Raw genomic sequence first — 72,089 nt, 5'->3', positions numbered from 1 at the left:
ATACTTCATGAAAATTTTAAACTTTTTTGAAGCCGAAATCTTTTCATGAAAATGTTCACCTTTTTTGAAGCTGAAATACTTCATGAAAATGGTCGACTTTTTTAAAGCCGAAATCCTGACGTGAAAATTTTCAACTTTTTTGAATCTGAAATACTTCATGAAAATTTTCAACTTTTTTGAAGCCGAAATGTTTTCATGAAAATGTTCAACTTTTTTGAATCTGAAATACTTCATGAAAATGGTCGACTTTTTTAAAACCGAAATCCTGTCGTGAAAATTTTCAACTTTTTTGAATCTGAAATACTTCATGAAAATTTTCAACTTTTTTGAAGCCGAAATCTTTTCATGAAAATGTTCAACTTTTTTGAAGCTGAAATACTTCATGAAAATGTTCAACTTTTTTGAAGCTGAAATATTTCATGAAAATTTTCACCTTTTTTGAATCCGAAATACTTCATGAAAATTTTGAACTTTTTTGGAGCCCAAATACTTCATGAAAATTTTCAACTTTTTTGAAGCCGAAATCTTTTCATGAAAATGTTCAACTTTTTTGAAGCTGAAATACTTCATGAAAATGGTCGATTTTTTTAAAGCCGAAATATTTCATGAAAATTTTCACCTTTTTTGAATCCGAAATACTTCATGAAAATTTTCAACTTTTTTGAAGCCGAAATACTTCATGAAAATTTTCAACTTTTTTGAAGCCCAAATATTTCATGAAAATTTTCACCTTTTTTGAAGCCGAATTTCTTCATGAAAATTTTCAACTTTTTTCTAGCCGAAATACTTCATGAAAATTTTCAACTTTTTTGAAGCCGAAATCTTTTCACGAAAATGTTCAACTTTTTTGAACCTGAAATACTTCATGAAAATGGTCGACTTTTTTGGAACTGAAATCTTTTCCTGAAAATTTTCAACTTTTTTGAATCTGAAATACTTCATGAAAATTTTCAACTTTTTTAAAGCCGAAATCCTGTCGTGAAAATTTTCAACTTTTTTGAAGCCGAAATACTTCATGAAAATTTTCACCTTTTTTGAAGCCGAATTTCTTCATGAAAATTTTCAACTTTTTTCTAGCCGAAATACTTCATGAAAATTTTCAACTTTTTTGAAGCCGAAATCTTTTCACGAAAATGTTCAACTGTTTTGAAGCTTAAATTCTTTCATGAAAATTTTCGACTTTTTTGAAGCCGAAATACTTCATGAAAATTTTCAACTTTTTTGAAGCCGAAATACTGTCATGAAAATGTTCAACTTTTTTGAAGCTGAAATACTTCATGAAAATGGTCGACTTTTTTAAAGCCGAAATATTTCATGAAAATTTTCACCTTTTTTGAATCCGAAATACTTCATGAAAATTTTCAACTTTTTTGAAGCCCAAATACTTCATGAAAATTTTCAACTTTTTTGAAGCCCAAATATTTCATGAAAATTTTCACCTTTTTTGAAGCCGAATTTCTTCATTAAAATTTTCGACTTTTTTGAAGCCGAAATACTTCATGAAAATTTTCAACTTTTTTGAAGCCGAAATCTTTTCATGAAAATGTTCAACTTTTTTGAAGCTGAAATACTTCATGAAAATGGTCGACTTTTTTGAAGCCGAAATACTGTCATGAAAATGTTCAACTTTTTTGAAGCCGAAATACTGTCATGAAAATTTTCAACTTTTTTGAATCTGAAATACTTCATGAAAATGGTCGACTTTTTTGGAACTGAAATCTTTTCCTGAAAATGTTCAACTTTTTTGAATCTGAAATACGTCATGAAAATTTTCAACTTTTTTAAAGCCGAAATCCTGTCGTGAAAATTTTCAACTTTTTTGAAGCCGAAATACTTCATGAAAATTTTCAACTTTTCTGAAGCCGAAATACTGTCATGAAAATGTTCAACTTTTTTGAAGCCGAAATACTGTCATGAAAATTTTCAACTTTTTTGAATCTGAAATACTTCATGAAAATTTTCACCTTTTTTGAAGCCGAATTTCTTCATGAAAATTTTCAACTTTTTTCTAGCCGAAATACTTCATGAAAATTTTCAACTTTTTTGAAGCCGAAATCTTTTCACGAAAATGTTCAACTGTTTTGAAGCTGAAATTCTTTCATGAAAATTTTAAACTTTTTTGAAGCCGAAATACTTCATGAAAATTTTAAACTTTTTTGAAGCCGAAATCTTTTCATGAAAATGTTCACCTTTTTTGAAGCTGAAATACTTCATGAAAATGGTCGACTTTTTTAAAGCCGAAATCCTGACGTGAAAATTTTCAACTTTTTTGAAGCCGAAATACTTCATGAAAATTTTCAACTTTTTTGAAGCCGAAATACTGTCATGAAAATGTTCAACTTTTTTGAAGCCGAAATACTGTCATGAAAATTTTCAACTTTTTTGAATCTGAAATACTTCATGAAAATTTTCAACTTTTTTGAAGCCGAAATCTTTTCATGAAAATTTTCAACTTTTTTGAATCCGAAATACTTCATGAAAATTTTCAACTTTTTTGAAGCCGAAATGTTTTCATGAAAATGTTCAACTTTTTTGAATCTGAAATACTTCATGAAAATGGTTGACTTTTTTAAAACCGAAATCCTGTCGTGAAAATTTTCACCTTTTTTGAAGCCCAAATACTTCATGAAAATTTTCAACTTTTTTGAAGCCGAAATCTTTTCATGAAAATGTTCAACTTTTTTGAAGCTGAAATACTTCATGAAAATGGTCGACTTTTTTAAAGCCGAAATATTTCATGAAAATTTTCAACTTTTTTGAAGCCCAAATATTTCATGAAAATTTTCACCTTTTTTGAAGCCGAATTTCTTCATGAAAATTTTCAACTTTTTTCTAGCCGAAATACTTCATGAAAATTTTCAACTTTTTTGAAGCCGAAATCTTTTCACGAAAATGTTCAACTGTTTTGAAGCTGAAATTCTTTCATGAAAATTTTAAACTTTTTTGAAGCCGAAATACTTCATGAAAATTTTAAACTTTTTTGAAGCCGAAATCTTTTCATGAAAATGTTCACCTTTTTTGAAGCTGAAATACTTCATGAAAATGGTCGACTTTTTTAAAGCCGAAATCCTGACGTGAAAATTTTCAACTTTTTTGAAGCCGAAATACTTCATGAAAATTTTCAACTTTTTTGAAGCCGAAATACTGTCATGAAAATGTTCAACTTTTTTGAAGCCGAAATACTGTCATGAAAATTTTCAACTTTTTTGAATCTGAAATACTTCATGAAAATTTTCAACTTTTTTGAAGCCGAAATCTTTTCATGAAAATTTTCAACTTTTTTGAATCCGAAATACTTCATGAAAATTTTCAACTTTTTTGAAGCCGAAATGTTTTCATGAAAATGTTCAACTTTTTTGAATCTGAAATACTTCATGAAAATGGTTGACTTTTTTAAAACCGAAATCCTGTCGTGAAAATTTTCACCTTTTTTGAAGCCCAAATACTTCATGAAAATTTTCAACTTTTTTGAAGCCGAAATCTTTTCATGAAAATGTTCAACTTTTTTGAAGCTGAAATACTTCATGAAAATGGTCGACTTTTTTAAAGCCGAAATATTTCATGAAAATTTTCAACTTTTTTGAAGCCCAAATATTTCATGAAAATTTTCACCTTTTTTGAAGCCGAATTTCTTCATGAAAATTTTCAACTTTTTTCTAGCCGAAATACTTCATGAAAATTTTCAACTTTTTTGAAGCCGAAATCTTTTCACGAAAATGTTCAACTGTTTTGAAGCTGAAATTCTTTCATGAAAATTTTTGACTTTTTTGAAGCCGAAATACTTCATGAAAATTTTCAACTTTTTTGAAGCCGAAATCTTTTCATGAAAATGTTCAACTTTTTTGAAGCTGAAATACTTCATGAAAATGGTCGACTTTTTTAAAGCCGAAATCCTGTCGTGAAAATTTTCAACTTTTTTGAATCTGAAATACTTCATGAAAATTTTCAACTTTTTTAAAGCCGAAATCCTGTCGTGAAAATTTTCAACTTTTTTGAAGCCGAAATACTTCATGAAAATTTTCAACTTTTTTGAAGCCGAAATACTGTCATGAAAATGTTCAACTTTTTTTGAAGCCGAAATACTGTCATGAAAATTTTCAACTTTTTTGAATCTGAAATACTTCATGAAAATGGTCGACTTTTTTGGAACTGAAATCTTTTCCTGAAAATGTTCAACTTTTTTGAATCTGAAATACGTCATGAAAATTTTCAACTTTTTTAAAGCCGAAATCCTGTTGTGAAAATTTTCAACTTTTTTGAAGCCGAAATACTTCATGAAAATTTTCAACTTTTTTGAAGCCGAAATACTGTCATGAAAATTTTCAACTTTTTTGAAGCCGAAATACTGTCATGAAAATTTTCAACTTTTTTGAATCTGAAATACTTCATGAAAATTTTCAACTGTTTTGAAGCCGAAATGTTTTCATGAAAATGTTCAACTTTTTTGAATCTGAAATACTTCATGAAAATGGTCGACTTTTTTAAAACCGAAATCCTGTCGTGAAAATTTTCAACTTTTTTAATCCGAAATACTTCATGAAAATGTTCAACTTTTTTGAAGCCGAAATCTTTTCATGAAAATGTTCAACTTTTTTGAAGCTGAAATACTTCATGAAAATGTTCAACTTTTTTGAAGCTGAAATATTTCATGAAAATTTTCACCTTTTTTGAATCCGAAATACTTCATGAAAATTTTGAACTTTTTTGAAGCCGAAATCCTGTCGTGAAAATTTTCAACTTTTTTGAATCTGAAATACTTCATGAAAATTTTCAACTTTTTTAAAGCCGAAATCCTGTCGTGAAAATTTTCAACTTTTTTGAAGCCGAAATACTTCATGAAAATTTTCAACTTTTTTGAAGCCGAAATACTGTCATGAAAATGTTCAACTTTTTTTGAAGCCGAAATACTGTCATGAAAATTTTCAACTTTTTTGAATCTGAAATACTTCATGAAAATGGTCGACTTTTTTGGAACTGAAATCTTTTCCTGAAAATGTTCAACTTTTTTGAATCTGAAATACGTCATGAAAATTTTCAACTTTTTTAAAGCCGAAATCCTGTTGTGAAAATTTTCAACTTTTTTGAAGCCGAAATACTTCATGAAAATTTTCAACTTTTTTGAAGCCGAAATACTGTCATGAAAATTTTCAACTTTTTTGAAGCCGAAATACTGTCATGAAAATTTTCAACTTTTTTGAATCTGAAATACTTCATGAAAATTTTCAACTGTTTTGAAGCCGAAATGTTTTCATGAAAATGTTCAACTTTTTTGAATCTGAAATACTTCATGAAAATGGTCGACTTTTTTAAAACCGAAATCCTGTCGTGAAAATTTTCAACTTTTTTAATCCGAAATACTTCATGAAAATGTTCAACTTTTTTGAAGCCGAAATCTTTTCATGAAAATGTTCAACTTTTTTGAAGCTGAAATACTTCATGAAAATGTTCAACTTTTTTGAAGCTGAAATATTTCATGAAAATTTTCACCTTTTTTGAATCCGAAATACTTCATGAAAATTTTGAACTTCTTTGAAGCCCAAATACTTCATGAAAATTTTCAACTTTTTTGAAACCGAAATCTTTTCATGAAAATGTTCAACTTTTTTGAAGCTGAAATACTTCATGAAAATGGTCGACTTTATTAAAGCCGAAATATTTCATGAAAATTTTCACCTTTTTTGAATCTGAAATACTTCATGAAAATTTTCAACTTTTTTGAAACACAAATACTTCATGAAAATTTTCAACTTTTTTGAAGCCCAAATATTTCATGAAAATTTTCAACTTTTTTGAAGCCGAATTTCTTCATGAAAATTTTCAACTTTTTTCTAGCCGAAATACTTCATGAAAATTTTCAACTTTTTTGAAGCCGAAATCTTTTCACGAAAATGTTCAACTGTTTTGAAGCTGAAACTCTTTCATGAAAATTTTCGACTTTTTTGAAGCCGAAATCTTTTCATGAAAATGTTCAACTTTTTTGAACCTGAAATACTTCATGAAAATGGTCGACTTTTTTGGAACTGAAATCTTTTCCTGAAAATTTTCAACTTTTTTGAATCTGAAATACTTCATGAAAATTTTCAACTGTTTTGAAGCCGAAATGTTTTCATGAAAATGTTCAACTTTTTTGAATCTGAAATACTTCATGAAAATGGTCGACTTTTTTAAAACCGAAATCCTGTCGTGAAAATTTTCAACTTTTTTAATCCGAAATACTTCATGAAAATGTTCAACTTTTTTGAAGCCGAAATCTTTTCATGAAAATGTTCAACTTTTTTGAAGCTGAAATACTTCATGAAAATGTTCAACTTTTTTGAATCCGAAATACTTCATGAAAATTTTGAACTTTTTTGAAGCCCAAATACTTCATGAAAATTTTCAACTTTTTTGAAACCGAAATCTTTTCATGAAAATGTTAAACTTTTTTGAAGCTGAAATACTTCATGAAAATGGTCGACTTTATTAAAGCCGAAATATTTCATGAAAATTTTCAACTTTTTTGAATCTGAAATACTTCATGAAAATTTTCAACTTTTTTGAAACACAAATACTTCATGAAAATTTTCAACTTTTTTGAAGCCCAAATATTTCATGAAAATTTTCAACTTTTTTGAAGCCGAATTTCTTCATGAAAATTTTCAACTTTTTTCTAGCCGAAATACTTCATGAAAATTTTCAACTTTTTTGAAGCCGAAATCTTTTCACGAAAATGTTCAACTGTTTTGAAGCTGAAACTCTTTCATGAAAATTTTCGACTTTTTTGAAGCCGAAATCTTTTCATGAAAATGTTCAACTTTTTTGAACCTGAAATACTTCATGAAAATGGTCGACTTTTTTGGAACTGAAATCTTTTCCTGAAAATTTTCAACTTTTTTGAATCTGAAATACTTCATGAAAATTTTCAACTTTTTTAAAGCCGAAATCCTGTCGTGAAAATTTTCAACTTTTTTGAAGCTGAAATATTTCATGAAAATTTTCACCTTTTTTGAAGCCGAAATACTTCATGAAAATTTTGAACTTTTTTGAAGCCGAAATCTTTTCATGAAAATGTTCAACTTTTTTGAATCCGAAATACTTCATGAAAATTTTCAACTTTTTTGAAGCCGAAATCTTTTCATGAAAATTTTCAACTTTTTTGAATCTGAAATACTTCATGAAAATTTTCAACTTTTTTAAAGCCGAAATCCTGTCGTGAAAATTTTCAACTTTTTTGAAGCCGAAATACTTCATGAAAATTTTCAACTTTTTTGAAGCCGAAATACTGTCATGAAAATGTTCAACTTTTTTTGAAGCCGAAATACTGTCATGAAAATTTTCAACTTTTTTGAAGCCGAAATACTGTCATGAAAATTTTCAACTTTTTTGAATCTGAAATACTTCATGAAAATTTTCAACTGTTTTGAAGCCGAAATGTTTTCATGAAAATGTTCAACTTTTTTGAATCTGAAATACTTCATGAAAATGGTCGACTTTTTTAAAACCGAAATCTTTTCATGAAAATGTTCAACTTTTTTGAAGCTGAAATACTTCATGAAAATGGTCGACTTTATTAAAGCCGAAATATTTCATGAAAATTTTCACCTTTTTTGAATCTGAAATACTTCATGAAAATTTTCAACTTTTTTGAAACACAAATACTTCATGAAAATTTTCAACTTTTTTGAAGCCCAAATATTTCATGAAAATTTTCAACTTTTTTGAAGCCGAATTTCTTCATGAAAATTTTCAACTTTTTTCTAGCCGAAACCTGAAATACTTCATGAAAATGGTCGACTTTTTTGGAACTGAAATCTTTTCCTGAAAATTTTCAACTTTTTTGAATCTGAAATACTTCATGAAAATTTTCAACTTTTTTAAAGCCGAAATCCTGTCGTGAAAATTTTCAACTTTTTTGAAGCTGAAATATTTCATGAAAATTTTCACCTTTTTTGAAGCCGAAATACTTCATGAAAATTTTGAACTTTTTTGAAGCCGAAATCTTTTCATGAAAATGTTAAACTTTTTTGAAGCTGAAATACTTCATGAAAATGGTCGACTTTTTTAAAGCCGAAATATTTCATGAAAATTTTCACCTTTTTTGAATCCGAAATACTTCATGAAAATTTTCAACTTTTTTGAAGCCCAAATACTTCATGAAAATTTTCAACTTTTTTGAAGCCCAAATATTTCATGAAAATTTTCACCTTTTTGTGAAGCCGAATTTCTTCATGAAAATTTTCAACTTTTTTCTAGCCGAAATACTTCATGAAAATTTTCAACTTTTTTGAAGCCGAAATCTTTTCACGAAAATGTTCAACTGTTTTGAAGCTGAAATTCTTTCATGAAAATTTTCGACTTTTTTGAAGCCGAAATCTTTTCATGAAAATGTTCAACTTTTTTGAACCTGAAATACTTCATGAAAATGGTCGACTTTTTTGGAACTGAAATCTTTTCCTGAAAATTTTCAACTTTTTTGAATCTGAAATACTTCATGAAAATTTTCAACTTTTTTAAAGCCGAAATCCTGTCGTGAAAATTTTCAACTTTTTTGAAGCTGAAATATTTCATGAAAATTTTCACCTTTTTTGAAGCCGAAATACTTCATGAAAATTTTGAACTTTTTTGAAGCCGAAATCTTTTCATGAAAATGTTCAACTTTTTTGAAGCTGAAATACTTCATGAAAATGGTCGACTTTTTTAAAGCCGAAATATTTCATGAAAATTTTCACCTTTTTTGAATCCGAAATACTTCATGAAAATTTTCAACTTTTTTGAAGCCCAAATACTTCATGAAAATTTTCAACTTTTTTGAAGCCCAAATATTTCATGAAAATTTTCACCTTTTTGTGAAGCCGAATTTCTTCATGAAAATTTTCAACTTTTTTCTAGCCGAAATACTTCATGAAAATTTTCAACTTTTTTGAAGCCGAAATCTTTTCACGAAAATGTTCAACTGTTTTGAAGCTGAAATTCTTTCATGAAAATTTTCGACTTTTTTGAAGCCGAAATCTTTTCATGAAAATGTTCAACTTTTTTGAACCTGAAATACTTCATGAAAATGGTCGACTTTTTTGGAACTGAAATCTTTTCCTGAAAATTTTCAACTTTTTTGAATCTGAAATACTTCATGAAAATTTTCAACTTTTTTAAAGCCGAAATCCTGTCGTGAAAATTTTCAACTTTTTTGAAGCTGAAATATTTCATGAAAATTTTCACCTTTTTTGAAGCCGAAATACTTCATGAAAATTTTGAACTTTTTTGAAGCCGAAATCTTTTCATGAAAATGTTCAACTTTTTTGAAGCTGAAATACTTCATGAAAATGGTCGACTTTTTTAAAGCCGAAATATTTCATGAAAATTTTCACCTTTTTTGAATCCGAAATACTTCATGAAAATTTTCAACTTTTTTGAAGCCCAAATACTTCATGAAAATTTTCAACTTTTTTGAAGCCCAAATATTTCATGAAAATTTTCACCTTTTTGTGAAGCCGAATTTCTTCATGAAAATTTTCAACTTTTTTCTAGCCGAAATACTTCATGAAAATTTTCAACTTTTTTGAAGCCGAAATCTTTTCACGAAAATGTTCAACTGTTTTGAAGCTGAAATTCTTTCATGAAAATTTTCGACTTTTTTGAAGCCGAAATCTTTTCATGAAAATGTTCAACTTTTTTGAACCTGAAATACTTCATGAAAATGGTCGACTTTTTTGGAACTGAAATCTTTTCCTGAAAATTTTCAACTTTTTTGAATCTGAAATACTTCATGAAAATTTTCAACTTTTTTAAAGCCGAAATCCTGTCGAGAAAAATTTCAACTTTTTTGAAGCTGAAATATTTCATGAAAATTTTCACCTTTTTTGAAGCCGAAATACTTCATGAAAATTTTGAACTTTTTTGAAGCCCAAATACTTCATGAAAATTTTCAACTTTTTTGAAGCCGAAATCTTTTCATGAAAATGTTCAACTTTTTTGAAGCCCAAATACTTCATGAAAATGGTCGACTTTTTTAAAGCCGAAATATTTCATGAAAATTTTCAACTTTTTTGAAGCCGAAATCTTTTCATGAAAATGTTCAACTTTTTTGAAGCCGAAATACTTCATGAAAATGGTCGACTTTTTTGGAACTGAAATCTTTTCCTGAAAATTTTCAACTTTTTTGAATCTGAAATACTTCATGAAAATTTTCAACTTTTTTAAAGCCGAAATCCTGTCGTGAAAATTTTCAACTTTTTTGAAGCTGAAATATTTCATGAAAATTTTCACCTTTTTTGAAGCCGAAATACTTCATGAAAATTTTGAACTTTTTTGAAGCCCAAATACTTCATGAAAATTTTCACCTTTTTTGAAGCCGAATTTCTTCATGAAAATTTTCAACTTTTTTCTAGCCGAAATACTTCATGAAAATTTTCAACTTTTTTGAAGCCGAAATCTTTTCACGAAAATGTTCAACTGTTTTGAAGCTGAAATTCTTTCATGAAAATTTTCGACTTTTTTGAAGCCGAAATACTTCATGAAAATTTTCAACTTTTTTGAAGCCGAAATCTTTTCATGAAAATGTTCAACTTTTTTGAAGCTGAAATACTTCATGAAAATGGTCGACTTTTTTAAAGCCGAAATCCTGTCGTGAAAATTTTCAACTTTTTTGAATCTGAAATACTTCATGAAAATTTTCAACTTTTTTAAAGCCGAAATCCTGTCGTGAAAATTTTCAACTTTTTTGAAGCCGAAATACTTCATGAAAATGGTCGACTTTTTTGGAACTGAAATCTTTTCCTGAAAATGTTCAACTTTTTTGAATCTGAAATACGTCATGAAAATTTTCAACTTTTTTAAAGTCGAAATCCTGTCGTGAAAATTTTCAACTTTTTTGAAACCGAAATACTTCATGAAAATTTTCAACTTTTTTGAAGCCGAAATACTGTCATGAAAATTTTCAACTTTTTTGAAGCCGAAATACTGTCATGAAAATTTTCAACTTTTTTGAATCTGAAATACTTCATGAAAATGGTCGACTTTTTTAAAGCCGAAATATTTCATGAAAATTTTCACCTTTTTTGAATCCGAAATACTTCATGAAAATTTTCAACTTTTTTGAAGCCCAAATACTTCATGAAAATTTTCAACTTTTTTGAAGCCCAAATATTTCATGAAAATTTTCACCTTTTTTGAAGCCGAATTTCTTCATGAAAATTTTCAACTTTTTTCTAGCCGAAATACTTCATGAAAATTTTCAACTTTTTTGAAGCCGAAATCTTTTCACGAAAATGTTCAACTTTTTTGAACCTGAAATACTTCATGAAAATGGTCGACTTTTTTGGAACTGAAATCTTTTCCTGAAAATTTTCAACTTTTTTGAATCTGAAATACTTCATGAAAATTTTCAACTTTTTTAAAGCCGAAATCCTGTCGTGAAAATTTTCAACTTTTTTGAAGCTGAAATATTTCATGAAAATTTTCACCTTTTTTGAAGCCGAAATACTTCATGAAAATTTTCAACTTTTTTGAAGCCGAAATCCTTTCATGAAAATGTTCAACTTTTTTGAAGCTGAAATACTTCATGAAAATGGTCGACTTTTTTAAAGCCGAAATATTTCATGAAAATTTTCACCTTTTTTGAATCCGAAATACTTCATGAAAATTTTCAACTTTTTTGAAGCCCAAATATTTCATGAAAATTTTCACCTTTTTGTGAAGCCGAATTTCTTCATGAAAATTTTCAACTTTTTTCTAGCCGAAATACTTCATGAAAATTTTCAACTTTTTTGAAGCCGAAATCTTTTCACGAAAATGTTCAACTGTTTTGAAGCTGAAATTCTTTCATGAAAATTTTCGACTTTTTTGAAGCCGAAATCTTTTCATGAAAATGTTCAACTTTTTTGAACCTGAAATACTTCATGAAAATGGTCGACTTTTTTGGAACTGAAATCTTTTCCTGAAAATTTTCAACTTTTTTGAATCTGAAATACTTCATGAAAATTTTCAACTTTTTTAAAGCCGAAATCCTGTCGAGAAAAATTTCAACTTTTTTGAAGCTGAAATATTTCATGAAAATTTTCACCTTTTTTGAAGCCGAAATACTTCATGAAAATTTTGAACTTTTTTGAAGCCCAAATACTTCATGAAAATTTTCAACTTTTTTGAAGCCGAAATCTTTTCATGAAAATGTTCAACTTTTTTGAAGCCCAAATACTTCATGAAAATGGTCGACTTTTTTAAAGCCGAAATATTTCATGAAAATTTTCAACTTTTTTGAAGCCGAAATCTTTTCATGAAAATGTTCAACTTTTTTGAAGCCGAAATACTTCATGAAAATGGTCGACTTTTTTGGAACTGAAATCTTTTCCTGAAAATTTTCAACTTTTTTGAATCTGAAATACTTCATGAAAATTTTCAACTTTTTTAAAGCCGAAATCCTGTCGTGAAAATTTTCAACTTTTTTGAAGCTGAAATATTTCATGAAAATTTTCACCTTTTTTGAAGCCGAAATACTTCATGAAAATTTTGAACTTTTTTGAAGCCCAAATACTTCATGAAAATTTTCACCTTTTTTGAAGCCGAATTTCTTCATGAAAATTTTCAACTTTTTTGAAGCCGAAATCTTTTCACGAAAATGTTCAACTGTTTTGAAGCTGAAATTCTTTCATGAAAATTTTCGACTTTTTTGAAGCCGAAATACTTCATGAAAATTTTCAACTTTTTTGAAGCCGAAATCTTTTCATGAAAATGTTCAACTTTTTTGAAGCTGAAATACTTCATGAAAATGGTCGACTTTTTTAAAGCCGAAATCCTGTCGTGAAAATTTTCAACTTTTTTGAATCTGAAATACTTCATGAAAATTTTCAACTTTTTTAAAGCCGAAATCCTGTCGTGAAAATTTTCAACTTTTTTGAAGCCGAAATACTTCATGAAAATGGTCGACTTTTTTGGAACTGAAATCTTTTCCTGAAAATGTTCAACTTTTTTGAATCTGAAATACGTCATGAAAATTTTCAACTTTTTTAAAGCCGAAATCCTGTCGTGAAAATTTTCAACTTTTTTGAAGCCGAAATACTTCATGAAAATTTTCAACTTTTTTGAAGCCGAAATACTGTCATGAAAATTTTCAACTTTTTTGAAGCCGAAATACTGTCATGAAAATTTTCAACTTTTTTGAATCTGAAATACTTCATGAAAATGGTCGACTTTTTTAAAGCCGAAATATTTCATGAAAATTTTCACCTTTTTTGAATCCGAAATACTTCATGAAAATTTTCAACTTTTTTGAAGCCCAAATACTTCATGAAAATTTTCAACTTTTTTGAAGCCCAAATATTTCATGAAAATTTTCACCTTTTTTGAAGCCGAATTTCTTCATGAAAATTTTCAACTTTTTTCTAGCCGAAATACTTCATGAAAATTTTCAACTTTTTTGAAGCCGAAATCTTTTCACGAAAATGTTCAACTGTTTTGAAGCTGAAATTCTTTCATGAAAATTTTCGACTTTTTTGAAGCCGAAATCTTTTCATGAAAATGTTCAACTTTTTTGAACCTGAAATACTTCATGAAAATGGTCGACTTTTTTGGAACTGAAATCTTTTCCTGAAAATTTTCAACTTTTTTGAATCTGAAATACTTCATGAAAATTTTCAACTTTTTTAAAGCCGAAATCCTGTCGTGAAAATTTTCAACTTTTTTGAAGCTGAAATATTTCATGAAAATTTTCACCTTTTTTGAAGCCGAAATACTTCATGAAAATTTTGAACTTTTTTGAAGCCCAAATACTTCATGAAAATTTTCAACTTTTTTGAAGCCGAAATCTTTTCATGAAAATGTTCAACTTTTTTGAAGCTGAAATACTTCATGAAAATGGTCGACTTTTTTAAAGCCGAAATATTTCATGAAAATTTTCACCTTTTTTGAATCCGAAATACTTCATGAAAATTTTCAACTTTTTTGAAGCCCAAATACTTCATGAAAATTTTCAACTTTTTTGAAGCCCAAATATTTCATGAAAATTTTCACCTTTTTTGAAGCCGAATTTCTTCATGAAAATTTTCAACTTTTTTCTAGCCGAAATACTTCATGAAAATTTTCAACTTTTTTGAAGCCGAAATCTTTTCACGAAAATGTTCAACTGTTTTGAAGCTGAAATTCTTTCATGAAAATTTTCGACTTTTTTGAAGCCGAAATACTTCATGAAAATTTTCAACTTTTTTGAAGCCGAAATCTTTTCATGAAAATGTTCAACTTTTTTGAAGCTGAAATACTTCATGAAAATGGTCGACTTTTTTAAAGCCGAAATCCTGTCGTGAAAATTTTCAACTTTTTTGAATCTGAAATACTTCATGAAAATTTTCAACTTTTTTAAAGCCGAAATCCTGTCGTGAAAATTTTCAACTTTTTTGAAGCCGAAATACTTCATGAAAATGGTCGACTTTTTTGGAACTGAAATCTTTTCCTGAAAATGTTCAACTTTTTTGAATCTGAAATACGTCATGAAAATTTTCAACTTTTTTAAAGCCGAAATCCTGTCGTGAAAATTTTCAACTTTTTTGAAGACGAAATACTTCATGAAAATTTTCAACTTTTTTGAAGCCGAAATACTGTCATGAAAATTTTCAACTTTTTTGAAGCCGAAATACTGTCATGAAAATTTTCAACTTTTTTGAATCTGAAATACTTCATGAAAATGGTCGACTTTTTTAAAGCCGAAATATTTCATGAAAATTTTCACCTTTTTTGAATCCGAAATACTTCATGAAAATTTTCAACTTTTTTGAAGCCCAAATACTTCATGAAAATTTTCAACTTTTTTGAAGCCCAAATATTTCATGAAAATTTTCACCTTTTTTGAAGCCGAATTTCTTCATGAAAATTTTCAACTTTTTTCTAGCCGAAATACTTCATGAAAATTTTCAACTTTTTTGAAGCCGAAATCTTTTCACGAAAATGTTCAACTGTTTTGAAGCTGAAATTCTTTCATGAAAATTTTCGACTTTTTTGAAGCCGAAATCTTTTCATGAAAATGTTCAACTTTTTTGAACCTGAAATACTTCATGAAAATGGTCGACTTTTTTGGAACTGAAATCTTTTCCTGAAAATTTTCAACTTTTTTGAATCTGAAATACTTCATGAAAATTTTCAACTTTTTTGAAGCCCAAATACTTCATGAAAATTTTCAACTTTTTTGAAGCCCAAATATTTCATGAAAATTTTCACCTTTTTTGAAGCCGAATTTCTTCATGAAAATTTTCAACTTTTTTCTAGCCGAAATACTTCATGAAAATTTTCAACTTTTTTGAAGCCGAAATCTTTTCACGAAAATGTTCAACTGTTTTGAAGCTGAAATTCTTTCATGAAAATTTTCAACTTTTTTCTAGCCGAAATACTTCATGAAAATTTTCAACTTTTTTGAAGCCGAAATCTTTTCACGAAAATGTTCAACTGTTTTGAAGCTGAAATTCTTTCATGAAAATTTTCGACTTTTTTGAAGCCGAAATACTTCATGAAAATTTTCAACTTTTTTGAAGCCGAAATCTTTTCATGAAAATGTTCAACTTTTTTGAAGCTGAAATACTTCATGAAAATGGTCGACTTTTTTAAAGCCGAAATCCTGTCGTGAAAATTTTCAACTTTTTTGAATCTGAAATACTTCATGAAAATTTTCAACTTTTTTAAAGCCGAAATCCTGTCGTGAAAATTTTCAACTTTTTTGAAGCCGAAATACTTCATGAAAATGGTCGACTTTTTTGGAACTGAAATCTTTTCCTGAAAATGTTCAACTTTTTTGAATCTGAAATACGTCATGAAAATTTTCAACTTTTTTAAAGCCGAAATCCTGTCGTGAAAATTTTCAACTTTTTTGAAGCCGAAATACTTCATGAAAATTTTCAACTTTTTTGAAGCCGAAATACTGTCATGAAAATTTTCAACTTTTTTGAAGCCGAAATACTGTCATGAAAATTTTCAACTTTTTTGAATCTGAAATACTTCATGAAAATGGTCGACTTTTTTAAAGCCGAAATATTTCATGAAAATTTTCACCTTTTTTGAATCCGAAATACTTCATGAAAATTTTCAACTTTTTTGAAGCCCAAATACTTCATGAAAATTTTCAACTTTTTTGAAGCCCAAATATTTCATGAAAATTTTCACCTTTTTTGAAGCCGAATTTCTTCATGAAAATTTTCAACTTTTTTCTAGCCGAAATACTTCATGAAAATTTTCAACTTTTTTGAAGCCGAAATCTTTTCACGAAAATGTTCAACTGTTTTGAAGCTGAAATTCTTTCATGAAAATTTTCGACTTTTTTGAAGCCGAAATCTTTTCATGAAAATGTTCAACTTTTTTGAACCTGAAATACTTCATGAAAATGGTCGACTTTTTTGGAACTGAAATCTTTTCCTGAAAATTTTCAACTTTTTTGAATCTGAAATACTTCATGAAAATTTTCAACTTTTTTAAAGCCGAAATCCTGTCGTGAAAATTTTCAACTTTTTTGAAGCTGAAATATTTCATGAAAATTTTGAACTTTTTTGAAGCCCAAATACTTCATGAAAATTTTCAACTTTTTTGAAGCCGAAATCTTTTCATGAAAATGTTCAACTTTTTTGAAGCTGAAATACTTCATGAAAATGGTCGACTTTTTTAAAGCCGAAATATTTCATGAAAATTTTCACCTTTTTTGAATCCGAAATACTTCATGAAAATTTTCAACTTTTTTGAAGCCCAAATACTTCATGAAAATTTTCAACTTTTTTGAAGCCCAAATATTTCATGAAAATTTTCACCTTTTTTGAAGCCGAATTTCTTCATGAAAATTTTCAACTTTTTTCTAGCCGAAATACTTCATGAAAATTTTCAACTTTTTTGAAGCCGAAATCTTTTCACGAAAATGTTCAACTGTTTTGAAGCTGAAATTCTTTCATGAAAATTTTCAACTTTTTTCTAGCCGAAATACTTCATGAAAATTTTCAACTTTTTTGAAGCCGAAATCTTTTCACGAAAATGTTCAACTGTTTTGAAGCTGAAATTCTTTCATGAAAATTTTCGACTTTTTTGAAGCCGAAATACTTCATGAAAATTTTCAACTTTTTTGAAGCCGAAATCTTTTCATGAAAATGTTCAACTTTTTTGAAGCTGAAATACTTCATGAAAATGGTCGACTTTTTTAAAGCCGAAATCCTGTCGTGAAAATTTTCAACTTTTTTGAATCTGAAATACTTCATGAAAATTTTCAACTTTTTTAAAGCCGAAATCCTGTCGTGAAAATTTTCAACTTTTTTGAAGCCGAAATACTTCATGAAAATGGTCGACTTTTTTGGAACTGAAATCTTTTCCTGAAAATGTTCAACTTTTTTGAATCTGAAATACGTCATGAAAATTTTCAACTTTTTTAAAGCCGAAATCCTGTCGTGAAAATTTTCAACTTTTTTGAAGCCGAAATACTTCATGAAAATTTTCAACTTTTTTGAAGCCGAAATACTGTCATGAAAATTTTCAACTTTTTTGAAGCCGAAATACTGTCATGAAAATTTTCAACTTTTTTGAATCTGAAATACTTCATGAAAATGGTCGACTTTTTTAAAGCCGAAATATTTCATGAAAATTTTCACCTTTTTTGAATCCGAAATACTTCATGAAAATTTTCAACTTTTTTGAAGCCCAAATACTTCATGAAAATTTTCAACTTTTTTGAAGCCCAAATATTTCATGAAAATTTTCACCTTTTTTGAAGCCGAATTTCTTCATGAAAATTTTCAACTTTTTTCTAGCCGAAATACTTCATGAAAATTTTCAACTTTTTTGAAGCCGAAATCTTTTCACGAAAATGTTCAACTGTTTTGAAGCTGAAATTCTTTCATGAAAATTTTCGACTTTTTTGAAGCCGAAATCTTTTCATGAAAATGTTCAACTTTTTTGAACCTGAAATACTTCATGAAAATGGTCGACTTTTTTGGAACTGAAATCTTTTCCTGAAAATTTTCAACTTTTTTGAATCTGAAATACTTCATGAAAATTTTCAACTTTTTTAAAGCCGAAATCCTGTCGTGAAAATTTTCAACTTTTTTGAAGCTGAAATATTTCATGAAAATTTTCACCTTTTTTGAAGCCGAAATACTTCATGAAAATTTTGAACTTTTTTGAAGCCCAAATACTTCATGAAAATTTTCAACTTTTTTGAAGCCGAAATCTTTTCATGAAAATGTTCAACTTTTTTGAAGCTGAAATACTTCATGAAAATGGTCGACTTTTTTAAAGCCGAAATATTTCATGAAAATTTTCACCTTTTTTGAATCCGAAATACTTCATGAAAATTTTCAACTTTTTTGAAGCCCAAATACTTCATGAAAATTTTCAACTTTTTTGAAGCCCAAATATTTCATGAAAATTTTCACCTTTTTTGAAGCCGAATTTCTTCATGAAAATTTTCAACTTTTTTCTAGCCGAAATACTTCATGAAAATTTTCAACTTTTTTGAAGCCGAAATCTTTTCACGAAAATGTTCAACTGTTTTGAAGCTGAAATTCTTTCATGAAAATTTTCGACTTTTTTGAAGCCGAAATCTTTTCATGAAAATGTTCAACTTTTTTGAACCTGAAATACTTCATGAAAATGGTCGACTTTTTTGGAACTGAAATCTTTTCCTGAAAATTTTCAACTTTTTTGAATCTGAAATACTTCATGAAAATTTTCAACTTTTTTAAAGCCGAAATCCTGTCGTGAAAATTTTCAACTTTTTTGAAGCTGAAATATTTCATGAAAATTTTCACCTTTTTTGAAGCCGAAATACTTCATGAAAATTTTGAACTTTTTTGAAGCCCAAATACTTCATGAAAATTTTCAACTTTTTTGAAGCCGAAATCTTTTCATGAAAATGTTCAACTTTTTTGAAGCTGAAATACTTCATGAAAATGGTCGACTTTTTTAAAGCCGAAATATTTCATGAAAATTTTCACCTTTTTTGAATCCGAAATACTTCATGAAAATTTTCAACTTTTTTGAAGCCCAAATACTTCATGAAAATTTTCAACTTTTTTGAAGCCCAAATATTTCATGAAAATTTTCACCTTTTTTGAAGCCGAATTTCTTCATGAAAATTTTCAACTTTTTTCTAGCCGAAATACTTCATGAAAATTTTCAACTTTTTTGAAGCCGAAATCTTTTCACGAAAATGTTCAACTGTTTTGAAGCTGAAATTCTTTCATGAAAATTTTCGACTTTTTTGAAGCCGAAATCTTTTCATGAAAATGTTCAACTTTTTTGAACCTGAAATACTTCATGAAAATGGTCGACTTTTTTGGAACTGAAATCTTTTCCTGAAAATTTTCAACTTTTTTGAATCTGAAATACTTCATGAAAATTTTCAACTTTTTTAAAGCCGAAATCCTGTCGTGAAAATTTTCAACTTTTTTGAAGCTGAAATATTTCATGAAAATTTTCACCTTTTTTGAAGCCGAAATACTTCATGAAAATTTTGAACTTTTTTGAAGCCCAAATACTTCATGAAAATTTTCAACTTTTTTGAAGCCGAAATCTTTTCATGAAAATGTTCAACTTTTTTGAAGCTGAAATACTTCATGAAAATGGTCGACTTTTTTAAAGCCGAAATATTTCATGAAAATTTTCACCTTTTTTGAATCCGAAATACTTCATGAAAATTTTCAACTTTTTTGAAGCCCAAATACTTCATGAAAATTTTCAACTTTTTTGAAGCCCAAATATTTCATGAAAATTTTCACCTTTTTTGAAGCCGAATTTCTTCATGAAAATTTTCAACTTTTTTCTAGCCGAAATACTTCATGAAAATTTTCAACTTTTTTGAAGCCGAAATCTTTTCACGAAAATGTTCAACTGTTTTGAAGCTGAAATTCTTTCATGAAAATTTTCGACTTTTTTGAAGCCGAAATACTTCATGAAAATTTTCAACTTTTTTGAAGCCGAAATCTTTTCATGAAAATGTTCAACTTTTTTGAAGCTGAAATACTTCATGAAAATGGTCGACTTTTTTAAAGCCGAAATCCTGTCGTGAAAATTTTCAACTTTTTTGAATCTGAAATACTTCATGAAAATTTTCAACTTTTTTAAAGCCGAAATCCTGTCGTGAAAATTTTCAACTTTTTTGAAGCCGAAATACTTCATGAAAATGGTCGACTTTTTTGGAACTGAAATCTTTTCCTGAAAATGTTCAACTTTTTTGAATCTGAAATACGTCATGAAAATTTTCAACTTTTTTAAAGCCGAAATCCTGTCGTGAAAATTTTCAACTTTTTTGAAGCCGAAATACTTCATGAAAATTTTCAACTTTTTTGAAGCCGAAATACTGTCATGAAAATTTTCAACTTTTTTGAAGCCGAAATACTGTCATGAAAATTTTCAACTTTTTTGAATCTGAAATACTTCATGAAAATTTTCAACTTTTTTGAAGCCGAAATGTTTTCATGAAAATGTTCAACTTTTTTGAATCTGAAATACTTCATGAAAATGGTCGACTTTTTTAAAACCGAAATCCTGTCGTGAAAATTTTCAACTTTTTTAATCCGAAATACTTCATGAAAATGTTCAACTTTTTTGAAGCCGAAATCTTTTCATGAAAATGTTCAACTTTTTTGAAGCTGAAATACTTCATGAAAATGTTCAACTTTTTTGAAGCTGAAATACTTCATGAAAATGGTCGACTTTTTTAAAGCCGAAATCCTGTCGTGAAAATTTTCAACTTTTTTGAATCTGAAATACTTCATGAAAATTTTCAACTTTTTTAAAGCCGAAATCCTGTCGTGAAAATGTACAACTTTTTTGAAGCCGAAATACTTCATGAAAATTTTCAACTTTTTTGAAGCCGAAATACTGTCATGAAAATGTTCAACTTTTTTGAAGCCGAAATCTTTTCATGAAAATTTTCAACTTTTTTTAATCTGAAATACTTCATGAAAATGGTCGACTTTTTTAAAACCGAAATCCTGTCGTGAAAATTTTCAACTTTTTTAATCCGAAATACTTCATGAAAATGTTCAACTTTTTTGAAGCCGAAATCTTTTCATGAAAATGTTCAACTTTTTTGAAGCCCAAATACTTCATGAAAATTTTCAACTTTTTTGAAGCCCAAATATTTCATGAAAATTTTCACCTTTTTTGAAGCCGAATTTCTTCATGAAAATTTTCAACTTTTTTCTAGCCGAAATACTTCATGAAAATTTTCAACTTTTTTGAAGCCGAAATACTGTCATGAAAATGTTCAACTTTTTTGAAGCCGAAATACTGTCATGAAAATTTTCAACTTTTTTGAAGCCGAAATCTTTTCATGAAAATTTTCAACTTTTTTGAATCCGAAATACTTCATGAAAATTTTCAACTTTTTTGAAGCCGAAATGTTTTCATGAAAATGTTCAACTTTTTTGAATCTGAAATACTTCATGAAAATGGTCGACTTTTTTAAAACCGAAATCCTGTCGTGAAAATTTTCAACTTTTTTAATCCGAAATACTTCATGAAAATGTTCAACTTTTTTGAAGCTGAAATACTTCATGAAAATGTTCAACTTTTTTGAAGCTGAAATATTTCATGAAAATTTTCACCTTTTTTGAATCCGAAATACTTCATGAAAATTTTCAACTTTTTTGAAGCCCAAATATTTCATGAAAATTTTCACCTTTTTTGAAGCCGAATTTGTTCATGAAAATTTTCAACTTTTTTCTAGCCGAAATCCTGTCGTGAAAATTTTCAACTTTTTTGAAGCCGAAATACTTCATGAAAATGGTCGACTTTTTTGGAACTGAAATCTTTTCCTGAAAATGTTCAACTTTTTTGAATCTGAAATACGTCATGAAAATTTTCAACTTTTTTAAAGCCGAAATCCTGTCGTGAAAATTTTCAACTTTTTTGAAGCCGAAATACTTCATGAAAATTTTCAACTTTTTTGAAGCCGAAATACTGTCATGAAAATTTTCAACTTTTTTGAAGCCGAAATACTGTCATGAAAATTTTCAACTTTTTTGAATCTGAAATACTTCATGAAAATTTTCAACTTTTTTGAAGCCGAAATGTTTTCATGAAAATGTTCAACTTTTTTGAATCTGAAATACTTCATGAAAATGGTCGACTTTTTTAAAACCGAAATCCTGTCGTGAAAATTTTCAACTTTTTTAATCCGAAATACTTCATGAAAATGTTCAACTTTTTTGAAGCCGAAATCTTTTCATGAAAATGTTCAACTTTTTTGAAGCTGAAATACTTCATGAAAATGTTCAACTTTTTTGAAGCTGAAATACTTCATGAAAATGGTCGACTTTTTTAAAGCCGAAATCCTGTCGTGAAAATTTTCAACTTTTTTGAATCTGAAATACTTCATGAAAATTTTCAACTTTTTTAAAGCCGAAATCCTGTCGTGAAAATGTACAACTTTTTTGAAGCCGAAATACTTCATGAAAATTTTCAACTTTTTTGAAGCCGAAATACTGTCATGAAAATGTTCAACTTTTTTGAAGCCGAAATCTTTTCATGAAAATTTTCAACTTTTTTGAATCCGAAATACTTCATGAAAATTTTCAACTTTTTTGAAGCCGAAATGTTTTCATGAAAATGTTCAACTTTTTTTAATCTGAAATACTTCATGAAAATGGTCGACTTTTTTAAAACCGAAATCCTGTCATGAAAATTTTCAACTTTTTTGAATCTGAAATACTTCATGAAAATTTTCAACTTTTTTAAAGCCGAAATCCTGTCGTGAAAATGTACAACTTTTTTGAAGCCGAAATACTTCATGAAAATTTTCAACTTTTTTGAAGCCGAAATACTGTCATGAAAATGTTCAACTTTTTTGAAGCCGAAATCTTTTCATGAAAATTTTCAACTTTTTTGAATCCGAAATACTTCATGAAAATTTTCAACTTTTTTGAAGCCGAAATGTTTTCATGAAAATGTTCAACTTTTTTTAATCTGAAATACTTCATGAAAATGGTCGACTTTTTTAAAACCGAAATCCTGTCGTGAAAATTTTCAACTTTTTTAATCCGAAATACTTCATGAAAATGTTCAACTTTTTTGAAGCCGAAATCTTTTCATGAAAATGTTCAACTTTTTTGAAGCTGAAATATTTCATGAAAATTTTCACCTTTTTTGAATCCGAAATACTTCATGAAAATTTTCAACTTTTTTGAAGCCCAAATACTTCATGAAAATTTTCAACTTTTTTGAAGCCCAAATATTTCATGAAAATTTTCACCTTTTTTGAAGCCGAATTTCTTCATGAAAATTTTCAACTTTTTTCTAGCCGAAATCTTTTCACGAAAATGTTCAACTTTTTTGAAGCTGAAATACTTCATGAAAATGGTCGACTTTTTTGGAACTGAAATGTTTTCATGAAAATGTTCAACTTTTTTGAATCTGAAATACTTCATGAAAATGGTCGACTTTTTTAAAACCGAAATCCTGTCGTGAAAATTTTCAACTTTTTTAATCCGAAATACTTCATGAAAATGTTCAACTTTTTTGAAGCCGAAATCTTTTCATGAAAATGTTCAACTTTTTTGAAGCTGAAATACTTCATGAAAATGTTCAACTTTTTTGAATCCCCAAATACTTCATGAAAATGTTGAACTTTTTTGAAGCCCAAATACTTCATGAAAATTTTCAACTTTTTTGAAGCCGAAATCTTTTCATGAAAATGTTCAACTTTTTTGAAGCTGAAATACTTCATGAAAATGTTCAACTTTTTTGAAGCTGAAATATTTCATGAAAATTTTCACCTTTTTTGAATCCGAAATACTTCATGAAAATTTTGAACTTTTTTGAAGCCCAAATACTTCATGAAAATTTTCAACTTTTTTGAAGCCGAAATCTTTTCATGAAAATGTTCAACTTTTTTGAAGCTGAAATACTTCATGAAAATTGTCGACTTTTTTAAAGCCGAAATATTTCATGAAAATTTTCACCTTTTTTGAATCCGAAATACTTCATGAAAATTTTCAACTTTTTTGAAGCCCAAATACTTCATGAAAATTTTCAACTTTTTTGAAGCCCAAATATTTCATGAAAATTTTCATCTTTTTTGAAGCCGAAATACTTCATGAAAATTTTCAACTTTTTTGAAGCCGAAATCTTTTCACGAAAATGTTCAACTGTTTTGAAGCTGAAATTCTTTCATGAAAATTTTCGACTTTTTTGAAGCCGAAATCTTTTCATGAAAATGTTCAACTTTTTTGAACCTGAAATACTTCATGAAAATGGTCGACTTTTTTGGAACTGAAATCTTTTCCTGAAAATTTTCAACTTTTTTGAATCTGAAATACTTCATGAAAATTTTCAACTTTTTTAAAGCCGAAATCCTGTCGTGAAAATTTTCAACTTTTTTGAAGCCGAAATACTTCATGAAAATTTTCACCTTTTTTGAAGCCGAATTTCTTCATGAAAATTTTCAACTTTTTTCTAGCCGAAATACTTCATGAAAATTTTCAACTTTTTTGAAGCCGAAATCTTTTCACGAAAATGTTCAACTGTTTTGAAGCTGAAATTCTTTCATGAAAATTTTTGACTTTTTTGAAGCCGAAATACTTCATGAAAATTTTCAACTTTTTTGAAGCCGAAATCTTTTCATGAAAATGTTCAACTTTTTTGAAGCTGAAATACTTCATGAAAATGGTCGACTTTTTTAAAGCCGAAATCCTGTCGTGAAAATTTTCAAATTTTTTGAATCTGAAATACTTCATGAAAATGTTAAATTTTTTAAAGCCGAAATCCTGTCGTGAAAATTTTCAACTTTTCTGAAGCCGAAATACTTCATGAAAATTTTCAACTTTTTTGAAGCCGAAATACTGTCATGAAAATGTTCAACTTTTTTGAAGCCGAAATACTTTCATGAAAATTTTCAACTTTTTTGAATCTGAAATACTTCATGAAAATTTTCAACTTTTTTGAAGCCGAAATCTTTTCATGAAAATTTTCAACTTTTTTGAAGCCGAAATGTTTTCATGAAAATGTTCAACTTTTTTGAAGCTGAAATACTTCATGAAAATTGTCGACTTTTTTAAAGCCGAAATATTTCATGAAAATTTTCACCTTTTTTGAATCCGAAATACTTCATGAAAATTTTCAACTTTTTTGAAGCCCAAATACTTCATGAAAATTTTCAACTTTTTTGAAGCCCAAATATTTCATGAAAATTTTCACCTTTTTTGAAGCCGAATTTCTTCATGAAAATTTTCAAATTTTTTCTAGCCGAAATACTTCATGAAAATTTTCAACTTTTTTGAAGCCGAAATCTTTTCACGAAAATGTTCAACTGTTTTGAAGCTGAAATTCTTTCATGAAAATTTTCGACTTTTTTGAAGCCGAAATCTTTTCATGAAAATGTTCAACTTTTTTGAACCTGAAATACTTCATGAAAATGGTCGACTTTTTTGGAACTGAAATCTTTTCCTGAAAATTTTCAACTTTTTTGAATCTGAAATACTTCATGAAAATTTTCAACTTTTTTAAAGCCGAAATCCTGTCGTGAAAATTTTCAACTTTTTTGAAGCCGAAATACTTCATGAAAATTTTCACCTTTTTTGAAGCCGAATTTCTTCATGAAAATTTTCAACTTTTTTCTAGCCGAAATACTGTCATGAAAATTTTCAACTTTTTTGAATCCGAAATCTTTTCACGAAAATGTTCAACTGTTTTGAAGCTGAAATTCTTTCATGAAAATTTTCGACTTTTTTGAAGCCGAAATACTTCATGAAAATTTTCAACTTTTTTGAAGCCGAAATCTTTTCATGAAAATGTTCAACTTTTTTGAAGCTGAAATACTTCATGAAAATGGTCGACTTTTTTAAAGCCGAAATCCTGTCGTGAAAATTTTCAAATTTTTTGAATCTGAAATACTTCATGAAAATGTTCAATTTTTTAAAGCCGAAATCCTGTCGTGAAAATTTTCAACTTTTCTGAAGCCGAAATACTTCATGAAAATTTTCAACTTTTTTGAAGCCGAAATACTGTCATGAAAATGTTCAACTTTTTTGAAGCCGAAATACTGTCATGAAAATTTTCAACTTTTTTGAATATGAAATACTTCATGAAAATTTTCAACTTTTTTGAAGCCGAAATCTTTTCATGAAAATTTTCAACTTTTTTGAATCCGAAATACTTCATGAAAATTTTCAACTTTTTTGAAGCCGAAATGTTTTCATGAAAATGTTCAACTTTTTTGAAGCTGAAATACTTCATGAAAATTGTCGACTTTTTTAAAGCCGAAATATTTCATGAAAATTTTCACCTTTTTTGAATCCGAAATACTTCATGAAAATTTTCAACTTTTTTGAAGCCCAAATACTTCATGAAAATTTTCAACTTTTTTGAAGCCCAAATATTTCATGAAAATTTTCACCTTTTTTGAAGCCGAATTTCTTCATGAAAATTTTCAACTTTTTTCTAGCCGAAATACTTCATGAAAATTTTCGACTTTTTTGAAGCCGAAATCTTTTCACGAAAATGTTCAACTGTTTTGAAGCTGAAATTCTTTCATGAAAATTTTCGACTTTTTTGAAGCCGAAATCTTTTCATGAAAATGTTCAACTTTTTTGAACCTGAAATACTTCATGAAAATGGTCGACTTTTTTGGAACTGAAATCTTTTCCTGAAAATTTTCAACTTTTTTGAATCTGAAATACTTCATGAAAATTTTCAACTTTTTTAAAGCCGAAATCCTGTCGTGAAAATTTTCAACTTTTTTGAAGCCGAAATACTTCATGAAAATTTTCACCTTTTTTGAAGCCGAATTTCTTCATGAAAATTTTCAACTTTTTTCTAGCCGAAATACTTCATGAAAATTTTCAACTTTTTTGAAGCCGAAATCTTTTCACGAAAATGTTCAACTGTTTTGAAGCTGAAATTCTTTCATGAAAATTTTTGACTTTTTTGAAGCCGAAATACTTCATGAAAATTTTCAACTTTTTTGAAGCCGAAATCTTTTCATGAAAATGTTCAACTTTTTTGAAGCTGAAATACTTCATGAAAATGGTCGACTTTTTTAAAGCCGAAATCCTGTCGTGAAAATTTTCAAATTTTTTGAATCTGAAATACTTCATGAAAATGTTAAATTTTTTAAAGCCGAAATCCTGTCGTGAAAATTTTCAACTTTTCTGAAGCCGAAATACTTCATGAAAATTTTCAACTTTTTTGAAGCCGAAATACTGTCATGAAAATGTTCAACTTTTTTGAAGCCGAAATACTGTCATGAAAATTTTCAACTTTTTTGAATCTGAAATACTTCATGAAAATTTTCAACTTTTTTGAAGCCGAAATCTTTTCATGAAAATTTTCAACTTTTTTGAAGCCGAAATGTTTTCATGAAAATGTTCAACTTTTTTGAAGCTGAAATACTTCATGAAAATTGTCGACTTTTTTAAAGCCGAAATATTTCATGAAAATTTTCACCTTTTTTGAATCCGAAATACTTCATGAAAATTTTCAACTTTTTTGAAGCCCAAATACTTCATGAAAATTTTCAACTTTTTTGAAGCCCAAATATTTCATGAAAATTTTCACCTTTTTTGAAGCCGAATTTCTTCATGAAAATTTTCAAATTTTTTCTAGCCGAAATACTTCATGAAAATTTTCAACTTTTTTGAAGCCGAAATCTTTTCACGAAAATGTTCAACTGTTTTGAAGCTGAAATTCTTTCATGAAAATTTTCGACTTTTTTGAAGCCGAAATCTTTTCATGAAAATGTTCAACTTTTTTGAACCTGAAATACTTCATGAAAATGGTCGACTTTTTTGGAACTGAAATCTTTTCCTGAAAATTTTCAACTTTTTTGAATCTGAAATACTTCATGAAAATTTTCAACTTTTTTAAAGCCGAAATCCTGTCGTGAAAATTTTCAACTTTTTTGAAGCCGAAATACTTCATGAAAATTTTCACCTTTTTTGAAGCCGAATTTCTTCATGAAAATTTTCAACTTTTTTCTAGCCGAAATACTTCATGAAAATTTTCAACTTTTTTGAATCCGAAATCTTTTCACGAAAATGTTCAACTGTTTTGAAGCTGAAATTCTTTCATGAAAATTTTCGACTTTTTTGAAGCCGAAATACTTCATGAAAATTTTCAACTTTTTTGAAGCCGAAATCTTTTCATGAAAATGTTCAACTTTTTTGAAGCTGAAATACTTCATGAAAATGGTCGACTTTTTTAAAGCCGAAATCCTGTCGTGAAAATTTTCAAATTTTTTGAATCTGAAATACTTCATGAAAATGTTCAATTTTTTAAAGCCGAAATCCTGTCGTGAAAATTTTCAACTTTTCTGAAGCCGAAATACTTCATGAAAATTTTCAACTTTTTTGAAGCCGAAATACTGTCATGAAAATGTTCAACTTTTTTGAAGCCGAAATACTGTCATGAAAATTTTCAACTTTTTTGAATCTGAAATACTTCATGAAAATTTTCAACTTTTTTGAAGCCGAAATCTTTTCATGAAAATGTTCAACTTTTTTGAAGCTGAAATACTTCATGAAAATTGTCGACTTTTTTAAAGCCGAAATATTTCATGAAAATTTTCACCTTTTTTGAATCCGAAATACTTCATGAAAATTTTCAACTTTTTTGAAGCCCAAATACTTCATGAAAATTTTCAACTTTTTTGAAGCCCAAATATTTCATGAAAATTTTCAACTTTTTTGAAGCCGAATTTCTTCATGAAAATTTTCAACTTTTTTCTAGCCGAAATACTGTCATGAAAATTTTCACCTTTTTTGAAGCCGAATTTCTTCATGAAAATTTTCAACTTTTTTCTAGCCGAAATACTTCATGAAAATTTTCAACTTTTTTGAAGCCGAAATCTTTTCACGAAAATGTTCAACTGTTTTGAAGCTGAAATTCTTTCATGAAAATTTTCGACTTTTTTGAAGCCGAAATCTTTACATGAAAATGTTCAACTTTTTTCAACCTGAAATACTTCATGAAAATGGTCGACTTTTTTGGAACTGAAATCTTTTCCTGAAAATTTTCAACTTTTTTGAATCTGAAATACTTCATGAAAATTTTCAACTTTTTTAAAGCCGAAATCCTGTCGTGAAAATTTTCAACTTTTTTGAAGCCGAAATACTTCATGAAAATTTTCACCTTTTTTGAAGCCGAATTTCTTCATGAAAATTTTCAACTTTTTTCTAGCCGAAATACTTCATGAAAATTTTCAACTTTTTTGAAGCCGAAATCTTTTCACGAAAATGTTCAACTGTTTTGAAGCTGAAATTCTTTCATGAAAATTTTTGACTTTTTTGAAGCCGAAATACTTCATGAAAATTTTCAACTTTTTTGAAGCTGAAATCTTTTCATGAAAATGTTCAACTTTTTTGAAGCTGAAATACTTCATGAAAATGGTCGACTTTTTTAAAGCCGAAATCCTGTCGTGAAAATTTTCAAATTTTTTGAATCTGAAATACTTCATGAAAATGTTCAACTTTTTTAAAGCCGAAATCCTGTCGTGAAAATTTTCAACTTTTCTGAAGCCGAAATACTTCATGAAAATTTTCAACTTTTTTGAAGCCGAAATACTGTCATGAAAATGTTCAACTTTTTTGAAGCCGAAATACTGTTATGAAAATTTTCAACTTTTTTGAATCTGAAATACTTCATGAAAATTTTCAACTTTTTTGAAGCCGAAATCTTTTCATGAAAATTTTCAACTTTTTTGAATCCGAAATACTTCATGAAAATTTTCAACTTTTTTGAAGCCGAAATGTTTTCATGAAAATGTTCAACTTTTTTGAAGCTGAAATACTTCATGAAAATTGTCGACTTTTTTAAAGCCGAAATATTTCATGAAAATTTTCACCTTTTTTGAATCCGAAATACTTCATGAAAATTTTCAACTTTTTTGAAGCCCAAATACTTCATGAAAATTTTCAACTTTTTTGAAGCCCAAATATTTCATGAAAATTTTCACCTTTTTTGAAGCCGAATTTCTTCATGAAAATTTTCAACTTTTTTCTAGCCGAAATACTTCATGAAAATTTTCAACTTTTTTGAAGCCGAAATCTTTTCACGAAAATGTTCAACTGTTTTGAAGCTGAAATTCTTTCATGAAAATTTTCGACTTTTTTGAAGCCGAAATCTTTTCATGAAAATGTTCAACTTTTTTCAACCTGAAATACTTCATGAAAATGGTCGACTTTTTTGGAACTGAAATCTTTTCCTGAAAATTTTCAACTTTTTTGAAGCCGAAATCTTTTCATGAAAATGTTCAACTTTTTTGAAGCTGAAATACTTCATGAAAATGGTCGACTTTTTTAAAGCCGAAATCCTGTCGTGAAAATTTTCAAATTTTTTGAATCTGAAATACTTCATGAAAATGTTAAATTTTTTAAAGCCGAAATCCTGTCGTGAAAATTTTCAACTTTTCTGAAGCCGAAATACTTCATGAAAATTTTCAACTTTTTTGAAGCCGAAATACTGTCATGAAAATGTTCAACTTTTTTGAAGCCGAAATACTGTCATGAAAATTTTCAACTTTTTTGAATCTGAAATACTTCATGAAAATTTTCAACTTTTTTGAAGCCGAAATCTTTTCATGAAAATTTTCAACTTTTTTGAAGCCGAAATGTTTTCATGAAAATGTTCAACTTTTTTGAAGCTGAAATACTTCATGAAAATTGTCGACTTTTTTAAAGCCGAAATATTTCATGAAAATTTTCACCTTTTTTGAATCCGAAATACTTCATGAAAATTTTCAACTTTTTTGAAGCCCAAATACTTCATGAAAATTTTCAACTTTTTTGAAGCCCAAATATTTCATGAAAATTTTCACCTTTTTTGAAGCCGAATTTCTTCATGAAAATTTTCAAATTTTTTCTAGCCGAAATACTTCATGAAAATTTTCAACTTTTTTGAAGCCGAAATCTTTTCACGAAAATGTTCAACTGTTTTGAAGCTGAAATTCTTTCATGAAAATTTTCGACTTTTTTGAAGCCGAAATCTTTTCATGAAAATGTTCAACTTTTTTGAACCTGAAATACTTCATGAAAATGGTCGACTTTTTTGGAACTGAAATCTTTTCCTGAAAATTTTCAACTTTTTTGAATCTGAAATACTTCATGAAAATTTTCAACTTTTTTAAAGCCGAAATCCTGTCGTGAAAATTTTCAACTTTTTTGAAGCCGAAATACTTCATGAAAATTTTCACCTTTTTTGAAGCCGAATTTCTTCATGAAAATTTTCAACTTTTTTCTAGCCGAAATACTTCATGAAAATTTTCAACTTTTTTGAATCCGAAATCTTTTCACGAAAATGTTCAACTGTTTTGAAGCTGAAATTCTTTCATGAAAATTTTCGACTTTTTTGAAGCCGAAATACTTCATGAAAATTTTCAACTTTTTTGAAGCCGAAATCTTTTCATGAAAATGTTCAACTTTTTTGAAGCTGAAATACTTCATGAAAATGGTCGACTTTTTTAAAGCCGAAATCCTGTCGTGAAAATTTTCAAATTTTTTGAATCTGAAATACTTCATGAAAATGTTCAATTTTTTAAAGCCGAAATCCTGTCGTGAAAATTTTCAACTTTTCTGAAGCCGAAATACTTCATGAAAATTTTCAACTTTTTTGAAGCCGAAATACTGTCATGAAAATGTTCAACTTTTTTGAAGCCGAAATACTGTCATGAAAATTTTCAACTTTTTTGAATCTGAAATACTTCATGAAAATTTTCAACTTTTTTGAAGCCGAAATCTTTTCATGAAAATGTTCAACTTTTTTGAAGCTGAAATACTTCATGAAAATTGTCGACTTTTTTAAAGCCGAAATATTTCATGAAAATTTTCACCTTTTTTGAATCCGAAATACTTCATGAAAATTTTCAACTTTTTTGAAGCCCAAATACTTCATGAAAATTTTCAACTTTTTTGAAGCCCAAATATTTCATGAAAATTTTCAACTTTTTTGAAGCCGAATTTCTTCATGAAAATTTTCAACTTTTTTCTAGCCGAAATACTGTCATGAAAATTTTCACCTTTTTTGAAGCCGAATTTCTTCATGAAAATTTTCAACTTTTTTCTAGCCGAAATACTTCATGAAAATTTTCAACTTTTTTGAAGCCGAAATCTTTTCACGAAAATGTTCAACTGTTTTGAAGCTGAAATTCTTTCATGAAAATTTTCGACTTTTTTGAAGCCGAAATCTTTACATGAAAATGTTCAACTTTTTTCAACCTGAAATACTTCATGAAAATGGTCGACTTTTTTGGAACTGAAATCTTTTCCTGAAAATTTTCAACTTTTTTGAATCTGAAATACTTCATGAAAATTTTCAACTTTTTTAAAGCCGAAATCCTGTCGTGAAAATTTTCAACTTTTTTGAAGCCGAAATACTTCATGAAAATTTTCACCTTTTTTGAAGCCGAATTTCTTCATGAAAATTTTCAACTTTTTTCTAGCCGAAATACTTCATGAAAATTTTCAACTTTTTTGAAGCCGAAATCTTTTCACGAAAATGTTCAACTGTTTTGAAGCTGAAATTCTTTCATGAAAATTTTTGACTTTTTTGAAGCCGAAATACTTCATGAAAATTTTCAACTTTTTTGAAGCTGAAATCTTTTCATGAAAATGTTCAACTTTTTTGAAGCTGAAATACTTCATGAAAATGGTCGACTTTTTTAAAGCCGAAATCCTGTCGTGAAAATTTTCAAATTTTTTGAATCTGAAATACTTCATGAAAATGTTCAACTTTTTTAAAGCCGAAATCCTGTCGTGAAAATTTTCAACTTTTCTGAAGCCGAAATACTTCATGAAAATTTTCAACTTTTTTGAAGCCGAAATACTGTCATGAAAATGTTCAACTTTTTTGAAGCCGAAATACTGTTATGAAAATTTTCAACTTTTTTGAATCTGAAATACTTCATGAAAATTTTCAACTTTTTTGAAGCCGAAATCTTTTCATGAAAATTTTCAACTTTTTTGAATCCGAAATACTTCATGAAAATTTTCAACTTTTTTGAAGCCGAAATGTTTTCATGAAAATGTTCAACTTTTTTGAAGCTGAAATACTTCATGAAAATTGTCGACTTTTTTAAAGCCGAAATATTTCATGAAAATTTTCACCTTTTTTGAATCCGAAATACTTCATGAAAATTTTCAACTTTTTTGAAGCCCAAATACTTCATGAAAATTTTCAACTTTTTTGAAGCCCAAATATTTCATGAAAATTTTCACCTTTTTTGAAGCCGAATTTCTTCATGAAAATTTTCAACTTTTTTCTAGCCGAAATACTTCATGAAAATTTTCAACTTTTTTGAAGCCGAAATCTTTTCACGAAAATGTTCAACTGTTTTGAAGCTGAAATTCTTTCATGAAAACTTTCGACTTTTTTGAAGCCGAAATCTTTTCATGAAAATGTTCAACTTTTTTCAACCTGAAATACTTCATGAAAATGGTCGACTTTTTTGGAACTGAAATCTTTTCCTGAAAATTTTCAACTTTTTTGAATCTGAAATACTTCATGAAAATTTTCAACTTTTTTAAAACCGAAATCCTGTCGTGAAAATTTTCAACTTTTTTGAAGCCGAAATACTTCATGAAAATTTTCACCTTTTTTGAAGCCGAATTTCTTCATGAAAATTTTCAACTTTTTTCTAGCCGAAATACTTCATGAAAATTTTCAACTTTTTTGAAGCCGAAATCTTTTCACGAAAATGTTGAACTGTTTTGAAGCTGAAATTCTTTCATGAAAATTTTTGACTTTTTTGAAGCCGAAATACTTCATGAAAATTTTCAACTTTTTTGAAGCCGAAATCTTTTCATGAAAATTTTCAACTTTTTTGAATCCGAAATACTTCATGAAAATTTTCAACTTTTTTGAAGCCGAAATGTTTTCATGAAAATGTTCAACTTTTTTGAATCTGAAATACTTCATGAAAATGGTCGACTTTTTTAAAACCGAAATCCTGTCGTGAAAATTTTCAACTTTTTTAATCCGAAATACTTCATGAAAATGTTCAACTTTTTTGAAGCCGAAATCTTTTCATGAAAATGTTCAACTTTTTTGAAGCTGAAATACTTCATGAAAATGTTCAACTTTTTTGAAGCTGAAATATTTCATGAAAATTTTCACCTTTTTTGAATCCGAAATACTTCATGAAAATTTTGAACTTTTTTGAAGCCCAAATACTTCATGAAAATTTTGAACTTTTTTGAAGCCGAAATCTTTTCATGAAAATGTTCAACTTTTTTGAAGCTGAAATACTTCATGAAAATGGTCGACTTTTTTGGAACTGAAATGGTTTCATGAAAATGTTCAACTTTTTTGAATCTGAAATACTTCATGAAAATGTTCAACTTTTTTGAAGCCGAAATTTTTTCATGAAAATTTTCAACTTTTTTGAAGCTGAAATACTTCATGAAAATGTTCAACTTTTTTGAAGCCCAAATACTTCATGAAAATGTTGAACTTTTTTGAAGCCCAAATACTTCATGAAAATTTTCAACTTTTTTGAAGCCGAAATCTTTTCATGAAAATGTTCAACTTTTTTGAACCTGAAATACTTCATGAAAATGGTCGACTTTTTTGGAACTGAAATCTTTTCCTGAAAATTTTCAACTTTTTTGAATCTGAAATACTTCATGAAAATTTTCAACTTTTTTGAAGCCGAAATGTTTTCATGAAAATGTTCAACTTTTTTGAATCTGAAATACTTCATGAAAATGGTCGACTTTTTTAAAACCGAAATCCTGTCGTAAAAATTTTCAACTTTTTTAATCCGAAATACTTCATGAAAATGTTCAACTTTTTTGAAGCCGAAATCTTTTCATGAAAATGTTCAACTTTTTTGAAGCTGAAATACTTCATGAAAATGTTCAACTTTTTTGAAGCTGAAATATTTCATGAAAATTTTCACCTTTTTTGAATCCGAAATACTTCATGAAAATTTTGAACTTTTTTGAAGCCCAAATACTTCATGAAAATTTTCAACTTTTTTGAAGCCGAAATCTTTTCATGAAAATGTTCAACTTTTTTGAAGCTGAAATACTTCATGAAAATGGTCGACTTTTGTGGAACTGAAATGTTTTCATGAAAATGTTCAACTTTTTTGAATCTGAAATACTTCATGAAAATGGTCGACTTTTTTAAAACCGAAATCTTGTCGTGAAAATTTTCAACTTTTTTAATCTGAAATACTTCATGAAAATGTTAAACTTTTTTGAAGCCGAAATCTTTTCATGAAAATGTTCAACTTTTTTGAAGCTGAAATACTTCATGAAAATGTTCAACTTTTTTGAAGCCCAAATACTTCATGAAAATGTTGAACTTTTTTGAAGCCCAAATACTTCATGAAAATTTTCAACTTTTTTGAAGCCGAAATCTTTTCATGAAAATGTTCAACTTTTTTGAACCTGAAATAATTCATGAAAATGGTCGACTTTTTTGGAACTGAAATCTTTTCCTGAAAATTTTCAACTTTTTTGAATCTGAAATACTTCATGAAAATTTTCAACTTTTTTAAAGCCGAAATCCTGTCGTGAAAATTTTCAACTTTTTTGAAGCCGAAATACTTCATGAAAATTTTCACCTTTTTTGAAGCCGAATTTCTTCATGAAAATTTTCAACTTTTTTCTAGCCGAAATACTTCATGAAAATTTTCAACTTTTTTGAAGCCGAAATCTTTTCACGAAAATGTTCAACTGTTTTGAAGCTGAAATTCTTTCATGAAAATTTTTGACTTTTTTGAAGCCGAAATCTTTTCATGAAAATGTTCAACTTTTTTGAAGCTGAAATACTTCATGAAAATGTTCAACTTTTTTGAAGCCCAAATACTTCATGAAAATGTTCAACTTTTTTGAAGCCCAAATACTTCATGAAAATGTTGAACTTTTTTGAAGCCCAAATACTTCATGAAAATTTTCAACTTTTTTGAAGCCGAAATCTTTTCATGAAAATGTTCAACTTTTTTGAACCTGAAATAATTCATGAAAATGGTCGACTTTTTTGGAACTGAAATCTTTTCCTGAAAATTTTCAACTTTTTTGAATCTGAAATACTTCATGAAAATTTTACACTTTTTTAAAGCCGAAATCCTGTCGTGAAAATTTTCAACTTTTTTGAAGCCGAAATACTTCATGAAAATTTTCACCTTTTTTGAAGCCGAATTTCTTCATGAAAATTTTCAACTTTTTTCTAGCCGAAATACTTCATGAAAATTTTCAACTTTTTTGAAGCCGAAATCTTTTCACGAAAATGTTCAACTGTTTTGAAGCTGAAATTCTTTCATGAAAATTTTTGACTTTTTTGAAGCCGAAATCTTTTCATGAAAATGTTCAACTTTTTTGAAGCTGAAATACTTCATGAAAATGGTCGACTTTTTTAAAGCCGAAATCCTGTCGTGAAAATTTTCAAATTTTTTGAATCTGAAATACTTCATGAAAATGTTCAATTTTTTAAAGCCGAAATCCTGTCGTGAAAATTTTCAACTTTTCTGAAGCCGAAATACTTCATGAAAATTTTCAACTTTTTTGAAGCCGAAATACTGTCATGAAAATGTTCAACTTTTTTGAAGCCGAAATACTGTCATGAAAATTTTCAACTTTTTTGAATCTGAAATACTTCATGAAAATTTTCAACTTTTTTGAAGCCGAAATCTTTTCATGAAAATTTTCAACTTTTTTGAATCCGAAATACTTCATGAAAATTTTTAACTTTTTTGAAGCCGAAATGTTTTCATGAAAATGTTCAACTTTTTTGAAGCTGAAATACTTCATGAAAATTGTCGACTTTTTTAAAGCCGAAATATTTCATGAAAATTTTCACCTTTTTTGAATCCGAAATACTTCATGAAAATTTTCAACTTTTTTGAAGCCCAAATACTTCATGAAAATTTTCAACTTTTTTGAAGCCCAAATATTTCATGAAAATTTTCACCTTTTTTGAAGCCGAATTTCTTCATGAAAATTTTCAACTTTTTTCTAGCCGAAATACTTCATGAAAATTTTCAACTTTTTTGAAGCCGAAATCTTTTCACGAAAATGTTCAACTGTTTTGAAGCTGAAATTCTTTCATGAAAATTTTCGACTTTTTTGAAGCCGAAATCTTTTCATGAAAATGTTCAACTTTTTTCAACCTGAAATACTTCATGAAAATGGTCGACTTTTTTGGAACTGAAATCTTTTCCTGAAAATTTTCAACTTTTTTGAATCTGAAATACTTCATGAAAATTTTCAACTTTTTTAAAGCCGAAATCCTGTCGTGAAAATTTTCAACTTTTTTGAAGCCGAAATATTTCATGAAAATTTTCACCTTTTTTGAAGCCGAATTTCTTCATGAAAATTTTCAACTTTTTTCTAGCCGAAATACTTCATGAAAATTTTCAACTTTTTTGAAGCCGAAATCTTTTCACGAAAATGTTCAACTGTTTTGAAGCTGAAATTCTTTCATGAAAATTTTTGACTTTTTTGAAGCCGAAATACTTCATGAAAATTTTCAACTTTTTTGAAGCTGAAATCTTTTCATGAAAATGTTCAACTTTTTTGAAGCTGAAATACTTCATGAAAATGGTCGACTTTTTTAAAGCCGAAATCCTGTCGTGAAAATTTTCAAATTTTTTGAATCTGAAATACTTCATGAAAATGTTCAACTTTTTTAAAGCCGAAATCCTGTCGTGAAAATGTTCAACTTTTCTGAAGCCGAAATACTTCATGAAAATTTTCAACTTTTTTGAAGCCGAAATACTGTCATGAAAATGTTCAACTTTTTTGAAGCCGAAATACTGTCATGAAAATTTTCAACTTTTTTGAATCTGAAATACTTCATGAAAATTTTCAACTTTTTTGAAGCCGAAATCTTTTCATGAAAATTTTCAACTTTTTTGAATCCGAAATACTTCATGAAAATTTTCAACTTTTTTGAAGCCGAAATGTTTTCATGAAAATGTTCAACTTTTTTGAATCTGAAATACTTCATGAAAATGGTCGACTTTTTTAAAACCGAAATCCTGTCGTGAAAATTTTCAACTTTTTTAATCCGAAATACTTCATGAAAATGTTCAACTTTTTTGAAGCCGAAATCTTTTCATGAAAATTTTCAACTTTTTTGAAGCTGAAATACTTCATGAAAATGTTCAACTTTTTTGAAGCTGAAATATTTCATGAAAATTTTCACCTTTTTTGAAGCCGAATTTCTTCATGAAAATTTTCAACTTTTTTCTAGCCGAAATACTTCATGAAAATTTTCAACTTTTTTGAAGCCGAAATCTTTTCACGAAAATGTTCAACTGTTTTGAAGCTGAAATTCTTTCATGAAAATTTTCGACTTTTTTGAAGCCGAAATCTTTTCATGAAAATGTTCAACTTTTTTCAACCTGAAATACTTCATGAAAATGGTCGACTTTTTTGGAACTGAAATCTTTTCCTGAAAATTTTCAACTTTTTTGAATCTGAAATACTTCATGAAAATTTTCAACTTTTTTAAAGCCGAAATCCTGTCGTGAAAATTTTCAACTTTTTTGAAGCCGAAATACTTCATGAAAATTTTCACCTTTTTTGAAGCCGAATTTCTTCATGAAAATTTTCAACTTTTTTCTAGCCGAAATACTTCATGAAAATTTTCAACTTTTTTGAAGCCGAAATCTTTTCACGAAAATGTTCAACTGTTTTGAAGCTGAAATTCTTTCATGAAAATTTTTGACTTTTTTGAAGCCGAAATACTTCATGAAAATTTTCAACTTTTTTGAAGCTGAAATCTTTTCATGAAAATGTTCAACTTTTTTGAAGCTGAAATACTTCATGAAAATGGTCGACTTTTTTAAAGCCGAAATCCTGTCGTGAAAATTTTCAAATTTTTTGAATCTGAAATACTTCATGAAAATGTTCAACTTTTTTAAAGCCGAAATCCTGTCGTGAAAATGTTCAACTTTTCTGAAGCCGAAATACTTCATGAAAATTTTCAACTTTTTTGAAGCCGAAATACTGTCATGAAAATGTTCAACTTTTTTGAAGCCGAAATACTGTCATGAAAATTTTCAACTTTTTTGAATCTGAAATACTTCATGAAAATTTTCAACTTTTTTGAAGCCGAAATCTTTTCATGAAAATTTTCAACTTTTTTGAATCCGAAATACTTCATGAAAATTTTCAACTTTTTTGAAGCCGAAATGTTTTCATGAAAATGTTCAACTTTTTTGAATCTGAAATACTTCATGAAAATGGTCGACTTTTTTAAAACCGAAATCCTGTCGTGAAAATTTTCAACTTTTTTAATCCGAAATACTTCATGAAAATGTTCAACTTTTTTGAAGCCGAAATCTTTTCATGAAAATTTTCAACTTTTTTGAAGCTGAAATACTTCATGAAAATGTTCAACTTTTTTGAAGCTGAAATATTTCATGAAAATTTTCACCTTTTTTGAATCCGAAATACTTCATGAAAATTTTGAACTTTTTTGAAGCCCAAATACTTCATGAAAATTTTCAACTTTTTTGAAGCCGAAATCTTTTCATGAAAATGTTCAACTTTTTTGAAGCTGAAATACTTCATGAAAATGGTCGACTTTTTTGGAACTGAAATGTTTTCATGAAAATGTTCAACTTTTTTGAATCTGAAATACTTCATGAAAATGGTCGACTTTTTTAAAACCGAAATCTTGTCGTGAAAATTTTCAACTTTTTTAATCCGAAATACTTCATGAAAATGTTCAACTTTTTTGAAGCCGAAATCTTTTCATGAAAATGTTCAACTTTTTTGAAGCTGAAATACTTCATGAAAATGTTCAACTTTTTTGAAGCCCAAATACTTCATGAAAATGTTGAACTTTTTTGAAGCCCAAATACTTCATGAAAATTTTCAACTTTTTTGAAGCCGAAATCTTTTCATGAAAATGTTCAACTTTTTTGAAGCTGAAATACTTCATGAAAATGTTCAACTTTTTTGAAGCTGAAATATTTCATGAAAATTTTCACCTTTTTTGAATCCGAAATACTTCATGAAAATTTTGAACTTTTTTGAAGCCCAAATACTTCATGAAAATTTTCAACTTTTTTGAAGCCGAAATCTTTTCATGAAAATGTTCAACTTTTTTGAAGCTGAAATACTTCATGAAAATGTTCAACTTTTTTGAAGCTGAAATATTTCATGAAAATTTTCACCTTTTTTGAATCCGAAATACTTCATGAAAATTTTCAACTTTTTTGAAGCCCAAATACTTCATGAAAATTTTCAACTTTTTTGAAGCCCAAATATTTCATGAAAATTTTCACCTTTTTTGAAGCCGAATTTCTTCATGAAAATTTTCAACTTTTTTCTAGCCGAAATACTTCATGAAAATTTTCAACTTTTTTGAAGCCGAAATACTGTCATGAAAATGTTCAACTTTTTTGAAGCCGAAATACTGTCATGAAAATTTTCAACTTTTTTGAATCTGAAATACTTCATGAAAATTTTCAACTTTTTTGAAGCCGAAATCTTTTCATGAAAATTTTCAACTTTTTTGAATCCGAAATACTTCATGAAAATTTTCAACTTTTTTGAAGCCGAAATGTTTTCATGAAAATGTTCAACTTTTTTGAATCTGAAATACTTCATGAAAATGGTCGACTTTTTTAAAACCGAAATCCTGTCGTGAAAATTTTCAACTTTTTTAATCCGAAATACTTCATGAAAATGTTCAACTTTTTTGAAGCCGAAATCTTTTCATGAAAATGTTCAACTTTTTTGAAGCTGAAATACTTCATGAAAATGTTCAACTTTTTTGAAGCCCAAATACTTCATGAAAATGTTGAACTTTTTTGAAGCCCAAATACTTCATGAAAATTTTCAACTTTTTTGAAGCCGAAATCTTTTCATGAAAATGTTCAACTTTTTTGAAGCTGAAATACTTCATGAAAATGTTCAACTTTTTTGAAGCTGAAATATTTCATGAAAATTTTCACCTTTTTTGAATCCGAAATACTTCATGAAAATTTTGAACTTTTTTGAAGCCCAAATACTTCATGAAAATTTTCAACTTTTTTGAAGCCGAAATCTTTTCATGAAAATGTTCAACTTTTTTGAAGCTGAAATACTTCATGAAAATGTTCAACTTTTTTGAAGCTGAAATATTTCATGAAAATTTTCACCTTTTTTGAATCCGAAATACTTCATGAAAATTTTCAACTTTTTTGAAGCCCAAATACTTCATGAAAATTTTCAACTTTTTTGAAGCCCAAATATTTCATGAAAATTTTCACCTTTTTTGAAGCCGAATTTCTTCATGAAAATTTTCAACTTTTTTCTAGCCGAAATACTTCATGAAAATTTTCAACTTTTTTGAAGCCGAAATACTGTCATGAAAATGTTCAACTTTTTTGAAGCCGAAATACTGTCATGAAAATTTTCAACTTTTTTGAATCTGAAATACTTCATGAAAATTTTCAACTTTTTTGAAGCCGAAATCTTTTCATGAAAATTTTCAACTTTTTTGAATCCGAAATACTTCATGAAAATTTTCAACTTTTTTGAAGCCGAAATGTTTTCATGAAAATGTTCAACTTTTTTGAATCTGAAATACTTCATGAAAATGGTCGACTTTTTTAAAACCGAAATCCTGTCGTGAAAATTTTCAACTTTTTTAATCCGAAATACTTCATGAAAATGTTCAACTTTTTTGAAGCCGAAATCTTTTCATGAAAATGTTCAACTTTTTTGAAGCTGAAATACTTCATGAAAATGTTCAACTTTTTTGAAGCTGAAATATTTCATGAAAATTTTCACCTTTTTTGAATCCGAAATACTTCATGAAAATTTTGAACTTTTTTGAAGCCCAAATACTTCATGAAAATTTTCAACTTTTTTGAAGCCGAAATCTTTTCATGAAAATGTTCAACTTTTTTGAAGCTGAAATACTTCATGAAAATGGTCGACTTTTTTGGAACTGAAATGTTGTCATGAAAATGTTCAACTTTTTTGAATCTGAAATACTTCATGAAAATGGTCGACTTTTTTAAAACCGAAATCTTGTCGTGAAAATTTTCAACTTTTTTAATCCGAAATACTTCATGAAAATGTTCAACTTTTTTGAAGCCGAAATCTTTTCATGAAAATGTTCAACTTTTTTGAAGCTGAAATACTTCATGAAAATGTTCAACTTTTTTGAAGCCCAAATACTTCATGAAAATGTTGAACTTTTTTGAAGCCCAAATACTTCATGAAAATTTTCAACTTTTTTGAAGCCGAAATCTTTTCATGAAAATGTTCAACTTTTTTGAAGCTGAAATACTTCATGAAAATGTTCAACTTTTTTGAAGCTGAAATATTTCATGAAAATTTTCACCTTTTTTGAATCCGAAATACTTCATGAAAATTTTGAACTTTTTTGAAGCCCAAATACTTCATGAAAATTTTCAACTTTTTTGAAGCCGAAATCTTTTCATGAAAATGTTCAACTTTTTTGAAGCTGAAATACTTCATGAAAATGTTCAACTTTTTTGAAGCTGAAATATTTCATGAAAATTTTCACCTTTTTTGAATCCGAAATACTTCATGAAAATTTTCAACTTTTTTGAAGCCCAAATACTTCATGAAAATTTTCAACTTTTTTGAAGCCCAAATATTTCATGAAAATTTTCACCTTTTTTGAAGCCGAATTTCTTCATGAAAATTTTCAACTTTTTTCTAGCCGAAATACTTCATGAAAATTTTCAACTTTTTTGAAGCCGAAATACTGTCATGAAAATGTTCAACTTTTTTGAAGCCGAAATACTGTCATGAAAATTTTCAACTTTTTTGAATCTGAAATACTTCATGAAAATTTTCAACTTTTTTGAAGCCGAAATCTTTTCATGAAAATTTTCAACTTTTTTGAATCTGAAATACTTCATGAAAATGGTCGACTTTTTTAAAACCGAAATCTTGTCGTGAAAATTTTCAACTTTTTTAATCCGAAATACTTCATGAAAATGTTCATCTTTTTTGAAGCTGAAATCTTTTCATGAAAATGTTCAACTTTTTTGAAGCTGAAATACTTCATGAAAATGGTCGACTTTTTTAAAGCCGAAATCCTGTCGTGAAAATTTTCAAATTTTTTGAATCTGAAATACTTCATGAAAATGTTCAACTTTTTTAAAGCCGAAATCCTGTCGTGAAAATTTTCAACTTTTCTGAAGCCGAAATACTTCATGAAAATTTTCAACTTTTTTGAAGCCGAAATACTGTCATGAAAATGTTCAACTTTTTTGAAGCCGAAATACTGTCATGAAAATTTTCAACTTTTTTGAATCTGAAATACTTCATGAAAATTTTCAACTTTTTTGAAGCCGAAATCTTTTCATGAAAATTTTCAACTTTTTTGAATCCGAAATACTTCATGAAAATTTTCAACTTTTTTGAAGCCGAAATGTTTTCATGAAAATGTTCAACTTTTTTGAATCTGAAATACTTCATGAAAATGGTCGACTTTTTTAAAACCGAAATCCTGTCGTGAAAATTTTCAAATTTTTTAATCCGAAATACTTCATGAAAATGTTCAACTTTTTTGAAGCCGAAATCTTTTCATGAAAATGTTCAACTTTTTTGAAGCTGAAATACTTCATGAAAATGTTCAACTTTTTTGAAGCTGAAATATTTCATGAAAATTTTCACCTTTTTTGAATCCGAAATACTTCATGAAAATTTTGAACTTTTTTGAAGCCCAAATACTTCATGAAAATTTTCAACTTTTTTGAAGCCGAAATCTTTTCATGAAAATGTTCAACTTTTTTGAAGCTGAAATACTTCATGAAAATGGTCGACTTTTTTGGAACTGAAATGTTTTCATGAAAATGTTCAACTTTTTTGAATCTGAAATACTTCATGAAAATGGTCGACTTTTTTAAAACCGAAATCTTGTCGTGAAAATTTTCAACTTTTTTAATCCGAAATACTTCATGAAAATGTTCAACTTTTTTGAAGCCGAAATCTTTTCATGAAAATGTTCAACTTTTTTGAAGCTGAAATACTTCATGAAAATGTTCAACTTTTTTGAAGCCCAAATACTTCATGAAAATGTTGAACTTTTTTGAAGCCCAAATACTTCATGAAAATTTTCAACTTTTTTGAAGCCGAAATCTTTTCATGAAAATGTTCAACTTTTTTGAAGCTGAAATACTTCATGAAAATGGTCGACTTTTTTGGAACTGAAATGTTTTCATGAAAATGTTCAACTTTTTTGAATCTGAAATACTTCATGAAAATGGTCGACTTTTTTAAAACCGAAATCTTGTCGTGAAAATTTTCAACTTTTTTAATCCGAAATACTTCATGAAAATGTTCAACTTTTTTGAAGCCGAAATCTTTTCATGAAAATGTTCAACTTTTTTGAAGCTGAAATACTTCATGAAAATGTTCAACTTTTTTGAAGCTGAAATATTTCATGAAAATTTTCACCTTTTTTGAATCCGAAATACTTCATGAAAATTTTGAACTTTTTTGAAGCCCAAATACTTCATGAAAATTTTCAACTTTTTTGAAGCCCAAATATTTCATGAAAATTTTCACCTTTTTTGAAGCCGAATTTCTTCATGAAAATTTTCAACTTTTTTCTAGCCGAAATACTTCATGAAAATTTTCAACTTTTTTGAAGCCGAAATACTGTCATGAAAATGTTCAACTTTTTTGAAGCCGAAATACTGTCATGAAAATTTTCAACTTTTTTGAATCTGAAATACTTCATGAAAATTTTAAACTTTTTTGAAGCCGAAATCTTTTCATGAAAATTTTCAACTTTTTTGAATCCGAAATACTTCATGAAAATTTTCAACTTTTTTGAAGCCGAAATGTTTTCATGAAAATGTTCAACTTTTTTGAATCTGAAATACTTCATGAAAATGGTCGACTTTTTTAAAACCGAAATCCTGTCGTGAAAATTTTCAACTTTTTTAATCCGAAATACTTCATGAAAATGTTCAACTTTTTTGAAGCTGAAATATTTCATGAAAATTTTCACCTTTTTTGAATCCGAAATACTTCATGAAAATTTTCAACTTTTTTGAAGCTGAAATACTTCATGAAAATGTTCAACTTTTTTGAAGCTGAAATATTTCATGAAAATTTTCAACTTTTTTGAAGCCGAAATGTTTTCATGAAAATGTTCAACTTTTTTGAATCTGAAATACTTCATGAAAATGGTCGACTTTTTTAAAACCGAAATCCTGTCGTGAAAATTTTCAACTTTTTTAATCCGAAATACTTCATGAAAATGTTCAACTTTTTTGAAGCCGAAATCTTTTCATGAAAATGTTCAACTTTTTTGAAGCTGAAATACTTCATGAAAATGTTCAACTTTTTTGAAGCCCAAATACTTCATGAAAATTTTCAACTTTTTTGAAGCCCAAATATTTCATGAAAATTTTCACCTTTTTTGAAGCCGAATTTCTTCATGAAAATTTTCAACTTTTTTGAATCCGAAATACTTCATGAAAATTTTCAACTTTTTTGAAGCCCAAATACTTCATGAAAATTTTCAACTGTTTTGAGGCCCAAATATTTCATGAAAATTTTCACCTTTTTTGAAGCCGAATTTGTTCATGAAAATTTTCAACTTTTTTCTAGCCGAAATGTTTTCATGAAAATGTTCAACTTTTTTGAATCTGAAATACTTCATGAAAATGGTCGACTTTTTTAAAACCGAAATCCTGTCGTGAAAATTTTCAACTTTTTTAATCCGAAATACTTCATGAAAATGTTCAACTTTTTTGAAGCCGAAATCTTTTCATGAAAATGTTCAACTTTTTTGAAGCTGAAATACTTCATGAAAATGTTCAACTTTTTTGAAGCTGAAATATTTCATGAAAATTTTCAACTTTTTTGAATCCGAAATACTTCATGAAAATTTTGAACTTTTTTGAAGCCCAAATACTTCATGAAAATTTTCAACTTTTTTGAAGCCGAAATCTTTTCATGAAAATGTTCAACTTTTTTGAAGCTGAAATACTTCATGAAAATGGTCGACTTTTTTGGAACTGAAATGTTGTCATGAAAATGTTCAACTTTTTTGAATCTGAAATACTTCATGAAAATGGTCGACTTTTTTAAAACCGAAATCTTGTCGTGAAAATTTTCAACTTTTTTAATCCGAAATACTTCATGAAAATGTTCAACTTTTTTGAAGCCGAAATCTTTTCATGAAAATGTTCAACTTTTTTGAAGCTGAAATACTTCATGAAAATGTTCAACTTTTTTGAAGCCCAAATACTTCATGAAAATGTTGAACTTTTTTGAAGCCCAAATACTTCATGAAAATTTTCAACTTTTTTGAAGCCGAAATCTTTTCATGAAAATGTTCAACTTTTTTGAAGCTGAAATACTTCATGAAAATGTTCAACTTTTTTGAAGCTGAAATATTTCATGAAAATTTTCACCTTTTTTGAATCCGAAATACTTCATGAAAATTTTGAACTTTTTTGAAGCCCAAATACTTCATGAAAATTTTCAACTTTTTTGAAGCCGAAATCTTTTCATGAAAATGTTCAACTTTTTTGAAGCTGAAATACTTCATGAAAATGTTCAACTTTTTTGAAGCTGAAATATTTCATGAAAATTTTCACCTTTTTTGAATCCGAAATACTTCATGAAAATTTTCAACTTTTTTGAAGCCCAAATACTTCATGAAAATTTTCAACTTTTTTGAAGCCCAAATATTTCATGAAAATTTTCACCTTTTTTGAAGCCGAATTTCTTCATGAAAATTTTCAACTTTTTTCTAGCCGAAATACTTCATGAAAATTTTCAACTTTTTTGAAGCCGAAATACTGTCATGAAAATGTTCAACTTTTTTGAAGCCGAAATACTGTCATGAAAATTTTCAACTTTTTTGAATCTGAAATACTTCATGAAAATGGTCGACTTTTTTAAAACTGAAATCTTGTCGTGAAAATTTTCAACTTTTTTAATCCGAAATACTTCATGAAAATGTTCATCTTTTTTGAAGCTGAAATCTTTTCATGAAAATGTTCAACTTTTTTGAAGCTGAAATACTTCATGAAAATGGTCGACTTTTTTAAAGCCGAAATCCTGTCGTGAAAATTTTCAAATTTTTTGAATCTGAAATACTTCATGAAAATGTTCAACTTTTTTAAAGCCGAAATCCTGTCGTGAAAATTTTCAACTTTTCTTAAGCCGAAATACTTCATGAAAATTTTCAACTTTTTTGAAGCCGAAATACTGTCATGAAAATGTTCAACTTTTTTGAAGCCGAAATACTGTCATGAAAATTTTCAACTTTTTTGAATCTGAAATACTTCATGAAAATTTTCAACTTTTTTGAAGCCGAAATCTTTTCATGAAAATGTTCAACTTTTTTGAAGCTGAAATACTTCATGAAAATGGTCGACTTTTTTGGAACTGAAATGTTGTCATGAAAATGTTCAACTTTTTTGAATCTGAAATACTTCATGAAAATGGTCGACTTTTTTAAAACCGAAATCTTGTCGTGAAAATTTTCAACTTTTTTAATCCGAAATACTTCATGAAAATGTTCAACTTTTTTGAAGCCGAAATCTTTTCATGAAAATGTTCAACTTTTTTGAAGCTGAAATACTTCATGAAAATGTTCAACTTTTTTGAAGCCCAAATACTTCATGAAAATGTTGAACTTTTTTGAAGCCCAAATACTTCATGAAAATTTTCAACTTTTTTGAAGCCGAAATCTTTTCATGAAAATGTTCAACTTTTTTGAAGCTGAAATACTTCATGAAAATGTTCAACTTTTTTGAAGCTGAAATATTTCATGAAAATTTTCACCTTTTTTGAATCCGAAATACTTCATGAAAATTTTGAACTTTTTTGAAGCCCAAATACTTCATGAAAATTTTCAACTTTTTTGAAGCCGAAATCTTTTCATGAAAATGTTCAACTTTTTTGAAGCTGAAATACTTCATGAAAATGTTCAACTTTTTTGAAGCTGAAATATTTCATGAAAATTTTCACCTTTTTTGAATCCGAAATACTTCATGAAAATTTTCAACTTTTTTGAAGCCCAAATACTTCATGAAAATTTTCAACTTTTTTGAAGCCCAAATATTTCATGAAAATTTTCACCTTTTTTGAAGCCGAATTTCTTCATGAAAATTTTCAACTTTTTTCTAGCCGAAATACTTCATGAAAATTTTCAACTTTTTTGAAGCCGAAATACTGTCATGAAAATGTTCAACTTTTTTGAAGCCGAAATACTGTCATGAAAATTTTCAACTTTTTTGAATCTGAAATACTTCATGAAAATGGTCGACTTTTTTAAAACTGAAATCTTGTCGTGAAAATTTTCAACTTTTTTAATCCGAAATACTTCATGAAAATGTTCATCTTTTTTGAAGCTGAAATCTTTTCATGAAAATGTTCAACTTTTTTGAAGCTGAAATACTTCATGAAAATGGTCGACTTTTTTAAAGCCGAAATCCTGTCGTGAAAATTTTCAAATTTTTTGAATCTGAAATACTTCATGAAAATGTTCAACTTTTTTAAAGCCGAAATCCTGTCGTGAAAATTTTCAACTTTTCTTAAGCCGAAATACTTCATGAAAATTTTCAACTTTTTTGAAGCCGAAATACTGTCATGAAAATGTTCAACTTTTTTGAAGCCGAAATACTGTCATGAAAATTTTCAACTTTTTTGAATCTGAAATACTTCATGAAAATTTTCAACTTTTTTGAAGCCGAAATCTTTTCATGAAAATTTTCAACTTTTTTGAATCCGAAATACTTCATGAAAATTTTCAACTTTTTTGAAGCCGAAATGTTTTCATGAAAATGTTCAACTTTTTTGAATCTGAAATACTTCATGAAAATGGTCGACTTTTTTAAAACCGAAATCCTGTCGTGAAAATTTTCAAATTTTTTAATCCGAAATACTTCATGAAAATGTTCAACTTTTTTGAAGCCGAAATCTTTTCATGAAAATGTTCAACTTTTTTGAAGCTGAAATACTTCATGAAAATGTTCAACTTTTTTGAAGCTGAAATATTTCATGAAAATTTTCACCTTTTTTGAATCCGAAATACTTCATGAAAATTTTGAACTTTTTTGAAGCCCAAATACTTCATGAAAATTTTCAACTTTTTTGAAGCCGAAATCTTTTCATGAAAATCTTCAACTTTTTTGAAGCTGAAATACTTCATGAAAATGGTCGACTTTTTTGGAACTGAAATGTTTTCATGAAAATGTTCAACTTTTTTGAATCTGAAATACTTCATGAAAATGGTCGACTTTTTTAAAACCGAAATCTTGTCGTGAAAATTTTCAACTTTTTTAATCCGAAATACTTCATGAAAATGTTCAACTTTTTTGAAGCCGAAATCTTTTCATGAAAATGTTCAACTTTTTTGAAGCTGAAATACTTCATGAAAATGTTCAACTTTTTTGAAGCCCAAATACTTCATGAAAATGTTGAACTTTTTTGAAGCCCAAATACTTCATGAAAATTTTCAACTTTTTTGAAGCCGAAATCTTTTCATGAAAATGTTCAACTTTTTTGAAGCTGAAATACTTCATGAAAATGTTCAACTTTTTTGAAGCTGAAATATTTCATGAAAATTTTCACCTTTTTTGAATCCGAAATACTTCATGAAAATGGTCGACTTTTTTAAAACCGAAATCCTGTCGTGAAAATTTTCAAATTTTTTAATCCGAAATACTTCATGAAAATGTTCAACTTTTTTGAAGCCGAAATCTTTTCATGAAAATGTTCAACTTTTTTGAAGCTGAAATACTTCATGAAAATGTTCAACTTTTTTGAAGCTGAAATATTTCATGAAAATTTTCACCTTTTTTGAATCCGAAATACTTCATGAAAATTTTGAACTTTTTTGAAGCCCAAATACTTCATGAAAATTTTCAACTTTTTTGAAGCCGAAATCTTTTCATGAAAATGTTCAACTTTTTTGAAGCTGAAATACTTCATGAAAATGGTCGACTTTTTTGGAACTGAAATGTTTTCATGAAAATGTTCAACTTTTTTGAATCTGAAATACTTCATGAAAATGGTCGACTTTTTTAAAACCGAAATCTTGTCGTGAAAATTTTCAACTTTTTTAATCCGAAATACTTCATGAAAATGTTCAACTTTTTTGAAGCCGAAATCTTTTCATGAAAATGTTCAACTTTTTTGAAGCTGAAATACTTCATGAAAATGTTCAACTTTTTTGAAGCCCAAATACTTCATGAAAATGTTGAACTTTTTTGAAGCCCAAATACTTCATGAAAATGTTCAACTTTTTTGAAGCCGAAATCTTTTCATGAAAATGTTCAACTTTTTTGAAGCTGAAATACTTCATGAAAATGTTCAACTTTTTTGAAGCTGAAATATTTCATGAAAATTTTCACCTTTTTTGAATCCGAAATACTTCATGAAAATTTTGAACTTTTCTGAAGCCGAAATACTTCATGAAAATTTTCAACTTTTTTGAAGCCGAAATACTGTCATGAAAATGTTCAACTTTTTTGAAGCCGAAATACTGTCATGAAAATTTTCAACTTTTTTGAATCTGAAATACTTCATGAAAATTTTCAACTTTTTTGAAGCCGAAATCTTTTCATGAAAATTTTCAACTTTTTTGAATCCGAAATACTTCATGAAAATTTTCAACTTTTTTGAAGCCGAAATGTTTTCATGAAAATGTTCAACTTTTTTGAATCTGAAATACTTCATGAAAATGGTCGACTTTTTTAAAACCGAAATCCTGTCGTGAAAATTTTCAAATTTTTTAATCCGAAATACTTCATGAAAATGTTCAACTTTTTTGAAGCCGAAATCTTTTCATGAAAATGTTCAACTTTTTTGAAGCTGAAATACTTCATGAAAATGTTCAACTTTTTTGAAGCTGAAATATTTCATGAAAATTTTCACCTTTTTTGAATCCGAAATACTTCATGAAAATTTTGAACTTTTTTGAAGCCCAAATACTTCATGAAAATTTTCAACTTTTTTGAAGCCGAAATCTTTTCATGAAAATGTTCAACTTTTTTGAAGCTGAAATACTTCATGAAAATGGTCGACTTTTTTGGAACTGAAATGTTTTCATGAAAATGTTCAACTTTTTTGAATCTGAAATACTTCATGAAAATGGTCGACTTTTTTAAAACCGAAATCTTGTCGTGAAAATTTTCAACTTTTTTAATCCGAAATACTTCATGAAAATGTTCAACTTTTTTGAAGCCGAAATCTTTTCATGAAAATGTTCAACTTTTTTGAAGCTGAAATACTTCATGAAAATGTTCAACTTTTTTGAAGCCCAAATACTTCATGAAAATGTTGAACTTTTTTGAAGCCCAAATACTTCATGAAAATTTTCAACTTTTTTGAAGCCGAAATCTTTTCATGAAAATGTTCAACTTTTTTGAAGCTGAAATACTTCATGAAAATGTTCAACTTTTTTGAAGCTGAAATATTTCATGAAAATTTTCACCTTTTTTGAATCCGAAATACTTCATGAAAATGGTGGACTTTTTTAAAACCGAAATCCTGTCGTGAAAATTTTCAAATTTTTTAATCCGAAATACTTCATGAAAATGTTCAACTTTTTTGAAGCCGAAATCTTTTCATGAAAATGTTCAACTTTTTTGAAGCTGAAATACTTCATGAAAATGTTCAACTTTTTTGAAGCTGAAATATTTCATGAAAATTTTCACCTTTTTTGAATCCGAAATACTTCATGAAAATTTTGAACTTTTTTGAAGCCCAAATACTTCATGAAAATTTTCAACTTTTTTGAAGCCGAAATCTTTTCATGAAAATGTTCAACTTTTTTGAAGCTGAAATACTTCATGAAAATGGTCGACTTTTTTGGAACTGAAATGTTTTCATGAAAATGTTCAACTTTTTTGAATCTGAAATACTTCATGAAAATGGTCGACTTTTTTAAAACCGAAATCTTGTCGTGAAAATTTTCAACTTTTTTAATCCGAAATACTTCATGAAAATGTTCAACTTTTTTGAAGCCGAAATCTTTTCATGAAAATGTTCAACTTTTTTGAAGCTGAAATACTTCATGAAAATGTTCAACTTTTTTGAAGCCCAAATACTTCATGAAAATGTTGAACTTTTTTGAAGCCCAAATACTTCATGAAAATTTTCAACTTTTTTGAAGCCGAAATCTTTTCATGAAAATGTTCAACTTTTTTGAAGCTGAAATACTTCATGAAAATGTTCAACTTTTTTGAAGCTGAAATATTTCATGAAAATTTTCACCTTTTTTGAATCCGAAATACTTCATGATAATGGTGGACTTTTTTAAAACCGAAATCCTGTCGTGAAAATTTTCAAATTTTTTAATCCGAAATACTTCATGAAAATGTTCAACTTTTTTGAAGCCGAAATCTTTTCATGAAAATGTTCAACTTTTTTGAAGCTGAAATACTTCATGAAAATGTTCAACTTTTTTGAAGCTGAAATATTTCATGAAAATTTTCACCTTTTTTGAATCCGAAATACTTCATGAAAATTTTGAACTTTTTTGAAGCCCAAATACTTCATGAAAATTTTCAACTTTTTTGAAGCCGAAATCTTTTCATGAAAATGTTCAACTTTTTTGAAGCTGAAATACTTCATGAAAATGGTCGACTTTTTTGGAACTGAAATGTTTTCATGAAAATGTTCAACTTTTTTGAATCTGAAATACTTCATGAAAATGGTCGACTTTTTTAAAACCGAAATCTTGTCGTGAAAATTTTCAACTTTTTTAATCCGAAATACTTCATGAAAATGTTCAACTTTTTTGAAGCCGAAATCTTTTCATGAAAATGTTCAACTTTTTTGAAGCTGAAATACTTCATGAAAATGTTCAACTTTTTTGAAGCCCAAATACTTCATGAAAATGTTGAACTTTTTTGAAGCCCAAATACTTCATGAAAATGTTCAACTTTTTTGAAGCCGAAATCTTTTCATGAAAATGTTCAACTTTTTTGAAGCTGAAATACTTCATGAAAATGTTCAACTTTTTTGAAGCTGAAATATTTCATGAAAATTTTCACCTTTTTTGAATCCGAAATACTTCATGAAAATTTTGAACTTTTTTGAAGCCCAAATACTTCATGAAAATTTTCAACTTTTTTGAAGCCCAAATATTTCATGAAAATTTTCACCTTTTTTGAAGCCGAATTTCTTCATGAAAATTTTCAACTTTTTTCTAGCCGAAATACTTCATGAAAATTTTCAACTTTTTTGAAGCCGAAATACTGTCATGAAAATGTTCAACTTTTTTGAAGCCGAAATACTGTCATGAAAATTTTCAACTTTTTTGAATCTGAAATACTTCATGAAAATTTTAAACTTTTTTGAAGCCGAAATCTTTTCATGAAAATTTTCAACTTTTTTGAATCCGAAATACTTCATGAAAATTTTCAACTTTTTTGAAGCCGAAATGTTTTCATGAAAATGTTCAACTTTTTTGAATCTGAAATACTTCATGAAAATGGTCGACTTTTTTAAAACCGAAATCCTGTCGTGAAAATTTTCAACTTTTTTAATCCGAAATACTTCATGAAAATGTTCAACTTTTTTGAAGCTGAAATATTTCATGAAAATTTTCACCTTTTTTGAATCCGAAATACTTCATGAAAATTTTCAACTTTTTTGAAGCTGAAATACTTCATGAAAATGTTCAACTTTTTTGAAGCTGAAATATTTCATGAAAATTTTCAACTTTTTTGAAGCCGAAATGTTTTCATGAAAATGTTCAACTTTTTTGAATCTGAAATACTTCATGAAAATGGTCGACTTTTTTAAAACCGAAATCCTGTCGTGAAAATTTTCAACTTTTTTAATCCGAAATACTTCATGAAAATGTTCAACTTTTTTGAAGCCGAAATCTTTTCATGAAAATGTTCAACTTTTTTGAAGCTGAAATACTTCATGAAAATGTTCAACTTTTTTGAAGCCCAAATACTTCATGAAAATTTTCAACTTTTTTGAAGCCCAAATATTTCATGAAAATTTTCACCTTTTTTGAAGCCGAATTTCTTCATGAAAATTTTCAACTTTTTTGAATCCGAAATACTTCATGAAAATTTTCAACTTTTTTGAAGCCCAAATACTTCATGAAAATTTTCAACTGTTTTGAGGCCCAAATATTTCATGAAAATTTTCACCTTTTTTGAAGCCGAATTTGTTCATGAAAATTTTCAACTTTTTTCTAGCCGAAATACTTCATGAAAATTTTCAACTTTTTTGAAGCCGAAATCTTTTCACGAAAATGTTCAACTGTTTTGAAGCTGAAATTCTTTCATGAAAATTTTCGACTTTTTTGAAGCCGAAATCTTTTCGTGAAAATGTTCAACTTTTTTGATGCTGAAATACTTCATGAAAATGGTCGACTTTTTTGGAACTGAAATGTTTTCATGAAAATGTTCAACTTTTTTGAATCTGAAATACTTCATGAAAATGATCGACTTTTTTAAAACCGAAATCCTGTCGTGAAAATTTTCAACTTTTTTAATCCGAAATACTTCATGAAAATGTTCAACTTTTTTGAAGCCTAAATCTTTTCATGAAAATGTTCAACTTTTTTGAAGCTGAAATACTTCATGAAAATGTTCAACTTTTTTGAAGCCCAAATACTTCATGAAAATTTTCAACTTTTTTGAAGCCCAAATACTTCAAGAAAATTTTCAACTTTTTTGAAGCCGAAATCTTTTCATGAAAATGTTCAACTTTTTTGAAGCTGAAATACTTCATGAAAATGTTCAACTTTTTTGAAGCTGAAATATTTCATGAAAATTTTAACCTTTTTTGAATCCGAAATACTGTCATGAAAATGTTCAACTTTTTTGAAGCCGAAATACTTCATGAAAATTTTCAACTTTTTTGAAGCCGAAATACTGTCATGAAAATTTTCAACTTTTTTGAATCCGAAATACTTCATGAAAATGTTCAACTTTTTTGAAGCCGAAATCTTTTCATGAAAATGTTCAACTTTTTTGAAGCTGAAATACTTCATGAAAATGTTCAACTTTTTTGAAGCTGAAATATTTCATGAAAATTTTCACCTTTTTTGAATCCGAAATACTTCATGAAAATTTTCAACTTTTTTGAAGCCCAAATACTTCATGAAAATTTTCAACTTTTTTGAAGCCGAAATCTTTTCATGAAAATGTTCAACTTTTTTGAAGCTGAAATACTTCATGAAAATGTTCAACTTTTTTGAAGCTGAAATATTTCATGAAAATTTTCACCTTTTTTGAATCCGAAATACTTCATGAAAATTTTCAACTTTTTTGAAGCCCAAATACTTCATGAAAATTTTCAACTTTTTTGAAGCCCAAATATTTCATGAAAATTTTCACCTTTTTTGAAGCCGAATTTCTTCATGAAAATTTTCAACTTTTTTCTAGCCGAAATACTGTCATGAAAATTTTCAACTTTTTTGAAGCCGAAATCTTTTCATGAAAATGTTCAACTTTTTTGAAGCTGAAATACTTCATGAAAATGTTCAACTTTTTTGAAGCTGAAATATTTCATGAAAATTTTCACCTTTTTTGAATCCGAAATACTTCATGAAAATTTTGAACTTTTTTGAAGCCCAAATACTTCATGAAAATTTTCAACTTTTTTGAAGCCGAAATCTTTTCATGAAAATGTTCAACTTTTTTGAAGCTGAAATACTTCATGAAAATGTTCAACTTTTTTGAAGCTGAAATATTTCATGAAAATTTTCACCTTTTTTGAATCCGAAATACTTCATGAAAATTTTCAACTTTTTTGAAGCCCAAATACTTCATGAAAATTTTCAACTTTTTTGAAGCCCAAATATTTCATGAAAATTTTCACCTTTTTTGAAGCCGAATTTCTTCATGAAAATTTTCAACTTTTTTCTAGCCGAAATACTTCATGAAAATTTTCAACTTTTTTGAAGCCGAAATACTGTCATGAAAATGTTCAACTTTTTTGAATCCGAAATACTTCATGAAAATTTTCAACTTTTTTGAAGCCGAAATACTGTCATGAAAATGTTCAACTTTTTTGAATCCGAAATACTTCATGAAAATGTTCAACTTTTTTGAAGCCGAAATCTTTTCATGAAAATGTTCAACTTTTTTGAAGCTGAAATACTTCATGAAAATGTTCAACTTTTTTGAAGCTGAAATATTTCATGAAAATTTTCACCTTTTTTGAATCCGAAATACTTCATGAAAATTTTGAACTTTTTTGAAGCCCAAATACTTCATGAAAATTTTCAACTTTTTTGAAGCCGAAATCTTTTCATGAAAATGTTCAACTTTTTTGAAGCTGAAATACTTCATGAAAATGTTCAACTTTTTTGAAGCTGAAATATTTCATGAAAATTTTCACCTTTTTTGAATCCGAAATACTTCATGAAAATTTTCAACTTTTTTGAAGCCCAAATACTTCATGAAAATGTTCAACTTTTTTGAAGCCCAAATATTTCATGAAAATTTTCACCTTTTTTGAAGCCGAATTTCTTCATGAAAATTTTCAACTTTTTTCTAGCCGAAATACTGTCATGAAAATTTTCAACTTTTTTGAAGCCGAAATCTTTTCATGAAAATGTTCAACTTTTTTGAAGCTGAAATACTTCATGAAAATGTTCAACTTTTTTGAAGCTGAAATATTTCATGAAAATTTTCACCTTTTTTGAATCCGAAATACTTCATGAAAATTTTGAACTTTTTTGAAGCCCAAATACTTCATGAAAATTTTCAACTTTTTTGAAGCCGAAATCTTTTCATGAAAATGTTCAACTTTTTTGAAGCTGAAATACTTCATGAAAATGTTCAACTTTTTTGAAGCTGAAATATTTCATGAAAATTTTCACCTTTTTTGAATCCGAAATACTTCATGAAAATTTTCAACTTTTTTGAAGCCCAAATACTTCATGAAAATTTTCAACTTTTTTGAAGCCCAAATATTTCATGAAAATTTTCACCTTTTTTGAAGCCGAATTTCTTCATGAAAATTTTCAACTTTTTTCTAGCCGAAATACTTCATGAAAATTTTCAACTTTTTTGAAGCCGAAATACTGTCATGAAAATGTTCAACTTTTTTGAAGCCGAAATACTGTCATGAAAATTTTCAACTTTTTTGAATCTGAAATACTTCATGAAAATTTTCAACTTTTTTGAAGCCCAAATACTTCATGAAAATTTTCAACTTTTTTGAAGCCCAAATATTTCATGAAAATTTTCACCTTTTTTGAAGCCGAATTTCTTCATGAAAATTTTCAACTTTTTTGAATCCGAAATACTTCATGAAAATGATCGACTTTTTTAAAACCGAAATCCTGTCGTGAAAATTTTCAACTTTTTTAATCCGAAATACTTCATGAAAATGTTCAACTTTTTTGAAGCCTAAATCTTTTCATGAAAATGTTCAACTTTTTTGAAGCTGAAATACTTCATGAAAATGTTCAACTTTTTTGAAGCCCAAATACTTCATGAAAATTTTGAACTTTTTTGAAGCCCAAATACTTCAAGAAAATTTTCAACTTTTTTGAAGCCGAAATCTTTTCATGAAAATGTTCAACTTTTTTGAAGCTGAAATACTTCATGAAAATGTTCAACTTTTTTGAAGCTGAAATATTTCATGAAAATTTTCACCTTTTTTGAATCCGAAATACTGTCATGAAAATGTTCAACTTTTTTGAAGCCGAAATACTTCATGAAAATTTTCAACTTTTTTGAAGCCGAAATACTGTCATGAAAATTTTCAACTTTTTTGAATCCGAAATACTTCATGAAAATGTTCAACTTTTTTGAAGCCGAAATCTTTTCATGAAAATGTTCAACTTTTTTGAAGCTGAAATACTTCATGAAAATGTTCAACTTTTTTGAAGCTGAAATATTTCATGAAAATTTTCACCTTTTTTGAATCCGAAATACTTCATGAAAATTTTGAACTTTTTTGAAGCCCAAATACTTCATGAAAATTTTCAACTTTTTTGAAGCCGAAATCTTTTCATGAAAATGTTCAACTTTTTTGAAGCTGAAATACTTCATGAAAATGTTCAACTTTTTTGAAGCTGAAATATTTCATGAAAATTTTCACCTTTTTTGAATCCGAAATACTTCATGAAAATTTTCAACTTTTTTGAAGCCCAAATACTTCATGAAAATTTTCAACTTTTTTGAAGCCCAAATATTTCATGAAAATTTTCACCTTTTTTGAAGCCGAATTTCTTCATGAAAATTTTCAACTTTTTTCTAGCCGAAATACTGTCATGAAAATTTTCAACTTTTTTGAAGCCGAAATCTTTTCATGAAAATGTTCAACTTTTTTGAAGCTGAAATACTTCATGAAAATGTTCAACTTTTTTGAAGCTGAAATATTTCATGAAAATTTTCACCTTTTTTGAATCCGAAATACTTCATGAAAATTTTGAACTTTTTTGAAGCCCAAATACTTCATGAAAATTTTCAACTTTTTTGAAGCCGAAATCTTTTCATGAAAATGTTCAACTTTTTTGAAGCTGAAATACTTCATGAAAATGTTCAACTTTTTTGAAGCTGAAATATTTCATGAAAATTTTCACCTTTTTTGAATCCGAAATACTTCATGAAAATTTTCAACTTTTTTGAAGCCCAAATACTTCATGAAAATTTTCAACTTTTTTGAAGCCCAAATATTTCATGAAAATTTTCACCTTTTTTGAAGCCGAATTTCTTCATGAAAATTTTCAACTTTTTTCTAGCCGAAATACTTCATGAAAATTTTGAACTTTTTTGAAGCCGAAATACTGTCATGAAAATGTTCAACTTTTTTGAAGCCGAAATACTGTCATGAAAATTTTCAACTTTTTTGAATCTGAAATACTTCATGAAAATTTTCAACTTTTTTGAAGCCGAAATCTTTTCATGAAAATTTTCAACTTTTTTGAATCCGAAATACTTCATGAAAATTTTGAACTTTTTTGAAGCCCAAATACTTCATGAAAATTTTCAACTTTTTTGAAGCCGAAATCTTTTCATGAAAATGTTCAACTTTTTTGAAGCTGAAATACTTCATGAAAATGGTCGACTTTTTTGGAACTGAAATGTTTTCATGAAAATGTTCAACTTTTTTGAATCTGAAATACTTCATGAAAATGGTCGACTTTTTTAAAACCGAAATCTTGTCGTGAAAATTTTCAACTTTTTTAATCCGAAATACTTCATGAAAATGTTCAACTTTTTTGAAGCCGAAATCTTTTCATGAAAATGTTCAACTTTTTTGAAGCTGAAATACTTCATGAAAATGTTGAACTTTTTTGAAGCCCAAATACTTCATGAAAATGTTGAACTTTTTTGAAGCCCAAATACTTCATGAAAATTTTCAACTTTTTTGAAGCCGAAATCTTTTCATGAAAATGTTCAACTTTTTTGAAGCTGAAATACTTCATGAAAATGTTCAACTTTTTTGAAGCTGAAATATTTCATGAAAATTTTCACCTTTTTTGAATCCGAAATACTTCATGAAAATTTTGAACTTTTTTGAAGCCCAAATACTTCATGAAAATTTTCAACTTTTTTGAAGCCGAAATCTTTTCATGAAAATGTTCAACTTTTTTGAAGCTGAAATACTTCATGAAAATGTTCAACTTTTTTGAAGCTGAAATATTTCATGAAAATTTTCACCTTTTTTGAATCTGAAATACTTCATGAAAATTTTCTACTTTTTTGAAGCCCAAATACTTCATGAAAATTTTCAACTTTTTTGAAGCCCAAATATTTCATGAAAATTTTCACCTTTTTTGAAGCCGAATTTCTTCATGAAAATTTTCAACTTTTTTCTAGCCGAAATACTTCATGAAAATTTTCAACTTTTTTGAAGCCGAAATACTGTCATGAAAATGTTCAACTTTTTTGAAGCCGAAATACTGTCATGAAAATTTTCAACTTTTTTGAATCTGAAATACCTCATGAAAATTTTGAACTTTTTTGAAGCCGAAATCTTTTCATGAAAATTTTCAACTTTTTTGAATCCGAAATACTTCATGAAAATTTTCAACTTTTTTGAAGCCGAAATGTTTTCATGAAAATGTTCAATTTTTTGAATCTGAAATACTTCATGAAAATGGTCGACTTTTTTAAAACCGAAATCCTGTCGTGAAAATTTTCAACTTTTTTAATCCGAAATACTTCATGAAAATGTTCAACTTTTTTGAAGCTGAAATATTTCATGAAAATTTTCACCTTTTTTGAATCCGAAATACTTCATGAAAATTTTCAACTTTTTTGAAGCTGAAATACTTCATGAAAATGTTCAACTTTTTTGAAGCTGAAATATTTCATGAAAATTTTCAACTTTTTTGAAGCCGAAATGTTTTCATGAAAATGTTCAACTTTTTTGAATCTGAAATACTTCATGAAAATGGTCGACTTTTTTAAAACCGAAATCCTGTCGTGAAAATTTTCAACTTTTTTAATCCGAAATACTTCATGAAAATGTTCAACTTTTTTGATGCCGAAATCTTTTCATGAAAATGTTCAACTTTTTTGATGCCGAAATCTTTTCATGAAAATGTTCAACTTTTTTGAAGCTGAAATACTTCATGAAAATGTTCAACTTTTTTGAAGCCCAAATACTTCATGAAAATTTTCAACTTTTTTGAAGCCCAAATATTTCATGAAAATTTTCACCTTTTTTGAAGCCGAATTTCTTCATGAAAATTTTCAACTTTTTTGAATCCGAAATACTTCATGAAAATTTTCAACTTTTTTGAAGCCCAAATACTTCATGAAAATTTTCAACTGTTTTGAGGCCCAAATATTTCATGAAAATTTTCACCTTTTTTGAAGCCGAATTTGTTCATGAAAATTTTCAACTTTTTTCTAGCCGAAATACTTCATGAAAATTTTCAACTTTTTTGAAGCCGAAATCTTTTCACGAAAATGTTCAACTGTTTTGAAGCTGAAATTCTTTCATGAAAATTTTCGACTTTTTTGAAGCCGAAATCTTTTCGTGAAAATGTTCAACTTTTTTGAATCTGAAATACTTCATGAAAATGGTCGACTTTTTTAAAACCGAAATCCTGTCGTGAAAATTTTCAACTTTTTTAATCCGAAATACTTCATGAAAATGTTCAACTTTTTTGAAGCTGAAATATTTCATGAAAATTTTCACCTTTTTTGAATCCGAAATACTTCATGAAAATTTTCAACTTTTTTGAAGCTGAAATACTTCATGAAAATGTTCAACTTTTTTGAAGCTGAAATATTTCATGAAAATTTTCAACTTTTTTGAAGCCGAAATGTTTTCATGAAAATGTTCAACTTTTTTGAATCTGAAATACTTCATGAAAATGTTCAACTTTTTTGAAGCCCAAATACTTCATGAAAATTTTGAACTTTTTTGAAGCCCAAATACTTCAAGAAAATTTTCAACTTTTTTGAAGCCGAAATCTTTTCATGAAAATGTTCAACTTTTTTGAAGCTGAAATACTTCATGAAAATGTTCAACTTTTTTGAAGCTGAAATATTTCATGAAAATTTTAACCTTTTTTGAATCCGAAATACTGTCATGAAAATGTTCAACTTTTTTGAAGCCGAAATACTTCATGAAAATTTTCAACTTTTTTGAAGCCGAAATACTGTCATGAAAATTTTCAACTTTTTTGAATCCGAAATACTTCATGAAAATGTTCAACTTTTTTGAAGCCGAAATCTTTTCATGAAAATGTTCAACTTTTTTGAAGCTGAAATACTTCATGAAAATGTTCAACTTTTTTGAAGCTGAAATATTTCATGAAAATTTTCACCTTTTTTGAATCCGAAATACTTCATGAAAATTTTGAACTTTTTTGAAGCCCAAATACTTCATGAAAATTTTCAACTTTTTTGAAGCCGAAATCTTTTCATGAAAATGTTCAACTTTTTTGAAGCTGAAATACTTCATGAAAATGTTCAACTTTTTTGAAGCTGAAATATTTCATGAAAATTTTCACCTTTTTTGAATCCGAAATACTTCATGAAAATTTTCAACTTTTTTGAAGCCCAAATACTTCATGAAAATTTTCAACTTTTTTGAAGCCCAAATATTTCATGAAAATTTTCACCTTTTTTGAAGCCGAATTTCTTCATGAAAATTTTCAACTTTTTTCTAGCCGAAATACTGTCATGAAAATTTTCAACTTTTTTGAAGCCGAAATCTTTTCATGAAAATGTTCAACTTTTTTGAAGCTGAAATACTTCATGAAAATGTTCAACTTTTTTGAAGCTGAAATATTTCATGAAAATTTTCACCTTTTTTGAATCCGAAATACTTCATGAAAATTTTGAACTTTTTTGAAGCCCAAATACTTCATGAAAATTTTCAACTTTTTTGAAGCCGAAATCTTTTCATGAAAATGTTCAACTTTTTTGAAGCTGAAATACTTCATGAAAATGTTCAACTTTTTTGAAGCTGAAATATTTCATGAAAATTTTCACCTTTTTTGAATCCGAAATACTTCATGAAAATTTTCAACTTTTTTGAAGCCCAAATACTTCATGAAAATTTTCAACTTTTTTGAAGCCCAAATATTTCATGAAAATTTTCACCTTTTTTGAAGCCGAATTTCTTCATGAAAATTTTCAACTTTTTTCTAGCCGAAATACTGTCATGAAAATGTTCAACTTTTTTGAATCCGAAATACTTCATGAAAATTTTCAACTTTTTTGAAGCCGAAATACTGTCATGAAAATGTTCAACTTTTTTGAATCCGAAATACTTCATGAAAATGTTCAACTTTTTTGAAGCCGAAATCTTTTCATGAAAATGTTCAACTTTTTTGAAGCTGAAATACTTCATGAAAATGTTCAACTTTTTTGAAGCTGAAATATTTCATGAAAATTTTCACCTTTTTTGAATCCGAAATACTTCATGAAAATTTTGAACTTTTTTGAAGCCCAAATACTTCATGAAAATTTTCAACTTTTTTGAAGCCGAAATCTTTTCATGAAAATGTTCAACTTTTTTGAAGCTGAAATACTTCATGAAAATGTTCAACTTTTTTGAAGCTGAAATATTTCATGAAAATTTTCACCTTTTTTGAATCCGAAATACTTCATGAAAATTTTCAACTTTTTTGAAGCCCAAATACTTCATGAAAATGATCGACTTTTTTAAAACCGAAATCCTGTCGTGAAAATTTTCAACTTTTTTAATCCGAAATACTTCATGAAAATGTTCAACTTTTTTGAAGCCTAAATCTTTTCATGAAAATGTTCAACTTTTTTGAAGCTGAAATACTTCATGAAAATGTTCAACTTTTTTGAAGCCCAAATACTTCATGAAAATTTTGAACTTTTTTGAAGCCCAAATACTTCAAGAAAATTTTCAACTTTTTTGAAGCCGAAATCTTTTCATGAAAATGTTCAACTTTTTTGAAGCTGAAATACTTCATGAAAATGTTCAACTTTTTTGAAGCTGAAATATTTCATGAAAATTTTAACCTTTTTTGAATCCGAAATACTGTCATGAAAATGTTCAACTTTTTTGAAGCCGAAATACTTCATGAAAATTTTCAACTTTTTTGAAGCCGAAATACTGTCATGAAAATTTTCAACTTTTTTGAATCCGAAATACTTCATGAAAATGTTCAACTTTTTTGAAGCCGAAATCTTTTCATGAAAATGTTCAACTTTTTTGAAGCTGAAATACTTCATGAAAATGTTCAACTTTTTTGAAGCTGAAATATTTCATGAAAATTTTCACCTTTTTTGAATCCGAAATACTTCATGAAAATTTTGAACTTTTTTGAAGCCCAAATACTTCATGAAAATTTTCAACTTTTTTGAAGCCGAAATCTTTTCATGAAAATGTTCAACTTTTTTGAAGCTGAAATACTTCATGAAAATGTTCAACTTTTTTGAAGCTGAAATATTTCATGAAAATTTTCACCTTTTTTGAATCCGAAATACTTCATGAAAATTTTCAACTTTTTTGAAGCCCAAATACTTCATGAAAATTTTCAACTTTTTTGAAGCCCAAATATTTCATGAAAATTTTCACCTTTTTTGAAGCCGAATTTCTTCATGAAAATTTTCAACTTTTTTCTAGCCGAAATACTGTCATGAAAATTTTCAACTTTTTTGAAGCCGAAATCTTTTCATGAAAATGTTCAACTTTTTTGAAGCTGAAATACTTCATGAAAATGTTCAACTTTTTTGAAGCTGAAATATTTCATGAAAATTTTCACCTTTTTTGAATCCGAAATACTTCATGAAAATTTTGAACTTTTTTGAAGCCCAAATACTTCATGAAAATTTTCAACTTTTTTGAAGCCGAAATCTTTTCATGAAAATGTTCAACTTTTTTGAAGCTGAAATACTTCATGAAAATGTTCAACTTTTTTGAAGCTGAAATATTTCATGAAAATTTTCACCTTTTTTGAATCCGAAATACTTCATGAAAATTTTCAACTTTTTTGAAGCCCAAATACTTCATGAAAATTTTCAACTTTTTTGAAGCCCAAATATTTCATGAAAATTTTCACCTTTTTTGAAGCCGAATTTCTTCATGAAAATTTTCAACTTTTTTCTAGCCGAAATACTTCATGAAAATTTTCAACTTTTTTGAAGCCGAAATACTGTCATGAAAATGTTCAACTTTTTTGAATCCGAAATACTTCATGAAAATTTTCAACTTTTTTGAAGCCGAAATACTGTCATGAAAATGTTCAACTTTTTTGAATCCGAAATACTTCATGAAAATGTTCAACTTTTTTGAAGCCGAAATCTTTTCATGAAAATGTTCAACTTTTTTGAAGCTGAAATACTTCATGAAAATGTTCAACTTTTTTGAAGCTGAAATATTTCATGAAAATTTTCACCTTTTTTGAATCCGAAATACTTCATGAAAATTTTGAACTTTTTTGAAGCCCAAATACTTCATGAAAATTTTCAACTTTTTTGAAGCCGAAATCTTTTCATGAAAATGTTCAACTTTTTTGAAGCTGAAATACTTCATGAAAATGTTCAACTTTTTTGAAGCTGAAATATTTCATGAAAATTTTCACCTTTTTTGAATCCGAAATACTTCATGAAAATTTTCAACTTTTTTGAAGCCCAAATACTTCATGAAAATTTTCAACTTTTTTGAAGCCCAAATATTTCATGAAAATTTTCACCTTTTTTGAAGCCGAATTTCTTCATGAAAATTTTCAACTTTTTTCTAGCCGAAATACTGTCATGAAAATTTTCAACTTTTTTGAAGCCGAAATCTTTTCATGAAAATGTTCAACTTTTTTGAAGCCTAAATCTTTTCATGAAAATGTTCAACTTTTTTGAAGCTGAAATACTTCATGAAAATGTTCAACTTTTTTGAAGCCCAAATACTTCATGAAAATTTTGAACTTTTTTGAAGCCCAAATACTTCAAGAAAATTTTCAACTTTTTTGAAGCCGAAATCTTTTCATGAAAATGTTCAACTTTTTTGAAGCTGAAATACTTCATGAAAATGTTCAACTTTTTTGAAGCTGAAATATTTCATGAAAATTTTAACCTTTTTTGAATCCGAAATACTGTCATGAAAATGTTCAACTTTTTTGAAGCCGAAATACTTCATGAAAATTTTCAACTTTTTTGAAGCCGAAATACTGTCATGAAAATTTTCAACTTTTTTGAATCCGAAATACTTCATGAAAATGTTCAACTTTTTTGAAGCCGAAATCTTTTCATGAAAATGTTCAACTTTTTTGAAGCTGAAATACTTCATGAAAATGTTCAACTTTTTTGAAGCTGAAATATTTCATGAAAATTTTCACCTTTTTTGAATCCGAAATACTTCATGAAAATTTTGAACTTTTTTGAAGCCCAAATACTTCATGAAAATTTTCAACTTTTTTGAAGCCGAAATCTTTTCATGAAAATGTTCAACTTTTTTGAAGCTGAAATACTTCATGAAAATGTTCAACTTTTTTGAAGCTGAAATATTTCATGAAAATTTTCACCTTTTTTGAATCCGAAATACTTCATGAAAATTTTCAACTTTTTTGAAGCCCAAATACTTCATGAAAATTTTCAACTTTTTTGAAGCCCAAATATTTCATGAAAATTTTCACCTTTTTTGAAGCCGAATTTCTTCATGAAAATTTTCAACTTTTTTCTAGCCGAAATACTGTCATGAAAATTTTCAACTTTTTTGAAGCCGAAATCTTTTCATGAAAATGTTCAACTTTTTTGAAGCTGAAATACTTCATGAAAATGTTCAACTTTTTTGAAGCTGAAATATTTCATGAAAATTTTCACCTTTTTTGAATCCGAAATACTTCATGAAAATTTTGAACTTTTTTGAAGCCCAAATACTTCATGAAAATTTTCAACTTTTTTGAAGCCGAAATCTTTTCATGAAAATGTTCAACTTTTTTGAAGCTGAAATACTTCATGAAAATGTTCAACTTTTTTGAAGCTGAAATATTTCATGAAAATTTTCACCTTTTTTGAATCCGAAATACTTCATGAAAATTTTCAACTTTTTTGAAGCCCAAATACTTCATGAAAATTTTCAACTTTTTTGAAGCCCAAATATTTCATGAAAATTTTCACCTTTTTTGAAGCCGAATTTCTTCATGAAAATTTTCAACTTTTTTCTAGCCGAAATACTTCATGAAAATTTTCAACTTTTTTGAAGCCGAAATACTGTCATGAAAATGTTCAACTTTTTTGAATCCGAAATACTTCATGAAAATTTTCAACTTTTTTGAAGCCGAAATACTGTCATGAAAATGTTCAACTTTTTTGAATCCGAAATACTTCATGAAAATGTTCAACTTTTTTGAAGCCGAAATCTTTTCATGAAAATGTTCAACTTTTTTGAAGCTGAAATACTTCATGAAAATGTTCAACTTTTTTGAAGCTGAAATATTTCATGAAAATTTTCACCTTTTTTGAATCCGAAATACTTCATGAAAATTTTGAACTTTTTTGAAGCCCAAATACTTCATGAAAATTTTCAACTTTTTTGAAGCCGAAATCTTTTCATGAAAATGTTCAACTTTTTTGAAGCTGAAATACTTCATGAAAATGTTCAACTTTTTTGAAGCTGAAATATTTCATGAAAATTTTCACCTTTTTTGAATCCGAAATACTTCATGAAAATTTTCAACTTTTTTGAAGCCCAAATACTTCATGAAAATTTTCAACTTTTTTGAAGCCCAAATATTTCATGAAAATTTTCACCTTTTTTGAAGCCGAATTTCTTCATGAAAATTTTCAACTTTTTTCTAGCCGAAATACTGTCATGAAAATTTTCAACTTTTTTGAAGCCGAAATCTTTTCATGAAAATGTTCAACTTTTTTGAAGCTGAAATACTTCATGAAAATGTTCAACTTTTTTGAAGCTGAAATATTTCATGAAAATTTTCACCTTTTTTGAATCCGAAATACTTCATGAAAATTTTGAACTTTTTTGAAGCCCAAATACTTCATGAAAATTTTCAACTTTTTTGAAGCCGAAATCTTTTCATGAAAATGTTCAACTTTTTTGAAGCTGAAATACTTCATGAAAATGTTCAACTTTTTTGAAGCTGAAATATTTCATGAAAATTTTCACCTTTTTTGAATCCGAAATACTTCATGAAAATTTTCAACTTTTTTGAAGCCCAAATACTTCATGAAAATTTTCAACTTTTTTGAAGCCCAAATATTTCATGAAAATTTTCACCTTTTTTGAAGCCGAATTTCTTCATGAAAATTTTCAACTTTTTTCTAGCCGAAATACTTCATGAAAATTTTCAACTTTTTTGAAGCCGAAATACTGTCATGAAAATGTTCAACTTTTTTGAAGCCGAAATACTGTCATGAAAATTTTCAACTTTTTTGAATCTGAAATACTTCATGAAAATTTTCAACTTTTTTGAAGCCCAAATACTTCATGAAAATTTTCAACTTTTTTGAAGCCCAAATATTTCATGAAAATTTTCACCTTTTTTGAAGCCGAATTTCTTCATGAAAATTTTCAACTTTTTTGAATCCGAAATACTTCATGAAAATGATCGACTTTTTTAAAACCGAAATCCTGTCGTGAAAATTTTCAACTTTTTTAATGCGAAATACTTCATGAAAATGTTCAACTTTTTTGAAGCCTAAATCTTTTCATGAAAATGTTCAACTTTTTTGAAGCTGAAATACTTCATGAAAATGTTCAACTTTTTTGAAGCCCAAATACTTCATGAAAATTTTGAACTTTTTTGAAGCCCAAATACTTCAAGAAAATTTTCAACTTTTTTGAAGCCGAAATCTTTTCATGAAAATGTTCAACTTTTTTGAAGCTGAAATACTTCATGAAAATGTTCAACTTTTTTGAAGCTGAAATATTTCATGAAAATTTTCACCTTTTTTGAATCCGAAATACTGTCATGAAAATGTTCAACTTTTTTGAAGCCGAAATACTTCATGAAAATTTTCAACTTTTTTGAAGCCGAAATACTGTCATGAAAATTTTCAACTTTTTTGAATCCGAAATACTTCATGAAAATGTTCAACTTTTTTGAAGCCGAAATCTTTTCATGAAAATGTTCAACTTTTTTGAAGCTGAAATACTTCATGAAAATGTTCAACTTTTTTGAAGCTGAAATATTTCATGAAAATTTTCACCTTTTTTGAATCCGAAATACTTCATGAAAATTTTGAACTTTTTTGAAGCCCAAATACTTCATGAAAATTTTCAACTTTTTTGAAGCCGAAATCTTTTCATGAAAATGTTCAACTTTTTTGAAGCTGAAATACTTCATGAAAATGTTCAACTTTTTTGAAGCTGAAATATTTCATGAAAATTTTCACCTTTTTTGAATCCGAAATACTTCATGAAAATTTTCAACTTTTTTGAAGCCCAAATACTTCATGAAAATTTTCAACTTTTTTGAAGCCCAAATATTTCATGAAAATTTTCACCTTTTTTGAAGCCGAATTTCTTCATGAAAATTTTCAACTTTTTTCTAGCCGAAATACTGTCATGAAAATTTTCAACTTTTTTGAAGCCGAAATCTTTTCATGAAAATGTTCAACTTTTTTGAAGCTGAAATACTTCATGAAAATGTTCAACTTTTTTGAAGCTGAAATATTTCATGAAAATTTTCACCTTTTTTGAATCCGAAATACTTCATGAAAATTTTGAACTTTTTTGAAGCCCAAATACTTCATGAAAATTTTCAACTTTTTTGAAGCCGAAATCTTTTCATGAAAATGTTCAACTTTTTTGAAGCTGAAATACTTCATGAAAATGTTCAACTTTTTTGGAGCTGAAATATTTCATGAAAATTTTCACCTTTTTTGAATCCGAAATACTTCATGAAAATTTTCAACTTTTTTGAAGCCCAAATACTTCATGAAAATTTTCAACTTTTTTGAAGCCCAAATATTTCATGAAAATTTTCACCTTTTTTGAAGCCGAATTTCTTCATGAAAATTTTCAACTTTTTTCTAGCCGAAATACTTCATGAAAATTTTCAACTTTTTTGAAGCCGAAATACTGTCATGAAAATGTTCAACTTTTTTGAAGCCGAAATACTGTCATGAAAATTTTCAACTTTTTTGAATCTGAAATACTTCATGAAAATTTTCAACTTTTTTGAAGCCCAAATACTTCATGAAAATTTTCAACTTTTTTGAAGCCCAAATATTTCATGAAAATTTTCACCTTTTTTGAAGCCGAATTTCTTCATGAAAATTTTCAACTTTTTTGAATCCGAAATACTTCATGAAAATTTTCAACTTTTTTGAAGCCGAAATACTGTCATGAAAATTTTCAACTTTTTTGAAGCCGAAATCTTTTCATGAAAATTTTCAACTTTTTTGAATCCGAAATACTTCATGAAAATTTTCAACTTTTTTGAAGCCGAAATGTTTTCATGAAAATGTTCAACTTTTTTGAATCTGAAATACTTCATGAAAATGGTCGACTTTTTTAAAACCGAAATCCTGTCGTGAAAATTTTCAACTTTTTTAATCCGAAATACTTCATGAAAATGTTCAACTTTTTTGAAGCTGAAATATTTCATGAAAATTTTCACCTTTTTTGAATCTGAAATACTTCATGAAAATTTTCAACTTTTTTGAAGCTGAAATACTTCATGAAAATGTTCAACTTTTTTGAAGCTGAAATATTTCATGAAAATTTTCAACTTTTTTGAAGCCGAAATGTTTTCATGAAAATGTTCAACTTTTTTGAATCTGAAATACTTCATGAAAATGGTCGACTTTTTTAAAACCGAAATCCTGTCGTGAAAATTTTCAACTTTTTTAATCCGAAATACTTCATGAAAATGTTCAACTTTTTTGATGCCGAAATCTTTTCATGAAAATGTTCAACTTTTTTGAAGCTGAAATACTTCATGAAAATGTTCAACTTTTTTGAAGCCCAAATACTTCATGAAAATTTTCACCTTTTTTGAATCCGAAATACTTCATGAAAATTTTGAACTTTTTTGAAGCCCAAATACTTCATGAAAATTTTCAACTTTTTTGAAGCCGAAATCTTTTCATGAAAATGTTCAACTTTTTTGAAGCTGAAATACTTCATGAAAATGTTCAACTTTTTTGGAGCTGAAATATTTCATGAAAATTTTCACCTTTTTTGAATCCGAAATACTTCATGAAAATTTTCAACTTTTTTGAAGCCCAAATACTTCATGAAAATTTTCAACTTTTTTGAAGCCCAAATATTTCATGAAAATTTTCACCTTTTTTGAAGCCGAATTTCTTCATGAAAATTTTCAACTTTTTTCTAGCCGAAATACTTCATGAAAATTTTCAACTTTTTTGAAGCCGAAATACTGTCATGAAAATGTTCAACTTTTTTGAAGCCGAAATACTGTCATGAAAATTTTCAACTTTTTTGAATCTGAAATACTTCATGAAAATTTTCAACTTTTTTGAAGCCCAAATACTTCATGAAAATTTTCAACTTTTTTGAAGCCCAAATATTTCATGAAAATTTTCACCTTTTTTGAAGCCGAATTTCTTCATGAAAATTTTCAACTTTTTTGAATCCGAAATACTTCATGAAAATTTTCAACTTTTTTGAAGCCGAAATACTGTCATGAAAATTTTCAACTTTTTTGAAGCCGAAATCTTTTCATGAAAATTTTCAACTTTTTTGAATCCGAAATACTTCATGAAAATTTTCAACTTTTTTGAAGCCGAAATGTTTTCATGAAAATGTTCAACTTTTTTGAATCTGAAATACTTCATGAAAATGGTCGACTTTTTTAAAACCGAAATCCTGTCGTGAAAATTTTCAACTTTTTTAATCCGAAATACTTCATGAAAATGTTCAACTTTTTTGAAGCTGAAATATTTCATGAAAATTTTCACCTTTTTTGAATCTGAAATACTTCATGAAAATTTTCAACTTTTTTGAAGCTGAAATACTTCATGAAAATGTTCAACTTTTTTGAAGCTGAAATATTTCATGAAAATTTTCAACTTTTTTGAAGCCGAAATGTTTTCATGAAAATGTTCAACTTTTTTGAATCTGAAATACTTCATGAAAATGGTCGACTTTTTTAAAACCGAAATCCTGTCGTGAAAATTTTCAACTTTTTTAATCCGAAATACTTCATGAAAATGTTCAACTTTTTTGATGCCGAAATCTTTTCATGAAAATGTTCAACTTTTTTGAAGCTGAAATACTTCATGAAAATGTTCAACTTTTTTGAAGCCCAAATACTTCATGAAAATTTTCAACTTTTTTGAAGCCCAAATATTTCATGAAAATTTTCACCTTTTTTGAAGCCGAATTTCTTCATGAAAATTTTCAACTTTTTTGAATCCGAAATACTTCATGAAAATTTTCAACTTTTTTGAAGCCGAAATACTGTCATGAAAATTTTCAACTTTTTTGAAGCCGAAATCTTTTCATGAAAATTTTCAACTTTTTTGAATCCGAAATACTTCATGAAAATTTTCAACTTTTTTGAAGCCGAAATGTTTTCATGAAAATGTTCAACTTTTTTGAATCTGAAATAATTCATGAAAATGGTCGACTTTTTTAAAACCGAAATCCTGTCGTGAAAATTTTCAACTTTTTTAATCCGAAATACTTCATGAAAATGTTCAACTTTTTTGAAGCTGAAATATTTCATGAAAATTTTCACCTTTTTTGAATCCGAAATACTGTCATGAAAATGTTCAACTTTTTTGAAGCCGAAATACTTCATGAAAATTTTCAACTTTTTTGAAGCCGAAATACTGTCATGAAAATTTTCAACTTTTTTGAATCCGAAATACTTCATGAAAATGTTCAACTTTTTTGAAGCCGAAATCTTTTCATGAAAAT

The sequence above is a fragment of the Labrus mixtus genome, unplaced genomic scaffold, assembly GCF_963584025.1.
Source record: "Labrus mixtus unplaced genomic scaffold, fLabMix1.1 SCAFFOLD_82, whole genome shotgun sequence".
Classification (NCBI taxonomy): domain Eukaryota; kingdom Metazoa; phylum Chordata; class Actinopteri; order Labriformes; family Labridae; genus Labrus; species Labrus mixtus.
The sequence above is the reverse complement of the archived record's forward strand: the minus strand, read 5'-3'. Positions refer to the sequence as shown.